General features: G+C 47.6%; 1 protein-coding gene and 1 pseudogene across 1 annotated transcript; one reads left to right on the top strand and one right to left on the bottom strand.

Annotated features, from left to right (window-relative positions):
* Positions 1-15,770: 15,770 nt before the first annotated feature.
* LOC140123033 (C-type lectin domain family 2 member D3-like) lies at positions 15,771-22,933 on the top strand. The gene is made up of 4 exons (XM_072144284.1): positions 15,771-15,912; positions 20,624-20,793; positions 22,142-22,257; positions 22,683-22,933. The coding sequence occupies exons 1-4, from the start codon at positions 15,771-15,773 to the stop codon at positions 22,798-22,800; spliced, it is 546 nt and encodes a 181-aa protein (XP_072000385.1). The 3' UTR covers positions 22,801-22,933.
* Positions 22,934-27,621: 4,688 nt separating this feature from the next.
* Positions 27,622-48,623, bottom strand: LOC140120757 (DNA (cytosine-5)-methyltransferase 3A-like; annotated as a pseudogene).
* Between the last annotated feature and the right edge of the window lie 2,189 nt (positions 48,624-50,812).

The raw sequence follows: 50,812 nt of genomic DNA, 5'->3' as shown, positions 1-50,812 counted from the left end.
TACTCTATAGCATCCGCTCCCCCAGTATTAAATAATTATAGCCCCAAATAATATCTATAGCATCCCCCCCCCAGTATAAAATATTTATAGCCCCAAATAATATATATAGCCACCCCCCAGTATAAATAATTATAGCCCAATATCTATAGCACCCCCCCAGTATAAAATAATTATAGCCCCAAATAATATGCTATAGCATCCCCCCCCAGTATAAAATAATTATAGCCCCAAATAATATATATAGCATCCCCCCCCCAGTATAAAATAATTATAGCCCCAAATAATATCTATAGCACCCCCCCCAGTATAAAATAATTATAGCCCCAAATAATATGTATAGCATCCCCCCCCAGTATAAAATAATTATAGCCCCAAATAATATATATAGCATCCCCCCCCCCAGTATAAAATAATTATAGCCCCAAATAATATCTATAGCATCCCCCCCAGTATAAAATAATTATAGCCCCAAAAAATATATATAGCATCCCCCCCCCAGTATAAAATAATTATAGCCCCAAATAATATCTATAGCATCCCCCCCCAGTATAAAATAATTATAGCCCCAAATAATATCTATAGCATCCCCCCCCCAGTATAAAATAATTATAGCCCAAATAATATCTATAGCACCCCCCCCCAGTATAAAATAATTATAGCCCCAAATAATATCTATAGCATCCCCCCCAGTATAAAATAATTATAGCCCCAAATAATATCTATAGCATCCCCCCCCAGTATAAAATAATTATAGCCCCAAATAATATCTATAGCATCCCCCCCCAGTATAAAATAATTATAGCCCCAAATAATATCTATAGCATCCCCCCCAGTATAAAATAATTATAGCCCCAAATAATATCTATAGCATCCCCCCCCAGTATAAAATAATTATAGCCCCAAATAATATGTATAGCATCCCCCCCAGTATAAAATAATTATAGCCCCAAATAATATCTATAGCATCCCCCCCAGTATAAAATAATTATAGCCCCAAATAATATCTATAGCATCCCCCCCCAGTATAAAATAATTATAGCCCCAAATAATATCTATAGCATCCCCCCCCAGTATAAAATAATTATAGCCCCAAATAATATCTATAGCATCCCCCCCAGTATAAAATAATTATAGCCCCAAATAATATCTATAGCATCCCCCCCAGTATAAAATAATTATAGCCCCAAATAATATCTATAGCATCCCCCCCCCAGTATAAAATAATTATAGCCCCAAATAATATATATAGCATCCCCCCCCCAGTATAAAATAATTATAGCCCCAAATATATCTATAGCACCCCCCAGTATAAAATAATTATAGCCCCAAATAATATGTATAGCATCCCCCCCCAGTATAAAATAATTATAGCCCCAAATAATATCTATAGCATCCCCCCCCAGTATAAAATAATTATAAGCCCCAAATAATATTATAGCATCCCCCCCCCAGTATAAAATAATAATAGCCCCAAATAATATATATAGCATCCCCCCCCAGTATAAATAATTATAGCCCCAAATAATATATATAGCACCCCCCCAGTATAAAATAATTATAGCCCCAAATAATATCTATAGCATCCCCCCCCAGTATAAAATAATTATAGCCCCAAATAATATGTATAGCATCCCCCCCCAGTATAAAATAATTATAGCCCCAAATAATATCTATAGCACCCCCCCCCAGTATAAAATAATTATAGCCCCAAATAATATCTATAGCATCCCCCCCCAGTATAAAATAATTATAGCCCCAAATAATATCTATAGCATCCCCCCCCAGTATAAAATAATTATAGCCCCAAATAATATCTATAGCATCCCCCCCCCAGTATAAAATAATTATAGCCCCAAATAATATCTATAGCATCCCCCCCCAGTATAAAATAATTATAGCCCCAAATAATATCTATAGCATCCCCCCCCAGTATAAAATAATTATAGCCCCAAATAATATATATAGCACCCCCCCAGTATAAAATAATTATAGCCCCAAATAATATCTATAGCATCCCCCCCCAGTATAAAATAATTATAGCCCCAAATAATATCTATAGCATCCCCCCCAGTATAAAATAATTATAGCCCCAAATAATATCTATAGCATCCCCCCCAGTATAAAATAATTATAGCCCCAAATAATATGTATAGCATCCCCCCCCAGTATAAAATAATTATAGCCCCAAATAATATCTATAGCATCCCCCCCCAGTATAAAATAATTATAGCCCCAAATAATATGTATAGCATCCCCCCCCAGTATAAAATAATTATAGCCCCAAATAATATCTATAGCACCCCCCCCCAGTATAAAATAATTATAGCCCCAAATAATATCTATAGCATCCCCCCCCAGTATAAAATAATTATAGCTCCAAAATAATATCTATAGCACCCCCCAGTATAAAATAATTATAGCCCCAAATAATATCTATAGCACCCCCCAGTATAAAATAATTATAGCCCCAAATAATATCTATAGCATCCCCCCAGTATAAAATAATTATAGCCCCAAATAATATCTATAGCACCCCCCCAGTATAAAATAATTATAGCCCCAAATAATATCTATAGCACCCCCCAGTATAAAATAATTATAGCCCCAAATAATATCTATAGCATCCCCCCCCCAGTATAAAATAATTATAGCCCCAAATAATATCTATAGCATCCCCCCCAGTATAAAATAATTATAGCCCCAAATAATATGTATAGCATCCCCCCCCAGTATAAAATAATTATAGCCCCAAATAATATCTATAGCATCCCCCCCCAGTATAAAATAATTATAGCCCCAAATAATATCTATAGCATCCCCCCCCCCCCCAGTATAAAATAATTATAGCCCCAAATAATATCTATAGCATCCCCCCCCAGTATAAAATAATTATAGCCCCAAATAATATATATAGCACCCCCCCAGTATAAAATAATTATAGCCCCAAATAATATCTATAGCATCCCCCCCCAGTATAAAATAATTATAGCCCCAAATAATATCTATAGCATCCCCCCCCCAGTATAAAATAATTATAGCCCCAAATAATATCTATAGCACCCCCCCCAGTATAAAATAATTATAGCCCCAAATAATATATATAGCATCCCCCCCCAGTATAAAATAATTATAGCCCCAAATAATATCTATAGCATCCCCCCCCAGTATAAATAATTATAGCCCCAAATAATATCTATAGCACCCCCCCCAGTATAAAATAATTATAGCCCCAAATAATATCTATAGCATCCCCCCAGTATAAAATAATTATAGCCCCATATAATATCTATAGCACCCCCCCCAGTATAAAATAATTATAGCCCCAAATAATATCTATAGCATCCCCCCCAGTATAAAATAATTATAGCCCCAAATAATATATATAGCATCCCCCCCAGTATAAAATAATTATAGCCCCAAATAATATCTATAGCATCCCCCCCCCAGTATAAAATAATTATAGCCCCAAATAATATATATAGCACCCCCCCAGTATAAAATAATTATAGCCCCAAATAATATCTATAGCATCCCCCCCCAGTATAAAATAATTATAGCCCCAAATAATATATATATAGCACCCCCCCCAGTATAAAATAATTATAGCCCCAAATAATATCTATAGCATCCCCCCCAGTATAAAATAATTATAGCCCCAAATAATATATATAGCACCCCCCCCAGTATAAAATAATTATAGCCCCAAATAATATCTATAGCATCCCCCCCCCAGTATAAAATAATTATACCCCCAAATAATATCTATAGCATCCCCCCCCCAGTATAAATAATTATAGCCCCAAATAATATCTATAGCATCCCCCCCCAGTATAAAATAATTATAGCCCCAAATAATATCTATAGCATCCCCCCCAGTATAAAATAATTATAGCCCCAAATAATATCTATAGCATCCCCCCCAGTATAAAATAATTATACCCCCAAATAATATGTATAGCATCCCCCCCCCCAGTATAAAATAATTATAGCCCCAAATAATATCTATAGCATCCCCCCCCCAGTATAAAAATAATTATAGCCCCAAATAATATATATAGCATCCCCCCCAGTATAAAATAATTATAGCCCCAAATAATATATATAGCATCCCCCCCCAGTATAAAATAATTATAGCCCCAAATATATGTATAGCATCCCCCCCCAGTATAAAATAATTATAGCCCCAAATAATATCTATAGCATCCCCCCCCCAGTATAAAATAATTATAGCCCCAAATAATATATATAGCATCCCCACCCCAGTATAAAATAATTATAGCCCCAAATAATATATATAGCATCCCCCCCCCAGTATAAAATAATTATAGCCCCAAATAATATGTATAGCATCCCCCCCCCAGTATAAAATAATTATAGCCCCAAATAATATCTATAGCATCCCCCCCCAGTATAAAATAATTATAGCTCAAATAATATGTATAGCATCCCCCCAGTATAAAATAATTATAGCCCCAAATAATATCTATAGCATCCCCCCCCAGTATAAAATAATTATAGCCCCAAAATAATATCTATAAGCATCCCCCCCCCCCAGTATAAAATAATTATAGCCCCAAATAATATCTATAGCACCCCCCCAGTATAAAATAATTATAGCCCCAAATAATATCTATAGCACCCCCCCAGTATAAAATAATTATAGCCCCAAATAATGTCTATAGCATCCCCCCCCCAGTATAAAATAATTATAGCCCCAAATAATATCTATAGCATCCCCCCCCCAGTATAAAATAATTATAGCCCCAAATAATATGTATAGCATCCCCCCCCCAGTATAAAATAATTATAGCCCCAAATAATATCTATAGCATCCCCCCCCCAGTATAAAATAATTATAGCCCCAAATAATATGTATAGCATCCCCCCCAGTATAAAATAATTATAGCCCCAAATAATATGTATAGCATCCCCCCCAGTATAAAATAATTATAGCCCCAAATAATGTCTATAGCATCCCCCCCAGTATAAAATAATTATAGCCCCAAATAATATCTATAGCATCCCCCCCCCAGTATAAAATAATTATAGCCCCAAATAATATCTATAGCATCCCCCCCCAGTATAAAATAATTATAGCCCCAAATAATATCTATAGCATCCCCCCCCAGTATAAAATAATTATAGCCCAAATAATATCTATAGCATCCCCCCCCCAGTATAAAATAATTATAGCCCCAAATAATATGTATAGCATCCCCCCCCCAGTATAAAATAATTATAGCCCCAAATAATATCTATAGCACCCCCCCAGTATAAAATAATTATAGCTCCAAATAATATGTATAGCATCCCCCCAGTATAAAATAATTATAGCCCCAAATAATATCTATAGCATCCCCCCCAGTATAAAATAATTATAGCCCCAAATAATATATATAGCATCCCCCCCCAGTATAAAATAATTATAGCCCCAAATAATATCTATAGCATCCCCCCCCCCAGTATAAAATAATTATACCCCAAATAATATATATAGCACCCCCCCCAGTATAAAATAATTATAAGCTCCAAATCCCCAAATAAAATATACAGAACCCCCCCCGCCCCTAGTATAAAATAATTATAGCCCCAAATAATATGTATAGCACCCCCCCCAGTATAAAATAATTATAGCTCCAAATCCCCAAATAAAATATACAGAACCCCCCCGCCCCTAGTATAAAATAATTCTGGCCCCAAATAATATGTATAGCACCCCCCCCAGTATAAAATAATTATAGCCCCAAATAATATCTATAGCACCCCCCCAGTATAAAATAATTATAGCCCCAAATAATATCTATAGCATCCCCCCCCAGTATAAAATAATTATAGCCCCAAATAATATCTATAGCATCCCCCCCAGTATAAAATAATTATAGCCCCAAATAATATGTATAGCATCCCCCCCCCCAGTATAAATAATATAGCCCCAAATAATATCTATAGCACCCCCCCCCAGTATAAAATAATTATAGCCCCAAATAATATCTATAGCATCCCCCCCAGTATAAAATAATTATAGCCCCAAATAATATCTATAGCATCCCCCCCCAGTATAAATAATTATAGCCCCAAATAATATCTATAGCATCCCCCCCCCCAGTATAAAATAATTATAGCCCCAAATAATATCTATAGCATCCCCCCCCCAGTATAAAATAATTATAGCCCCAAATAATATCTATAGCATCCCCCCCCCCAGTATAAAATAATTATAGCCCCAAATAATATGTATAGCACCCCCCCCCAGTATAAAATAATTATAGCCCCAAATAATATCTATAGCATCCCCCCCAGTATAAAATAATTATAGCCCCAAATAATATATATAGCATCCCCCCCAGTATAAATAATTATAGCCCCAAATAATATCTATAGCATCCCCCCCAGTATAAATATAATTATAGCCCCAAATAATATCTATAGCACCCCCCCCCAGGATAAAATAATTATAGCCCCAAATAATATCTATAGCACCCCCCCCAGTATAAAATAATTATAGCCCCAAATAATATATATAGCATCCCCCCCAGTATAAAATAATTATAGCCCCAAATAATATCTATAGCATCCCCCCCCCAGTATAAAATAATTATAGCCCCAAATAATATCTATAGCATCCCCCCCCCCAGTATAAAATAATTATACCCCAAATAATATATATAGCACCCCCCCCAGTATAAAATAATTATAGCCCCAAATAATATGTATAGCATCCCCCCCCAGTATAAAATAATTATAGCCCCAAATCCCCAAATAAAATATACAGAACCCCCCCGCCCCTAGTATAAAATAATTATAGCCCCAAATAATATATATAGCATCCCCCCCCCAGTATAAAATAATTCTGGCCCCATATAATATCTATAGCATCCCCCTAGTATTAAACAATCATAGCCCCAAATAATATAAATATATATTGCATCCCCCCCCAGTAATAAAGAAATAATTATAGCCCCAAATAAAATAGCATTCCATGATCCCCCCCCCCCCCCAGTTTAAAATAATTCTGGCCCCATATGATATATATAGCCCCCCCTTTCCCCCCGCAGTATTAATTATTAGCCACAATTAATTAAATACATGAAAAATAATAAAAATCATACTCACCTGCAGGCAGCTGCTCCCTCGCCGCGGCTCCGGTCTTCACGCGGCTCTCCTGTGAGACGCGGCTCCGCACAGTGACACAGGCGCCGCGCCATGACGTCATGGCGCCTGTGTCACTGCTTAGACGGAGCGACGCAGCTGCCGAAAGACGCTGCGTCGCTCCGCATATAAATCGCGCCTGTGTCTTAAAGAGACAGGCGCGATTTATTATAGCTGGTGGGCGATTCGGGCGTTAATGGACGCCCGAATCGCCCACTTTAGAGCGGCGAATTTCGCCGCCCTTTACAGGGAACCGCATTCTGCCGCCTGAAGCGAGATTTTCATCTCGCCTCCTGGCAGATGCGGCCCTGTGTGCTCATATATACAGGATAGGAGTAGTAGTACTGTGCTGTGCCCATATATACAGGATAGGAGTAGTAGTACTGTGCTGTGCTCATATATACAGGATAGGAGTGGTAGTACTGTGCTGTGTCCATATATACAGGATAGGAGTAGTAGTACTGTGCTGTGTCCATATATGCAGGATAGGAGTAGTAGTACTGTGCTGTGTCCATATATACAGGATAGGTGTAGTAGTACTGTGCTGTGTCCATATATACAGGATAGGTGTAGTAGTACTGTGCTGTGCCCATATATACAGGATAGGAGTAGTAGTACTGTGCTGTGCCCATATATACAGGATAGGAGTAGTAGTACTGTGCTGTGCCCATATATACAGGATAGGTGTAGTAGTACTGTGCTGTGCCCATATATACAGGGTAGGAGTAGTAGTGTTGTGCTGTGTCCATATATACAGGATAGGAGTAGTAGTGCTGTGCTGTGCTCATATATACAGGATGAGGAGTAGTAGTACTGTGCTGTGCCCATATATACAGGATAGGAGTAGTAGTACTGTGCTGTGCCCATATATACAGGATAGGAGTAGTAGTACTGTGCTGTGCCCATATATACAGGATAGGAGTAGTAGTACTGTGCTGTGCCCATATATACAGGATAGGAGTAGTAGTACTGTGCTGTGCCCATATATACAGGATAGGAGTAGTAGTACTGTGCTGTGCCCATATATACAGGGTAGGAGTAGTAGTGTTGTGCTGTGTCCATATATACAGGATAGGAGTAGTAGTGCTGTGCTGTGCTCATATATACAGGATAGGAGCAGTAGTACTGTGCTGTGTCCATATATACAGGATAGGAGTAGTAGTGTTGTGCTGTGTCCATATATACAGGGTAGGAGTAGTAGTACTGTGCTGTACCCATATATACAGGATAGGAGTAGTAGTACTGTGCTGTGCTCATATATACAGGATAGGAGTAGTAGTACTGTGCTGTGTCCATATATACAGGGTAGGAGTAGTAGTACTGTGCTGAGCTCATATATACAGGATAGGAGTAGTAGTACTGTGCTGTGGCCATATATACAGGATAGAAGTAGTAGTACTGTGCTGTGGCCATATATACAGGATAGAAGTAGTAGTACTGTGCTGTGGCCATATATACAGGATAGGAGTAGTAGTACTGTGCTGTGCCCATATATACAGGATAGGAGTAGTAGTACTGTGCTGTGCAATGTCCATAAATACAGGATAGGAGTAGTAGTACTGTGCTGTGCAATGTCCATAAATACAGGATAGGAGTAGCAGTACTGTGCCCATATATACAGGATAGGAGTAGCAGTACTGTGCCCATATATACAGGATAGGAGTAGTAGTACTGTGCTGTGTCCATATATACAGGGTAGGAGTAGTAGTACTGTGCTGTGTCCATATATACAGGGTAGGAGTAGTAGTACTGTGCTGTGCCCATATATAGTGGGTAGGAGTAGTAGTACTGTGCTGTGCTCATATATATAGGATAGGAGTAGTAGTACTGTGCTGTGCCCATATATACAGGGTAGGAGTAGTAGTACTGTGCTGTGCTCATATATATAGGATAGGAGTAGTAGTACTGTGCTGTGCCCATATATACAGGATAGGAGTAGTAGTACTGTGCTATGTCCATATATACAGGATAGGAGTAGTAGTACTGTGCTGTGTCCATGTATACAGGATAGGAGTAGTAGTACTGTGCTGTGTCCATATATACAGGGTAGGAGTAGTAGTACTGTGCTGTGCCCATATATAGAGGGTAGGAGTAGTAGTACTGTGCTGTGCCCATATATACAGGATAGGAGTAGTAGTACTGTGCTATGTCCATATATACAGGATAGGAGTAGTAGTACTGTGCTGTGTCCATGTATACATGATAGGAGTAGTAGTGCTGTGCTATGCTCATATATACAGGATAGGAGTAGTAGTACTGTGCCCATATATATACAGGATAGGAGTAGTAGTACTGTGCCCATATATATACAGGATAGGAGTAGTAGTACTGTGCCCATATATATACAGGATAGGAGTAGTAGTACTGTGCCCATATATATACAGGATAGGAGTAGTAGTACTGTGCCCATATATATACAGGATAGGAGTAGTAGTACTGTGCCCATATATAAAGGATAGGAGTAGTAGTACTGTGCCCATATATATACAGGATAGGAGTAGTAGTACTGTGCCCATATATATACAGGATAGGAGTAGTAGTACTGTGCTGTGCCCATATATATACAGGATAGGAGTAGTAGTACTGTGCTGTGCCCATATATACAGGATAGGAGTAGTAGTACTGTGCTGTGCCCATATATACAGGATAGGAGTAGTAGTACTGTGCCCATATATACAGGATAGGAGTAGTAGTACTGTGCCCATATATACAGGATAGGAGTAGTAGTACTGTGCTGTGCCCATATATACAGGATAGGAGTAGTAGTACTGTGCTGTGTCCATATATACAGGATAGGAGTAGTAGTAGTACTGTGCTGTGCCCATATATATACAGGATAGGAGTAGTAGTACTGTGCTGTGCCCATATATATACAGGATAGGAGTAGTAGTACTGTGCTGTGCCCATATATACAGGATAGGAGTAGTAGTACTGTGCTGTGCCCATATATACAGGATAGGAGTAGTAGTACTGTGCCCATATATACAGGATAGGAGTAGTAGTACTGTGCCCATATATACAGGATAGGAGTAGTAGTACTGTGCTGTGCCCATATATACAGGATAGGAGTAGTAGTACTGTGCTGTGTCCATATATACAGGATAGGAGTAGTAGTAGTACTGTGCTGTGTCCATATATACAGGATAGGAGTAGTAGTAGTACTGTGCTGTGCCCATATATACAGGATAGGAGTAGTAGTACTGTGCCCATATATACAGGATGGAGGTACGAAAAAAAGAAAAGCAACAGAGGACGGCGCCTCGGGTGATAACGTCAGAGAATCGGCAAAAGAATGGCCTAGGGTGCTCACCTTTGGTTTCTCTTGGAGTAAGGCATATATGATATCAACAGTAGGTGCGTGTTGCAGGCACGATGATCACCAGGGGGGGAAGTTGATGTAGATGTAGTCTTCAGATTGGGAAATAGTTCACGGGTAGATGACTATAAAGAGCAGCTCTCACAACTTCAAGATCACCGGACACCACTGGGGGCCGGTTGAACAAATGTGTATGAGGAAGGAAAAAAATGAAGTGCACGTGGAGCGCTAAAATTGCCTGTACCCGGATAAAAAGAATAGATTCTTCCCAAAAAGCAAGAGGAATAGTCTTTAAAAAATAGAGTTTTATTTACCTTTATCTTAAAAGGAGTAATGCCAGGTTACAATAAGTCCTAAATGACGCGTTTCGGGTCCACGACCCTTTCTCAAATAACGGACAGGAAGATCTTCCTGTCCGTTATTTGAGAAAGGGTCGTGGACCCGAAACGCGTCATTTAGGACTTATTGTAACCTGGCATTACTCCTTTTAAGATAAAGGTAAATAAAACTCTATTTTTTAAAGACTATTCCTCTTGCTTTTTGGGAAGAATCTATTCTTTTTATCCGGGTACAGGCAATTTTAGCGCTCCACGTGCACTTCATTTTTTTCCTTCCTCATACATATATACAGGATAGGAGTGGTAGTACTGTGCTAATAAATACAGGATAAGAGTAGTAGTACTGTGCCAATATATACAGGATAGGAGTAGTAGTACTGTGCTAATATATACAGGATAGGAGTAGTAGTACTGTGCTGTGCCCATATATACAGGATAGGAGTAGTAGTACTGTGCTGTGCCCATATATGCAGGATTGGAGTAGTAGTACTGTGCTGTGCCCATATATGCAGGATTGGAGTAGTAGTACTGTGCTGTGCCCATATATACAGGATTGGAGTAGTTGTACTGTGTTGTCCCAATTTATACTGAATATAAGTATTTATTAGGACTTTTATATAAAATATTTGATAAAAGCAGTAAATATTAGAAGAATAATTAAGTAGAGCATAAAACATAATAAATACGTAGGAGCACTATAAGACTATAGATGAAATGATTCATTGGAAATGATATATTATGTAATTAATTAAAGGGAATGATGTCCAATTTAATTCATTAGGTGTATCATATGATTTACTCAGGGGTGTGCATGTAATCACAATGTACTATTTGAGCACAGTATGGTTTTTGTTATGGGGGTGTGTTTTGTGTGTATTTATTTGTGGGGGGCACAGTGTGGTCAGTTGTGTTGTGAGTGGTAAATATTATTTAGGAGCACAGAGTAGGACATTGTTATCCAGGTGACATTGTGCTGTAGTGACGGTGATATTTTTAGTTGCACAGTGTGGAGATATATCTTCATCTCTGTGTAGCATAACTCTCCAGTGATAAGAAAAAAAAGGCAGAAGTTGTCCTGCAGTTCCTTACCCAAGACGTCAGCACTGCCCCCAGTAGTATACAGCCTGCCCCCAGTAGTATACAGCCTGCCCCCAGTAGTATACAGCCTGCCCCCAGTAGTATACAGCACTGCCCCCAGTAGTATACAGCACTGCCCCCAGTAGTATACAGCACTGCCCCCAGTAGTATACAGCACTGCCCCCAGTAGTATACAGCCTGCCAGCCCCCAGTAGTATACAGCCTGCCAGCCCCCAGTAGTATACAGCACAGCCCCCAGTAGTATACAGCACTGCCCCCAGTAGTATACAGCACTGCCCCCAGTAGTATACAGCACTGCCCCCAGTAGTATACAGCCTGCCCCCAGTAGTATACAGCCTGCCAGCCCCCAGTAGTATACAGCACTGCCCCCAGTAGTATACAGCACTGCCCCCAGTAGTATACAGCACAGCCCCCAGTAGTATACAGCACAGCCCCCAGTAGTATACAGCACTGCCCCCAGTAGTATACAGCACTGCCCCCAGTAGTATACAGCACTGCCCCCAGTAGTATACAGCACTGCCCCCAGTAGTATACAGCACAGCCCCCAGTAGTATACAGCACAGCCCCCAGTAGTATACAGCACTGCCCCCAGTAGTATACAGCACTGCCCCCAGTAGTATACAGCACTGCCCCCAGTAGTATACAGCACTGCCCCCAGTAGTATAGAGCACTGCCCCCAGTAGTATAGAGCACAGTCCCCAGTAGTATAGAGCACAGCCCCCAGTAGTATACAGCCTGCCAGCCCCCAGTAGTATACAGCACTGCCCCCAGTAGTATAGAGCACTGCCCCCAGTAGTATAGAGCACAGTCCCCAGTAGTATACAGCACAGCCCCCAGTAGTATACAACACTGCCCCCAGTAGTATACAGCACTGCCCCCAGTAGTATACAGCACTGCCCCCAGTAGTATACAGCACTGCCCCCAGTAGTATAGAGCACTGCCCCCAGTAGTATAGAGCACTGCCCCCAGTAGTATAGAGCACAGTCCCCAGTAGTATAGAGCACTGCCCCCAGTAGTATACAGCCTGCCCCCAGTAGTATACAGCACAGCCCCCAGTAGTATAGAGCACAGCCCCCAGTAGTATAGAGCACAGCCCCCAGTAGTATACAGCACAGCCCCCAGTAGTATAGAGCACAGCCCCCAGTAGTATAGAGCACAGCCCCCAGTAGTATAGAGCACAGTCCCCAGTAGTATACAGCACAGTCCCCAGTAGAATACAGCACTGCCCCCAGTAGAATACAGCACTGCCCCCAGTAGAATACAGCACTGCCCCCAGTAGTATACAGCACAGCCCCCAGTAGTATAGAGCACAGCCCCCAGTAGTATACAGCCTGCCCCCAGTAGTATACAGCACAGCCCCCAGTAGTATACAGCACTGCCCCTAGTAGTATACAGCACTGCCCCCAGTAGAATACAGCACTGCCCCCAGTAGAATACAGCACTGCCCCCAGTAGTATACAGCACTGCCAGCCCCCAGTAGTATACAGCCTGCCAGCCCCCAGTAGTATACAGCCTGCCAGCCCCCAGTAGTATACAGCCTGCCAGCCCCCAGTAGTATACAGCCTGCCAGCCCCCAGTAGTATACAGCCTGCCAGCCCCTAGTAGTATACAGCCTGCCAGCCCCCAGTAGTATACAGCCTGCCAGCCCCCAGTAGTATACAGCCTGCCAGCCCCCAGTAGTATACAGCCTGCCAGCCCCCAGTAGTATACAGCCTGCCAGCCCCCAGTAGTATACAGCCTGCCAGCCCCCAGTAGTATACAGCCTGCCAGCCCCCAGTAGTATACAGCCTGCCAGCCCCCAGTAGTATACAGCCTGCCAGCCCCCAGTAGTATACAGCCTGCCAGCCCCCAGTAGTATACAGCCTGCCAGCCCCCAGTAGTATACAGCCTGCCAGCCCCCAGTAGTATACAGCCTGCCAGCCCCCAGTAGTATACAGCCTGCCAGCCCCCAGTAGTATACAGCACTGCCCCCAGTAGTATACAGCACTGCCCCCAGTAGTATACAGCACTGCCCCCAGTATAACTTATATACTCACCCTCCGGTGGCCCCGATGTGCTGCGCTGCTCCTCCGATGTCCGCGCGGCTCGTCTTCAGTGTTCCGCGCCGTCTCCTTTCTTCTGCTGGGCGCCGCCATTGATCTTCCCCGGCAGGCGCCTAGTATGACGCGCCGCTGCTGACGTCATACTAGGCGCCGCCCCGGGGAAAAACATGGCGGCGCCCAGCAGAAGAAAGAAGACGGCGCGGAAGACTGAAGACATCGGGGCCACCGGAGGGTGAGTATGCGCACATGCGCCGCTATCTTTTTGAGGCTGCCGGCAGCCATCGCTGTGAAAACACCTGCTAGCACCGATCGCGGGTGTTACCGGTAAGCCTTTGCTGTAATATGCAGCAAAGACTTACCGGCTATGGAGAGGGCTCAGCCCGTGAGCCCTCTCCATGCACCGGGACCCGACCGCCGCCGTGAATACACAGCGGGCGGTCGGGATTACCGGCGTATAAGGCGACCCCAGACAAGACAGAAGATTTTTCTGTCTTCAAAAGTCGTCTTATACGCCGGAATATACGGTAGTTTTGGAGAAAAAATGTTTGCATCGCCATCCTTTCATACCATAGCTGATTTATCAATTTATCAGTCAGAATATTTCTAGTTGCCCATGGCAACCAATCACAGCTCAGCTTTCATTTTACCAGTGATCACGAATATTTTAAAGGGCAGCTGTGATTGGTTGCCATGGGCAACTAGAAATATTCTGACTTTCAGACAGCTGCTGCAGTGTCTCCTCATGCTTTAGAGGTCTGTTCTGCTTCTCAAGCTCCTCCTGGACCCCGATGCTTCCATCTCTAGGACTTCAACAGGAAAGTGATCGGACTTCCCTAGCCTAAAGGCGCTATGCACCTGAGCGCCCCCCATGTGATCCCTACGACCACAAATCTGTCAAAATGTCACCAGGTGCAGCAGACCCAATATGCACCTTACTCTCACACATCACCCTGATGATTTGCCACTGAATCAAGCGTTAGCGTCAACTTACGATCGCAGCTGGTTAGACTACCGCCTGAATCTGCTAGGCACCCTGCACAATGGCCTCAAACAATAGCAAATAGTCATCTTCATATGTAGAATCAGTCACAGCCGTATGTTACAATGGCCCCTGGAGCTGTAAATAACTTCAATAAGTCATACACCACGCGTACGCCAATAATTCATACCTCACCATGACATACAACACCAGTTCCAAAACCTAGGAACATCTCACTATCAGTTTCTTGTTCGAGCAACAACTAAAACTTCAGAGAACTAGGTCCATACTTTCCACATAATCAACAAGAAAACCTGGACAGCAGCTAATACAAGAGGGAGGCACAGCAAGAAGCAATGGTCCTACTCACCCGTCCAATAGTGCGGTTCCCTGCTCTCCGATCAGCCACTGTTCTCTATGGATTGTTTCCTTTGATTACTGTTGGATCCCGGACAAACCCCCAAGAAATGCAAGGGATTAACCTGATATCTGTATGTGTGAATATGAAGACAAGACATAGAGACGGGGCGCGTAAAGCCGACCCATCAACCTTCAGGGAGATGGACAATGTCTTGCTGCTCCACCTCTCCGAGAGCATCCAAGTTACTTTATTTATAGTGAATATCCTGGGTCTGCCCCTTACAGGCTATAGATACCAGTTCACACGTTACCATATAAATGCTTTCTTGATGATGAAGATGGGGGGGGGGGGAGTCTAGATAAGACTCCGAAAAAAAAGATGATATTTAACGCTGATGTACATTGTCTATTCTTAGGAAAGGTCAATGGCAATACCTGTGTGCAAATACATTTTTTTTTCACAATTATTAATTAATTTGCTTTCACACATGAGGAAGGGGAAATATGACGATTATTGCTCTTCACAGGGTCAAAGCAGATTCCGGTGTGTCAGAAATGGACTCCTGATGATAGGGATTCCTGGTCTTCTCATGGGAGGACTTCTAGGAGCTGTTATTACATATAAGGCTGGTGAGCGTCTCTAAACTCATTATGTAAATTATGTATTTCTCCAGTATAACGCATCATGTCTTTCATGGGATGACCCCTACAAAGGGAATCTGTCACAAGTTTTTTTTATGATTTTGCTTTATTAAACTATCTCCGATTCTCTATCTATGTCCTTTCTCCGATTCCCTCTTTTATGTGAAATCTTGCCCATTTACCTATTTAAAAAAAATCATGGTAACCATCACTTACCCATTACAGCAGTTTTTTTTTGGAGGAAGGTGGCTCACACCCCAACTGCTTCCTCATGGGGCCATACAAGGAGTAATAATGGGCAAGTGATTGATTTCCAGATCTGACTTGGAGCTTCATTGGGATCATATTGAGGCTGTATACACTGGTTATTCAGTACAGTGAACATCTGAATTTCTCCCATTAAGGCAGTGTTCATGGGCTTTAAACATACTGTAGTTTTTTGGTGTTTTGGGAATTTACAATGATATCTACATCAGAATTCTGGTTCAGATTGCACATAAATGTGGGAGTTCTGAAATGACACTCTCCCTGCAATCATTAAACTTGGCACCTATTGACAGCCTCCAGGTGGCCCCTGCTGAGAGGAAAGAAAACGAACACCTAGTGACAGCCTCCAGCTGCCCCCTGCTATGAGGAGAGACACTGAGCACCTAGTGACAGCCTCCAGCTACCCCTGCTGAGAGGAGTGACACTGAGCACCTAGTGACAGCCTCCAGCTGCCTTCTGCTGAGAGGAGAAACAGCTAGCACCTAGTGACAGCCTCCAGCTGCCCCCTGCTGAGAGGAGAGACAGTGAGCACCTAGTGACAGCCTCCAGCTGCCCCTGCTGAGAGGAGAGACACTGAGCACCTAGTGTTAGCCTCCAGCTGCCCCCTGCTGAGAGGAGAGACAGCGAGCACCTAGTGACAGCCTCCAGCTGCCCCCTGCTATGAGGAGAAACACTGAGCACCTAGTGACAGCCTCCAGCTGCCCCCTGCTATGAGGAGAGACACTGAGCACCTAGTGTCAGCCTCCAGCTGCCTCCTGCTGAGAGGAGAGACAGCGAGCACCTAGTGACAGCCTCCAGCTGCCCCCTGCTGAGAGGAGAGACAGCGAGCACCTAGTGACAGCCTCCAGCTACTCCTGCTGAGAGGAGAGACACTGAGCACCTAATGTTAGCCTCCAGCTGCCTCCTGCTGAGAGGAGAGACAGCGAGCACCTAGTGACAGCATCCAGCTGCCTCCTGCTGAGAGGATAGACAGCGAGCACCTAGTGTTAGCCTACAGCTGCCCCCTGCTGAGAGGAGAGACACTGAGCACTTAGTGTTAGCCTCCAGCTGCCCCCTGCTGAGAGGAGAGAGTGAGCACCTAGTGTCAGCCTCCAGCTGCCCCCTGCTGAGAGGAGAGACAGTGAGCACCTAGTGACAGCCTCCAGCTGCCTCCTGCTGAGAGGAGAGACAGTGAGCACCTAGTGACAGCCCCCAGCTGCCTCCTGCTGAGAGGAGAGACAGTGAGCACCTAGTGACTCCTCTCAGCAGGAGGCAGCTGGGGGCTGTCACTAGGTGCTCACTGTCTCTCCTCTCAGCAGGAGGCAGCTGGAGGCTGACACTAGGTGCTCGCTGTCTCTCCTCTCAGCAGGGGGCAGCTGGAGGCTGACACTAGGTGCTCAGTGTCTCTCCTCTCAGCAGGAGGCAGCTGGGGGCTGAGACAGTGAGCACCTGGTGACAGCTTCCAGCTGCCCTCTGCTGAGAGGAGAGACAGTGAGCACCTAGTGTCAGCCCCCAGCTGCCCCTGCTGAGAGGAGAGACAATGAGCACCGAGTGACAGCCTCCAGCTGCCTCCTGCTGAGAGGAGAGACAATGAGCACCTAGTGACAGCCTCCAGCTGCCTCCTGCTGAGAGGAGAGACAATGAGCACCTAGTGACAGCCTCCAGCTGCCTCCTGCTGAGAGGAGAGACAATGAGCACCTAGTGACAGCCTCCAGCTGCCTCCTGCTGAGAGGAGAGACAATGAGCACCTAGTGACAGACACCAGCTGCCCCCTGCTGAGAGTTGAGACAGTAAGCACCTAGTGACAGCCTCCAGCTGCCTCCTGCTGAGAGGAGAGACGGTGAGCACCTAGTGACAGACACCAGCTGCCCCCTGCTGAGAGGATATACAGTGAGCACCTAGTGACAGCCCCCAGCTGCCTCCTGCTGAGAGGATAGACAGTGAGCACCTAGTGTCATCCTCCAGCTGCCCCTGCTGAGAGGAGAGACAATGAGCACCTAGTATCAGCCTCCAGCTGCCCCCTGCTGAGAGGAGAGACAATGAGCACCTAGTGACAGACACCAGCTGCCCCCTGCTGAGAGGAGAGACAGTTAGCACCTAGTGACAGCCTACAGTTGCTCTCTGCTGAGAGGAGAGACAGCGAGCACCTAGTGTCAGCCTCCAGCTGCCCCCTGCTGAGAGGAGAGACAGCGAGCACCTAGTGTCAGCCTCCAGCTGCCCCCTGCTGAGAGGAGAGACAGCGAGCACCTAGTGTCAGCCTCCAGCTGCCCCCTGCTGAGAGGAGAGACAGCGAGCACCTAGTGTCATCCTCCAGCTGCCCCCTGCTGAGAGGATAGACAGTGAGCACCTAGTGACAGCCCCCAGCTGCCTCCTGCTGAGAGGATAGACAGCGAGCACCTAGTATCAGCCTCCAGCTGCCCCCTGCTGAGAGGATATACAGTGAGCACCTAGTGACAGCCCCCAGCTGCCTCCTGCTGAGAGGATAGACAGTGAGCACCTAGTATCAGCCTCCAGCTGCCCCCTGCTGAGAGGAGAGACAGCGAGCACCTAGTGACAGCCTCCAGCTGCCCCCTGCTGAGAGGAGAGACACTGAACACCTAGTGTCATCCTCCAGCTGCCCCCTGCTGAGAAGAGAGACATTGAGCACCTAGTGACAGCCTCCAGCTGCCCCCTGCTGAGAGGATAGACAGTGAGCACCTAGTGTCAGCCTCCAGCTGCCCCTGCTATGAGGAGAGACATTGAGCACCTAGTGACAGCCTCCAGCTGCCCCTGCTGATAGGAGAGAATGCGAGCACCTAGTGACAGCCTCCAGCTGCCCCTTGCTGAGAGGAGAGACAGTGGGCAGCTATTGTCAGCCTCAAGCTGCCCCCTGCTGAGAGGAGAGACAGCAAGCACCTAGTGTCTTCTCCAGCTGCCTTCTGCTGAGAGGATAGACAGCGAGCACCGAGTATCAGCCTCCAGCTGCCCCTGCTGAGAGGAGAGACAATGAGCACCTAGTATCAGCCTCCAGCTTCCCCCTCTGGAGAGGAGAGACAGTGAGCACCTAGTGTCTTCTCCAGCTGCCTTCTGCTGAGAGGAGTGACATCGAGCACCTAGTGTCATCCTCCAGCTGCCTCCTGCTGAGAGGATAGACAGCGAGCACCGAGTATCAGCCTCCAGCTGCCCCTGCTGAGAGGAGAGACAGTTAGCACCTAGTGACAGCCTCCAGCTGCCCCCTGCTGAGAAGAGAGACAGTTAGCACCTAGTGTCAGCCTCCAGCTGCCTCCTGCTGAGAGGAGAGACAGCGAGCACCGAGTATCAGCCTCCAGCTGCCCCTGCTGAGAGGAGAGACAATGAGCACCTAGTATCAGCCTCCAGCTTCCCCCTCTGGAGAGGAGAGACAGTGAGCACCTAGTGTCTTCTCCAGCTGCCTTCTGCTGAGAGGAGAGACATCGAGCACCTAGTGTCATCCTCCAGCTGCCTCCTGCTGAGAGGATAGACAGCGAGCACCGAGTATCAGCCTCCAGCTGCCCCTGCTGAGAGGAGAGACAGTTAGCACCTAGTGACAGCCTCCAGCTGCCCCCTGCTGAGAAGAGAGACAGTTAGCACCTAGTGTCAGCCTCTAGCTGCCTCCTGCTGAGAGGAGAGACAGCGAGCACCTAGTGTCAGCCTCCAGCTGCCTCCTGCTGAGAGGAGAGACAGCGAGCACCTAGTGTCAGCCTCCAGCTGCCCCCTGCTGAGAGGAGAGACAGCGAGCACCTAGTGTCAGCCTCCAGCTGCCCCCTGCTGAGAAGAGAGACAGTTAGCACCTAGTGTCAGCCTCTAGCTGCCTCCTGCTGAGAGGAGAGACAGCGAGCACCTAGTGTCAGCCTCCAGCTGCCTCCTGCTGAGAGGAGAGACAGCGAGCACCTAGTGTCAGCCTCCAGCTGCCCCCTGCTGAGAGGAGAGACAGCGAGCACCTAGTGTCAGCCTCCAGCTGCCTCCTGCTGAGAGGAGAGACAGTGAGCACCTAGTGTCAGCCTCCAGCTGCCTCCTGCTGAGAGGATAGACAGTGAGCACCTAGTGACAGCCTCCAGCTGCCCCCTGCTGAGAGGAGAGACAGCGAGCACCTAGTGTCAGCCTCCAGCTGCCTCCTGCTGAGAGGAGAGACAGTGAGCACCTAGTGACAGCCTCCAGCTGCCTCCTGCTGAGAGGAGAGACAGTGAGCACCTAGTGTCATCCTCCAGCTGCCCCTGCTGAGAGGAGAGACAATGAGCACCTAGTATCAGCCTCCAGCTGCCTCCTGCTGAGAGGAGAGACAGCGAGCACCTAGTGACAGCCCCCAGCTGCCCCCTGCTGAGAGGAGAGACATCGAGCACCTAGTGACAGTCTCCAGCTGCCTCCTGCTGAGGAGACCCTTCTCTATACTCCATATAATCACTATGTGATGAAGGCTCATCCTGAGTTTTACATTGATAATTGATTTTCTTTGCAGCCTCCAAGTGTCCTTCCTGTCCTCCTGAATCTTCCTCCTGTCCCAATAAGTGGACAAAGTCTGACGATAAATGCTTCTATGTTTCCCAAAATACCAAAAACTGGCAATCCAGCCGGGAGTTTTGTGAGTTGGAAGGAGGAAAGCTGCTGAACCCGGATCAGGAGACCCAGGTAAGAAGAGAACACAAGGAGGAAAGGGAAGACTTCGGGAAAGGGAAGACTTCGGGAAAGGGAAGACTTCGGGAAAGGGAAGACTTCGGGAAAGGGAAGACTTCGGGAAAGGGAAGACTTCGGGAAAGGGAAGACTTCGGGAAAGGGAAGACTTCGGGAAAGGGAAGACTTCGGGAAAGGGAAGACTTCGGGAAAGGGAAGACTTCGGGAAAGGGAAGACTTCGGGAAAGGGAAGACTTCGGGAAAGGGAAGACTTCGGGAAAGGGAAGACTTCGGGAAAGGGAAGACTTCGGGAAAGGGAAGACTTCGGGAAAGGGAAGACTTCGGGAAAGGGAAGACTTCGGGAAAGGGAAGACTTCGGGAAAGGGAAGACTTCGGGAAAGGGAAGACTTCGGGAAAGGGAAGACTTCGGGAAAGGGAAGACTTCGGGAAAGGGAAGACTTCGGGAAAGGGAAGACTTCGGGAAAGGGAAGACTTCGGGAAAGGGAAGACTTCGGGAAAGGGAAGACTTCGGGAAAGGGAAGACTTCGGGAAAGGGAAGACTTCGGGAAAGGGAAGACTTCGGGAAAGGGAAGACTTCGGGAAAGGGAAGACTTCGGGAAAGGGAAGACTTCGGGAAAGGGAAGACTTCGGGCTTTGAACTGATTGTACTGAGGAGCCACCTCGACATATGTTCCCACCAACCAATAATGGCACCGCTGTTATCTGGAAGGTTTTCAACACATAGATAACACATGGTTTTGGTGAGCATCACATTGGGGCACATTTACTTACCCGGCCCATTCGCAATCCAGTGGCGCGTTCTGTGCGGTGGATTCGGGTCTTCCGGCAATTCACTAAGGCAGTTCCTCCGCCGTCCACCAGGTGGCGCTGCTGCGCTGAAGTCCGCCGAGGTCCGCCGGAATGCATGTGCCTATACTTGGTGAAGGTAAGTGCGAGTCCCGCAACACGATTTTTTTTTTTAAATGCAGCGTTTTTTCTGAATCCATCGGGTTTTCGTTCGGCCACGCCCCCCCCCCCCAATTTCCGTCGCGTGCATGCCTGGCGCCAATGCGCCACAATCCGATCGCGTGCGGCAAAATCCTGGGGCAATACAGGGATAATCGGCGCAAATCGGAAATATTCGGGTAACACGTTGGGAAAACGTGAATCGGGCCCTTAGTAAATGACCCCCACTATCTCCATTATCTGCTTTGTGGCAATATGTTGACAGCGCCCTTCTTTGGCTGGGGTATAAAAGTTCTGCTACAGAACTTCACCCCGACCTGTAATCTTGTCAGACCTGGTTGTCATCTTCTGTCTGGATTAGATGCTGGATCGTATATATGTTGCTATCTTTACATTATAGGAAGAGATTGGTTTGCTCCATGACCTGACCGGAGACTACTGGGTCGGCCTGATAAAGCACGAGGGTTCTGGACACTGGAGGCGACTGGACGGTTCTGTGTGGACTGGACTGATAGAGTGAGTGACAATTTGGCTGCACTGGGCTCCTCATTAAGAGTTGTATGATAGTCATGCAGTGAGCGATCTATTAAATCTTTTATAGTTCTCCCCTTCATCACACTTGACCACCAGGGACATGAACACTCTTTGCTTATCTTACAGTCCTGAAGAAGTCCCTACTCTGGGGTTCTCACTAGTCTAGAGAACAATATGGTTTTACCAGTGCTGAAGCCCCCCAGTCTGACCTCCGGGGTGGATTGCCTAGTAATATGCCGGTGGGGGAATTACCTTACTGCCCTAGACCACCAGGGATAGATAAAGGGATCCACCATGTTGTGCTTGGCCCTGTTATCCAGCTTTCTGTCCTCCTGGATGGTGTCCTGCGTTTTGTGGTGTGATGGTATATGAAGTGTTAATAACCACATCTTCTCTGTTTCTTGTAGATATGATGACCCCCAGAGGAGGGTCCCCCAGTGCATTGTAGAGGATTCTGGGAAGTTTGTCGCTCTTGATTGTTCTTCTGCAAGACGATGGATCTGTGTAAAGTCGTTGAATCATTAATGTGGAGCACAGTCTTATCTTCTCAAAATTTGCAGCTTTTACTGTAATTTGCAACCTGCAAGGAGCGCTGTGTCATTGACTGGATGTGACCTCCTACTGGGTGACTGCACTGACCGGGTGTCATCCTGGACCGGGTGACTGAGTCTGTGCAGTGATCGGGTGTGAGCCCTGACTGGGTGACCATGACTGTGCAGTGATCAGGTGTGAGCCCTGAATGGGTGACCATGACTGTGCAGTGATCAGGTGTGAGCCCTGAATGGGTGACCATGACTGTGCAGTGATCAGGTGTGAGCCCTGAATGGGTGACCATGACTGTGCAGTGATCAGGTGTGAGCCCTGACTGGGTGACCATGACTGTGCAGTGATCGGGTGGGATCCCTGACTGGGTGACCGTGTCTGTGCAGTGTTCGGGTGGGATCCCTGACTGGGTGACCGTGTCTGCGCAGTGATCGGGTGGGATCCCTGACTGGGTGACCGTGTCTGTGCAGTGATCGGGTGGGATCCCTGACTGGGTGACCGTGTCTGCGCAGTGATCGGGTGGGATCCCTGACTGGGTGACCGTGTCTGTGCAGTGATCGGGTGGGATCCCTGACTGGGTGACCGTGTCTGTGCAGTGATCGGGTGGGATCCCTGACTGGGTGACCGTGTCTGTGCAGTGATCGGGTGGGATCCCTGACTGGGTGACCGTGTCTGCGCAGTGATCGGGTGAGATCCCTGACTGGGTGACCGTGTCTGCGCAGTGATCGGGTGAGATCCCTGACTGGGTGACCGTGTCTGTGCAGTGATCGGGTGGGATCCCTGACTGGGTGACCGTGTCTGTGCAGTGTTCGGGTGGGATCCCTGACTGGGTGACCGTGTCTGTGCAGTGTTCGGGTGGGATCCCTGACTGGGTGACCGTGTCTGTGCAGTGATCGGGTGGGATCCCTGACTGGGTGACCGTGTCTGTGCAGTGATCGGGTGGGATCCCTGACCGGGTGACCGCGTCTGTGCAGATAGAGAAGTTTCTGTATTGTCTGGGTCTCGGGTTTCTGTAAGAATCATTTGACTGTAAACTGTAGCAGCTCCTCTGCCTCTCTCCCAGCGGGAAATCGAAGCACAAATAGAAGCATTACTTCCAGCCAATCAGAGTCTTCCATGAAGCTTACTGCTCATTTTGTTAGTTTTTTTCTGTGTATTGAACCTTTTGGATCCCTTTAAATGTCTCGCACCTGACCATTTCTTGTACATGAGATAATATAGAGTCTTCTACGATGCCAGAAAGGGGCAGGAATATAATGAAGCAATGCACCGGCACTTTATATACGTCTAAGGCTTCATGCACACAAATGCTCTCAGGCTGCAGACAATGGATCCTGGTCATCAGCGTGGATCAGGATATGAGCCGTGTCTTCTGTATGTCACCAGCCTGTCCCAACCTCCACATGACTGTGTTATCTATAAACTGATACAAATTGCACATGGATGATTAGTATTGACTTGTATTAGTATGCACAAGGAAAAACATGTGAAATATGTGAAAACACGTTCCTGTGCAGGGGCCATCAGTTAAATGATGTAACATTCGTGTGCCTGTAGCCTAAGAGTAAGCTTATCAATCTGTGATCCATGCCTAGCAGACCCTTGCTAATCTGTGGCTGAACCGCCGTGATGATAATGTCCCTGTGACGACGGTACCATGGCTGGCAGCGAGCTATCAGAGAGCTTGTAAAGTGAGTAGTGGATAGTTTGGGATTAAGGGTGATGCCACATGTTAGCGTTTTGATTGCGTTTTGTAATGGAATCAGAGTGCACTAGAACGGCCCGCGGCCGATCGCATATGTGTTTCTATTTATCCTATGCGATCGGCAATCAGTGCCCGGTGTCTTGTATTGTGTAAATCTGAGACACTGGGCACTGATTGCCAATCGCATTGGTTTACATAGAAACATATGCGATCGGCCGCCCCAGTGCATCTTGATTCCGTTACATGCTAACACGTGGCCAACACCCCGTGTTGGCAGGAGCTCATTTTACATGGGGCTTGATCCTTCTCTGAGGGAAATAAAAGGATTTATTCCGAAAAATCTCTGCTGTTTAAGGTTCAGAATTTAAAGCTCTTAAGGTCTTTCTTGGTGTAGAGCCTCAGACTTTCTTAAAGGAACATGTTCAGGAGACTGGATCTGACGCTGCCACCATGTAGAGACCTGATGTGCCTGAGCCTCCACGCTGCAGGAGATTGGGGTTGAGCTCCTTCTTGTAATGCTCCTCAGATTTATGAAATGGATAACTGGGTATAAACTGGAACTCTGACCCTGGGTGGTCAAACCTCTAAGTTTCTAGATTTGATAATGGCCGTAGCATCTAAGTGGTTTTATAGAGCGATACCATGCACGCACGGATGGGTGGCCATCATCACGTCTACTTACTGTCTTCCAGGCCCTGCTGGCTGTACTCTCAGGGGTCATCAGGTGCGGTCTATGATTGATTGTCTTTCTTCTCTCCATGTCCTGTCGGCATCGCTGGATCTTGTAATAAATGGTCTCTGCACATTTTGCACATTACTGTATTCACACTCGTCTGGTTCTTTGTGCGTCTGAATTCTGTATCTGGTGAGGGACCGCAGGATGTGACATAGAAACAGAGGGTGGTAGAGAGATTAACCCGTCTGACCAGGCTTATGTTGTGTAGAGATGTAACTGCAGCAGGCAATGTGCTACACAGGAGTCAATACACTGTAACCTCTGGAGGGCGCTCTGCTTGTAGAGTCACTCCAAGTGTTTCACCAGGGATCATTGTCCTATTATCTTTCCACCAGAAGAGAATCAGTATCTTCTGAGAAGTACATTGACCCTAAAACCTTCCCAGTGCCCCCAATAACCCAACACTTCTGTATCCACTGACCTGGCGAGACCCATTACTGCTGCGGTCACTTCTGTACATAGAGGCCGAGGCAGACAAGATGGTATTTGGCGATTGGAAAATCTGCGACAAAATCCATTATCAAGCGTTCCAACGTGACCTTCATGCCAAGCGGCGCTGGTTACATACAGGACGTAGCCTTCCACTGGTTTCTTTGGGATAGAACTAATCCTAATGGAGAGTCCAGGACACAATTCACTGTGTGAACTGAGACGGAAGCCAAGCATTAGGAGAGTGAAGGAAAGGAATAAACCAAAAAATAATTCCCTCCCCTCAAGGGCATGTCTAACCGGTATAACTCCTTCAGGCGGCAATTGGAAGGTCAGTGGCTCCAATTGTGTGACAGAGGGCAAGAAGGGTTACGCGAGAGGTGAGAACGGTCACGAATATTTATCTTCACACTTTTACGGATGAATCTTTGTTATGATGAAGTGTCTGATGAAGGTCAGAGATTGACCGAAACGTCACAATTATATTTGTTTGCTGAATAAAGGATCATTCACGTTTGAAAAACCCTAATCAGTGTATTGTATACTTTATCTCCGCATTATCCTGTCCTCTCGCGGGTGACGCCCTTCTTGGGGGACTTGAATGAGTTTTTATTGTTGTAATGATGGAAAATTTTTAGAATCACAGACTCTGAACGACCAACTTCTCTCTCTACGGCTGAAAGGGTCGTCCCTTTGGCCTTCATCTGGACAACCTGCTGCCGGAGAGTTTCAGTCACTTTGGATCAGCAGAACATTTATACAAAGTCAGTGAGAACTGGAACGTTAGGAGCCGGTTACATCGGGTTTGTCAGATAATCATGGAAATTAGCACCCGATGCCAGAATACCAATTAAGGGGCCCCATGGAAACAGCATCGTCCCTCTCTAATAAAAGTTTGGTTTTCACTCCGGACCGAGGAGCCGAACAGTTTTATCAATGGGGATTGGGAAATGTTTTTCAGAGAATGAAGCCGACTAAACACGTTGTACCATTGGATAGGACCAGAACATGGAAGAGAGGTCGGCTGGGCCAGTTATACACTAATGGCCTCTAGTGTCTCTGATTGTTACAACAAGGAGGAACGATATGGATATCTCTAACGTACGAAGAGCTAAGAACCATCATGTGCCGCATGGATGGAACAGCAGCCAGGATCTCTTTCCCTGCCTCTAATATAGCGACGCTCACATCTAGCTCTCTCCTTCCCTCTGTCCATGGTTTAAGGAAGATGTTACTCCAATATTATATTTAAAGTGAACCAGGGGGAAGATTTACCCAAAATGTCACCTACACAATTACTTTCAGGATAATTGGGTACCTTGCAGCATTGGGATGCAGCTGATTCTCCCAGACCCAGAGCTGCTGCAGGAGAAGCCGATTGCTGAGTGCGGAATTACTAACCAATGTTGTATCAGTAGAGGTGGGAAGAGAGTTAGATGCGACCGTCCATCAGGATCAGGAACAATAGGATCAAGGGAAGCAGAAAAACCCACCACTCAGGAGATTATGTGTACTAAGAACATCAGGAATCGGGAACCACCAGCCTGTGCTCATTCTCCAGTAGATGAATCTCCCTCACACTGCTGTGCTCAGCTCTGTGCATTGAGAGCAAAGCAGTGTGAGGACAAACCCCGGGGCACTTGGAGAAACTACAGTCCTGGAATATAATTTTCCACAGTCTTGATGCCACTCACATAGATCTACTGTCTGTCAGGAGTTTGCATTTATATAGTATTGTGTGGGACATTCATGTACAGCACAGAAAGCCCTGCCCAGTCCTGATCCTCGGGGCCACCATAGTCAATGAACCAGAGACACAAGTACATAAGATACACTCCTGTTTATATACAGATAATAAAATATCAAACAACAAACAATTTGCTATAAAAATATAAAGCAGCAGAGCTCCACCCCCAGGGGGCGCCTTTCCTTCTTCTCCTTCTCCCCTGGTGCATCCTTCTTCTTCTCCTCTTCCTCTTGGGGATGTCCTGCCTTTCCTTCTATCTTTTTGGGTCAGGAACACTGTTCATACTTCAAAAACTTGCAAAATATTCCTTGAGAGGAGCAAACAGATGCCGGATGACCGGAACGCTCCATGCGCGGCCCAGGAGTCTCTGCCGGGACGTGTGGCTCATATTGTAAACATCTGTGTAATGAGGGGGGAATCCGAAGACCCTACAGGAACAGCAAGGGATGGGCTCAGGAGAGGTCAGGTTCATGTACATGAAGTTTTATTGTTTCGCCTACTACAGATCTTAGAACTGGTATCAAAGGGCAGAACTAAAGACTCGGGGTCCCAGGGCAGAAGTTCATCTTCACAGAACTCATAATAGCTCATCAGTGCATCATAATAGCTCATCAGTGCATCATAATAGCTCATCAGTGCATCATAATAGCTCATCAGTGCATCATAATAGCTCATCAGTGCATCATAATAGCTCATCAGTGCAGTGTAAGTAATTGGGCTCATTGCTACGGTATTAGGGGCACCGGCCTTCCAAGCCTCTATGTGTACTTTGGAAAAAGAATATCAATCATACATCTTTTGTCATTGGGGAGCTTAGATACAGCAGCTCATCTGTACGTTGGATGCCTATGTTATGGCAGCTTGGATACATATTTTTATGGTAGAACATAATAATGTTGGTAGCAGCCGGACACAGTGAAGTCTTCTCTAAATGTAGTGAGAATGGAGCAGAAGGAGAACTCTGTAATCCTAGCAGCTGCACATTACTCTATATTCTCAGCTGGGCCGGCGCCAGCACCAGGCATACCAGTGCAAGTACTGGGGCCCACATAGCCAAATCTCAGTCCCTAACAGCCTAGAAGTACCTGGTGAGGGATGAGGGGGGCAGTATATAATAGAACTATGATGTGGCTGTATATAGTTAAACTATGAGGGGTCTGTAAACAAAATAACCATAACAGGTCTGTTTGGGAATGATAAACTAGGGAATATTTTAGTTTCTGAAGTTTTTATGCTGCAACATGAGTTCACTGCAAAGGGGCCCGCTGGGGCCTAATGAAACCAGGAGCCAAGCCTGACTCTCAGTTACGTGACAGTTCACGATCTCATAATCAGGGGTGGGGGCAGGTTTTGCAGCTTGAGTGATAAATCTCAGTGAACAGAGTAAAGGTGAAATATTTATGATGCTTAAATTGCCAGGTGTCAAAGGAGATCCAAGTGTTGTGGGTCCTCCGGCTTATGGGTCCTGTCACAACTGCGACCTCTGTATTTACACCACTGGGGGTGGCCAAGTAGTGACAATATCCCTGGTGGTAAAGAGGTTAATGTCTGGTGGTCTACAGTAGTGACAACATCCCTGGTGGTAAAGAGGTTAATGTCTGGTGGTCTACAGTAGTAACAACATCCCTGGTGGTAAAGAGGTTAATGTCTGGTGGTCAAGTAGTAACAATATCCCTGGTGGTAAAGAGGTTAATGTCTGGTGGTCTACAGTAGTGACAACATCCCTGGTGGTAAAGAGGTTAATGTCTGGTGATCAAGTAGTGACAACATCCCTGGTGGTAAAGAGGTGCAGAGTAGTGAACCATTAACCATTGAATACTATTACACAAGGTCCCGGTGCAGTGGGGCAGCCTTGCTTTGTTACTCCATGAAATGCTCTGCAGAGGGGCCCTGAACCTGGAAAGGAGCTGGGAGAGGTGAGTAGAGCTTGTCAGCCCGGTATGAGCAGCATAGCTGGGATTTACATCATGGTGATGTAACGTAATGATGGCTCTGCTAGGTGCTGCGTTACCTCTCCATCTCCGTGCACCACAAGACGTCCTCCTTCCCATTCATGTCCACCGGATACTCCTGGAGCTTTCCCTGGAGCAGAGACTGGCGGTTGGTGGTAATAGTGCGAATTTTATGGAACTACGAGAGAGACCCCGCGTTATACAGATACAATGTCATATACATTCCCAATGTCACTGCTATAACATGATCGGATCCACCGGGGAGACATATCTAATGGCCTGGATCTTCTCACCTTAGCGATTCTTCCAGGTTCCAGGCAGTCCTGGAGGCTCGTGTTTTCATCCAATGTAAACACCAGAGGCCTGGAACAAGAGGAGGGGATGTCACATATATATATATAGATCTGTACAAGGATTAAGAACAAGCCGCAACGCTGAAACATCCCTCTGGAGGGGAGTCCTGACCATATTTACCCTTACATGCAAGACTGTTGATTTAGAGCGGAAAATAAAACTACAGTAGGGGGCGCAATTCTGATAGCTTCTAGGGTGCATGGCCAGGGCTAGTCTGCAGGTTTGAACCTTGTGTCTGAATGTAATTGTTGCTCTGACGATTTCCGTTTTGTGCTGCATTTAACAGGGGATTGTGTCGCACGTGATCAGATTTTGGCGCATCGGCGCCGGCTTGCACGCAACACAAATCAGGGGGAGGGCTGTCAGACAACCCGACGGATTCGGACTACGCGCGGGATTTAATATTTTGAATTGTGTCGCAAGGCACGCACTTACAAGCACCGGGAAGAAGAAGGTGAACTCCGGCGGACCTCAGCGGGGGAAGCGACACATGCAGGAACTCAGGCGCACGAGCTACGTGAATCGCGCCGGACTTCATCTTCGTCGGACCGGGGATCGCATCAGGACTGGGTAAGTAAATTTGCCCCCATGTTTTTCACTTAGTGGCCAGTTTGCTTTCTAATAACTGAAAGATTTCCGCTGGTGTCACGACTTTTCATGGCTTTTTGAACCTCTCTTTCTTCACATGTTCAATACTTTCCCCTGTTCCATTTCTCATTATTACACAAAATAATGGAAATCCATGGTGGGATTTATTTTGCCAGTGTGGATTGTCTGAGGATCATTTAATTTCAATAGCAGCTTAAGAAATATATTTACTTAGAAAATTGAGACGTTATCAATAATAAGATCCGGCACAAGGTAAAGACTAACTAACCAGTTACAATGTAACGTCTCATCATCTCTCCTCTTCTTGCATCAGTATCACCTTGTGTTTTTGGATACAGGACACTGTTTCCTTTGTGTAGAGGGAATGGTGCCAGTATCTGTTATTCCTAATCCCAGGACACATCTTCCCGAGCTGTCACCACTGAGGACTATAAATGTCACCAACATCCAGCCCTGCCTAAAACAGTTCCCAAGATGTCGTATGCTCAGGACTTGGTGCCGTCAGACTCAGATTAGGTCACATTTTTCAATAAGTAAACAGCAACCAGTATTAGAAAGGTCACAGTAAGCAGTGGGATAAGAAAAAGGTCAATATTGTTGGGGTTACAGTTTCTAATGAATTACCATAAGCTTCACAGTTCCGGTGAGATATCACAGGGGTCGGTATTGGAGGGGTCACAGTTACCTGTTAGATATCACAGGGGTCGTATTGGAGGGGTCACAGTTACCTGTTGTATATCACAGGGGTCGGTATTGGAGGGGTCACAGTTACCTGTTGTATATCACAGGGGTCGGTATTGGAGGGGTCACAGTTACCTGTTAGATATCACAGGGGTCGGTATTGGAGGGGTCACAGTTACCTGTTGGATATCACAGGGGTCAGTATTGGAGGGGTCACAGTTACCTGTTGTATATCACAGGGGTCGTATTGGAGGGGTCACAGTTACCTGTTAGATATCACAGGGGTCGGTATTGGAGGGGTCACAGTTACCTGTTAGATATCACAGGGGTCGTATTGGAGGGGTCACAGTAATCAGTGAGATATCACAGGGGTCAGTATTGGAGGGGTCACAGTTACCAGTGAGATATCACAGGGGTCGGTATTGGAGGGGTCACAGTTACCTGTTGGATATCACAGGGGTCAGTATTGGAGGGGTCACAGTTCCCTCTTGTATATCACAGGGGTCAGTATTGGAGGGGTCACAGTTACCTGTTGTATATCACAGGGGTCAGTATTGGAGGGGTCACAGTTACCTGTTGGATATCACAGGGGTCAGTATTGGAGGGGTCACAGTTACCTGTTGTATATCACAGGGGTCGGTATTGGAGGGGTCACAGTTACCTGTTGGATATCACAGGGGTCGGTATTGGAGGGGTCACAGTTACCTGTTAGATATCACAGGGGTCGGTATTGGAGGGGTCACAGTAATCAGTGAGATATCACAGGGGTCAGTATTGGAGGGGTCACAGTTACCAGTGAGATATCACAGGGGTCGGTATTGGAGGGGTCACAGTTACCTGTTGGATATCACAGGGGTCAGTATTGGAGGGGTCACAGTTCCCTCTTGTATATCACAGGGGTCGGTATTGGAGGGGTCACAGTTACCTGTTGTATATCACAGGGGTCGGTATTGGAGGGGTCACAGTTACCTGTTAGATATCACAGGGGTCAGTATTGGAGGGGTCACAGTTACCTGTTGTATATCACAGGGGTCGGTATTGGAGGGGTCACAGTTACCTGTTAGATATCACAGGGGTCGTATTGGAGGGGTCACAGTTACCTGTTAGATATCACAGGGGTCAGTATTGGAGGGGTCACAGTTACCTGTTGTATATCACAGGGGTCGGTATTGGAGGGGTCACAGTAATCAGTGAGATATCACAGGGGTCAGTATTGGAGGGGTCACAGTTACCTGTTGGATATCACAGGGGTCGGTATTGGAGGGGTCACAGTTCCCTCTTGTATATCACAGGGGTCAGTATTGGAGGGGTCACAGTTATCTGTTGGATATCACAGGGGTCAGTATTGGAGGGGTCACAGTTCCCTCTTGTATATCACAGGGGTCGGTATTGGAGGGGTCACAGTTACCTGTTGTATATCACAGGGGTCGGTATTGGAGGGGTCACAGTTACCTGTTGGATATCACAGGGGTGAGTATTGGAGGGGTCACAGTTACCTGTTGGATATCACAGGGGTCAGTATTGGAGGGGTCACAGTTCCCTCTTGTATATCACAGGGGTCAGTATTGGAGGGGTCACAGTTCCCTCTTGTATATCACAGGGGTCGGTATTGGAGGGGTCACAGTTACCTGTTGTATATCACAGGGGTCGGTATTGGAGGGGTCACAGTTACCTGTTGGATATCACAGGGGTGAGTATTGGAGGGGTCACAGTTACCTGTTGTATATCACAGGGGTCGGTATTGGAGGGGTCACAGTTACCTGTTAGATATCACAGGGGTCGTATTGGAGGGGTCACAGTAATCAGTGAGATATCACAGGGGTCAGTATTGGAGGGGTCACAGTTACCAGTGAGATATCACAGGGGTCGGTATTGGAGGGGTCACAGTTACCTGTTGGATATCACAGGGGTCAGTATTGGAGGGGTCACAGTTCCCTCTTGTATATCACAGGGGTCAGTATTGGAGGGGTCACAGTTACCTGTTGTATATCACAGGGGTCGGTATTGGAGGGGTCACAGTTACCTGTTGTATATCACAGGGGTCGGTATTGGAGGGGTCACAGTTACCTGTTAGATATCACAGGGGTCAGTATTGGAGGGGTCACAGTTACCTGTTGTATATCACAGGGGTCGGTATTGGAGGGGTCACAGTTACCTGTTAGATATCACAGGGGTCGTATTGGAGGGGTCACAGTAATCAGTGAGATATCACAGGGGTCAGTATTGGAGGGGTCACAGTTACCAGTGAGATATCACAGGGGTCGGTATTGGAGGGGTCACAGTTACCTGTTGGATATCACAGGGGTCAGTATTGGAGGGGTCACAGTTCCCTCTTGTATATCACAGGGGTCAGTATTGGAGGGGTCACAGTTACCTGTTGTATATCACAGGGGTCAGTATTGGAGGGGTCACAGTTACCTGTTGGATATCACAGGGGTCAGTATTGGAGGGGTCACAGTTACCTGTTGTATATCACAGGGGTCGGTATTGGAGGGGTCACAGTTACCTGTTGGATATCACAGGGGTCGGTATTGGAGGGGTCACAGTTACCTGTTAGATATCACAGGGGTCGGTATTGGAGGGGTCACAGTAATCAGTGAGATATCACAGGGGTCAGTATTGGAGGGGTCACAGTTACCAGTGAGATATCACAGGGGTCGGTATTGGAGGGGTCACAGTTACCTGTTGGATATCACAGGGGTCAGTATTGGAGGGGTCACAGTTCCCTCTTGTATATCACAGGGGTCGGTATTGGAGGGGTCACAGTTACCTGTTGTATATCACAGGGGTCGGTATTGGAGGGGTCACAGTTACCTGTTGTATATCACAGGGGTCGGTATTGGAGGGGTCACAGTTACCTGTTAGATATCACAGGGGTCAGTATTGGAGGGGTCACAGTTACCTGTTGTATATCACAGGGGTCGGTATTGGAGGGGTCACAGTTACCTGTTAGATATCACAGGGGTCGTATTGGAGGGGTCACAGTAATCAGTGAGATATCACAGGGGTCAGTATTGGAGGGGTCACAGTTACCAGTGAGATATCACAGGGGTCGGTATTGGAGGGGTCACAGTTACCTGTTGGATATCACAGGGGTCAGTATTGGAGGGGTCACAGTTCCCTCTTGTATATCACAGGGGTCAGTATTGGAGGGGTCACAGTTACCTGTTGTATATCACAGGGGTCAGTATTGGAGGGGTCACAGTTACCTGTTGGATATCACAGGGGTCAGTATTGGAGGGGTCACAGTTACCTGTTGTATATCACAGGGGTCGGTATTGGAGGGGTCACAGTTACCTGTTGGATATCACAGGGGTCGGTATTGGAGGGGTCACAGTTACCTGTTAGATATCACAGGGGTCGGTATTGGAGGGGTCACAGTAATCAGTGAGATATCACAGGGGTCAGTATTGGAGGGGTCACAGTTACCAGTGAGATATCACAGGGGTCGGTATTGGAGGGGTCACAGTTACCTGTTGGATATCACAGGGGTCAGTATTGGAGGGGTCACAGTTCCCTCTTGTATATCACAGGGGTCGGTATTGGAGGGGTCACAGTTACCTGTTGTATATCACAGGGGTCGGTATTGGAGGGGTCACAGTTACCTGTTAGATATCACAGGGGTCAGTATTGGAGGGGTCACAGTTACCTGTTGTATATCACAGGGGTCGGTATTGGAGGGGTCACAGTTACCTGTTAGATATCACAGGGGTCGTATTGGAGGGGTCACAGTTACCTGTTAGATATCACAGGGGTCAGTATTGGAGGGGTCACAGTTACCTGTTGTATATCACAGGGGTCGGTATTGGAGGGGTCACAGTAATCAGTGAGATATCACAGGGGTCAGTATTGGAGGGGTCACAGTTACCTGTTGGATATCACAGGGGTCGGTATTGGAGGGGTCACAGTTCCCTCTTGTATATCACAGGGGTCAGTATTGGAGGGGTCACAGTTATCTGTTGGATATCACAGGGGTCAGTATTGGAGGGGTCACAGTTCCCTCTTGTATATCACAGGGGTCGGTATTGGAGGGGTCACAGTTACCTGTTGTATATCACAGGGGTCGGTATTGGAGGGGTCACAGTTACCTGTTGGATATCACAGGGGTGAGTATTGGAGGGGTCACAGTTACCTGTTGGATATCACAGGGGTCAGTATTGGAGGGGTCACAGTTCCCTCTTGTATATCACAGGGGTCAGTATTGGAGGGGTCACAGTTCCCTCTTGTATATCACAGGGGTCGGTATTGGAGGGGTCACAGTTACCTGTTGTATATCACAGGGGTCGGTATTGGAGGGGTCACAGTTACCTGTTGGATATCACAGGGGTGAGTATTGGAGGGGTCACAGTTACCTGTTGTATATCACAGGGGTCGGTATTGGAGGGGTCACAGTTACCTGTTAGATATCACAGGGGTCGTATTGGAGGGGTCACAGTAATCAGTGAGATATCACAGGGGTCAGTATTGGAGGGGTCACAGTTACCAGTGAGATATCACAGGGGTCGGTATTGGAGGGGTCACAGTTACCTGTTGGATATCACAGGGGTCAGTATTGGAGGGGTCACAGTTCCCTCTTGTATATCACAGGGGTCAGTATTGGAGGGGTCACAGTTACCTGTTGTATATCACAGGGGTCGGTATTGGAGGGGTCACAGTTACCTGTTGTATATCACAGGGGTCGGTATTGGAGGGGTCACAGTTACCTGTTAGATATCACAGGGGTCAGTATTGGAGGGGTCACAGTTACCTGTTGTATATCACAGGGGTCGGTATTGGAGGGGTCACAGTTACCTGTTAGATATCACAGGGGTCGTATTGGAGGGGTCACAGTAATCAGTGAGATATCACAGGGGTCAGTATTGGAGGGGTCACAGTTACCAGTGAGATATCACAGGGGTCGGTATTGGAGGGGTCACAGTTACCTGTTGGATATCACAGGGGTCAGTATTGGAGGGGTCACAGTTCCCTCTTGTATATCACAGGGGTCAGTATTGGAGGGGTCACAGTTACCTGTTGTATATCACAGGGGTCAGTATTGGAGGGGTCACAGTTACCTGTTGGATATCACAGGGGTCAGTATTGGAGGGGTCACAGTTACCTGTTGTATATCACAGGGGTCGGTATTGGAGGGGTCACAGTTACCTGTTGGATATCACAGGGGTCGGTATTGGAGGGGTCACAGTTACCTGTTGTATATCACAGGGGTCGGTATTGGAGGGGTCACAGTTACCTGTTAGATATCACAGGGGTGAGTATTGGAGGGGTCACAGTTACCTGTTGTATATCACAGGGGTGAGTATTGGAGGGGTCACAGTTACCTGTTGTATATCACAGGGGTCAGTATTGGAGTGGTCACAGTTACCTGTTGGATATCACAGGGGTCAGTATTGGAGGGGTCACAGTTACCTGTTGTATATCACAGGGGTCGGTATTGGAGGGGTCACAGTTACCTGTTGGATATCACAGGGGTCAGTATTGGAGGGGTCACAGTTACCTGTTAGATATCACAGGGGTCGGTATTGGAGGGGTCACAGTTACCAGTGAGATATCACAGGGGTCGGTATTGGAGGGGTCACAGTTACCTGTTAGATATCACAGGGGTCAGTATTGGAGGGGTCACAGTTGCCTGTTAGATATCACAGGGGTCAGTATTGGAGGGGTCACAGTTACCTGTTAGATATCACAGGGGTCAGTATTGGAGGGGTCACAGTTGCCTGTTAGATATCACAGGGGTCAGTATTGGAGGGGTCACAGTTACCTGTTAGATATCACAGGGGTCGGTATTGGAGGGGTCACAGTTACCTGTTGTATATCACAGGGGTCGTATTGGAGGGGTCACAGTTACCTGTTGTATATCACAGGGGTCGTATTGGAGGGGTCACAGTTACCTATTGTATATTACAGGGGTCGTATTGGAGGGGTCACAGTTACCTGTTGTATATCACAGGGGTCGGTATTGGAGGGGTCACAGTTACCTGTTAGATATCACAGGGGTCAGTATTGGAGGGGTCACAGTTACCTGTTAGATATCACAGGGGTGAGTATTGGAGGGGTCACAGTTACCTGTTAGATATCACAGGGGTCGGTATTGGAGGGGTCACAGTTACCTGTTAGATATCACAGGGGTCGGTATTGGAGGGGTCACAGTTACTTGTTGGATATTAGAGTTGAGTATGTGAGGGTCCGGTGTCAGACAACTGTTGCCAATGCTGACAGATATTCGGTGAAGAATGAATGGAGGTCTAGTTGATCGGGAAGACTGAGGTTAGCAGAGGCCACTAGGAGGTTACAGTAATGGGGGCACCAGAATTACGTTGTTGTCACCAACCTGTTCATGCCAGGTAGGTTACCCCAGAAATATCTGGGCCGATGAGCAGCCGACACCGCGCTGGCGTCAATCTTTACTGGGTTTGTCTGAAAGAAGAGAAAAGACTAAATTATTGTGATCCAAAACAGATTACCAAATCAGTAAAAGTCTGTAAAATGGAGACTTCTGGATGTCACCTCCTCAGTTGTAAGTGGAGTCGGAGACTTTTTGTTACTGAAGTTATTGTATGTAGTAACTTTATTTTTAATGGGGTATCCTACGAAGTCAAAATTCTTAAATATACTCAAAATAACAAGATATCACATTCTCTAATCACTGTTACTAACAAAAATCCAGCATTTCCCAGATATAAGTCCAACCTGTCTCTATCAGTCCTGGTGCACACAATTTCGGTTGCCCTGGGATCCGACCGTATATCAACTGACTACGGTCGGATTCTTCTCATGAATAGCTTCTCCTGTCTGCACACTGCAATGCTCTCTGCCTCCTGCACCTCACCCCTGCATTACAAGACCAGCTCAGTAAGGGGTTAAAATGAGTTTTATTGTGTAAACATCACTAGGGGGGGTTAAAATTTGAGAGCTTTCTTTCATGGGCAAACCCCTTTATCCATGGTTGCTTTAGGGTTCCTAAGAGCCACCACATCTTCTGGGCCTCCCTGCACCAATCTGTTGTCAATAGGCCCTAAAAGGTTTGTTTTTGTAGAACGTCTGAGTCCCATTATTGTGCTACACCCCTGGCCCAATAGAGGATCCTCTGTAGACCATCCTTGGCTAGCTCCAATCTCCTATATGAGCTCACCTCCAGGTGGAGGGATATTGTCTTCTGAAACCTTTTTTCCATTGCGACCACGTTTTCGAACATCCAGAAGAAGGGCCGTCTCTCCTCTGACTTCGGCATTGCTAAATGCAACAGGCGTGGAAAATCAAAAAATAGCTCTCCGGTGCCTCCTGGAGGAGAAGACCTATCATGTAAGTCCAAATGATCTCTTTTTTTCTAGATTTCTCCAGAATGTTGACCATACATTTTGGATAGTCGTAAAACTGGAAGACAAGAAGAAGAGAGTTCTGGTAACTTACCGTACAGACCCTTCCGCAGCGGGTTGACCACGGACAGGTCGTTGCATGGACTTCCACCAATCAGAAGATCAAAAGGCCCCCATTCCTCGATCTATCAAAACACATGAGGTTCTAGATGAGTTCTAAACTGGAAAGCCGACAGAACACATGAGCTGTGCACTTCATAGGGAATAGGAGGAGTGGAAATGAGCGGCTATATGGGCCCCCCCCCCCCCCGATACACCCACCAGAGTCCAGAGACTGACCACCCCATATATGTGGAGCAGTATTATAAGGAGGGAGGGGGTACACATACTACACGTAGCCCCTGATGGTTCTGACCTGTTTGCGGGTTATGTCCTGTACGCCCCCTACATATTCGATGTCTCCTGGGTGCCGGACAGTCCCCACTGCGATGGCGTCCATGCAGACCTCTGATGCCAGGTATCTCTCCACCCTGATGCCCAGTTTTTTCAGCACCAGTAATCCTATATATAATATGAGTAATATAAGAAGACACCGGATTTTTGGAGTGGATTTTTAATATTTACATTCCTTCCTATGACCCCCCCCTCCTTCGCCATCCTCCATATCCATCATCACAGCGCCGCCCACATCCGCTTCTGTCCTCAACATCATAACATGGATGGAGAGGTCCCTACTACCGTAAATACTTGAATAGAAACTGTAGATTAGTTGTACCGACTGGTGTATAAACCAAAAAATATGTAATATATGTAATATGTATGTAATGTGTAATGTTCTTGCCAATGCAGTTACATTACAAAATATTGCTCCTGTTCGATTGCACCTGTCCCATGGAGCCTGATCACCTCTGTGCGCTAGAGCTAGAGCTCACAGCATCTAACAGCACTAGATGGATCATGAAGTGTCTGCTTAGAGAGTCCCCGCTCACGCACCTGGAATCTTACACTGACCATTACTTAGTGATAGGAGCTAAAGCAGCAAAAACACTATACCCCTATGGTGTGAAAGAAATGCAGCTGCTAAAATGTCCAGCAGCAGCCTCCCCTTACTAATATAATGTCCAGCAGCAGCCTCCCCTCACTAATAACATGTCCAGCAGCAGCCTCCCCTCACTAATAACATGTCCAGCAGTGACCTCCCCTCACTAATATCATGTGCCAGCAGCAACCTCCCCTCACTAATATCATGTCCAGCAGCAGCCTCCCTTCACAAATAACATGTCCAGCAGCAGCCTCCCCTCACTAATAAAATGTCCAGCAGCGGCCTCCCCTCACTAATATCATGTGCCAGCAGCAGCCTCCCCTCACTAATAACATGTCCAGCAGCAGCCTCCCCTCACTAATAACATGTCCAGCAGCGGCCTACCCTCACTAATATCATGTGCCAGCAGCAACCTCCCCTCACTAATATCATGTCCAGCAGCAGCCTCCCCTCACTAATAACATGTCCAGCAGCAGCCTCCCCTCACTAATAACATGTCCAACAGCAGCCTCCCCTCACTAATAACATGTCCAGCAGCAGCCTTCCCTCACTAATAACATGTCCAACAGCAGCCTCCCTTCACTAATAACATGTCCAGCAGTGGTCTCCCTTCACTAATAACATGTCCAGCAGCAGCCTCCCCTCACTAATAACATGTCCAACAGCAGCCTCCCCTCACTAATAACATGTCCAGCAGCAGCCTTCCCTCACTAATAACATGTCCAACAGCAGCCTCCCTTCACTAATAACATGTCCAGCAGTGGTCTCCCTTCACTAATAACATGTCGCTATGACGTGGTCTGCCCTCACTAATAACATGTCCAGCAGCAGCCTCCCTTCACTAATAACATGTCCAGCAGTGGTCTCCCTTCACTAATAACATGTCCAGCAGTACCCTCCCCTCACTGATAACATGTCCAGCAGCAGCCTCCCCTCACTAATAACATGTCCAACAGCAGCATCCCCTCACTAATAACATGTCCAGCAGCAGCCTCTCCTCACTAATAACATGTCCAGCAGCAGCCTCCCCTCACTAATAACATGTCCAGCAGTGACCTCCCCTCACTAATATCATGTGCCAGCAGCAACCTCCCCTCACTAATATCATGTCCAGCAGCAGCCTCCCTTCACAAATAACATGTCCAGCAGCAGCCTCCCCTCACTAATAAAATGTCCAGCAGCGGCCTCCCCTCACTAATATCATGTGCCAGCAGCAGCCTCCCCTCACTAATAACATGTCCAGCAGCAGCCTCCCCTCACTAATAACATGTCCAGCAGCGGCCTACCCTCACTAATATCATGTGCCAGCAGCAACCTCCCCTCACTAATATCATGTCCAGCAGCAGCCTCCCCTCACTAATAACATGTCCAGCAGCAGCCTCCCCTCACTAATAACATGTCCAACAGCAGCCTCCCCTCACTAATAACATGTCCAGCAGCAGCCTTCCCTCACTAATAACATGTCCAACAGCAGCCTCCCTTCACTAATAACATGTCCAGCAGTGGTCTCCCTTCACTAATAACATGTCCAGCAGCAGCCTCCCCTCACTAATAACATGTCCAACAGCAGCCTCCCCTCACTAATAACATGTCCAGCAGCAGCCTTCCCTCACTAATAACATGTCCAACAGCAGCCTCCCTTCACTAATAACATGTCCAGCAGTGGTCTCCCTTCACTAATAACATGTCGCTATGACGTGGTCTGCCCTCACTAATAACATGTCCAGCAGCAGCCTCCCTTCACTAATAACATGTCCAGCAGTGGTCTCCCTTCACTAATAACATGTCCAGCAGTACCCTCCCCTCACTGATAACATGTCCAGCAGCAGCCTCCCCTCACTAATAACATGTCCAACAGCAGCATCCCCTCACTAATAACATGTCGAACAGCAGCCTCCCTTCACTAATAACATGTCCAGCAGCAGCCTCCCCTCACTAAAACATGTCCAGCCGCAGCATTCCCTCACTGATAACATGTCCAGCAGCACTCTTCCCTCACTAATAACATGTCCAGCAGCAGCCTCCCCTCACTAATAACATGTCCAACAGCAGCCTCCCTTCACTAATATCATATCCAGCAGCAGCCTTCTATCACTAATAAAATGTCCAGCAGTGGTCTCCCCTCACTAATAACATGTCCAGCAGCGGCCTTCCCTCACTAATAACATGTCCAGCAGCAGCCTTCCCTCACTAATAACATGTCCAGCAGCAGCCTTCCATCACTAATAAAATGTCCAGCAGCGGCCTCCTCACTAATAACATGTGCAGCAGTGGCTTCCCCTCACTAATAACATGTCCAGCAGCAGCCTTCCCTCACTAATAGCATGTCCAGCTGCAGCAACCCTTCACTAATAACATGTCCAGCAGCGGCCTCCCTCACTAATAACATGTCCAGCAGTGGCTTCCCCTCACTAATAACATGTCCAGCAGCAGCCTTCCCTCACTAATAACATGTCCAGCAGAGGCCTCCCTTCACTAATAACATGACCAGCAGCAGCCTCCCCTCACTAATAACATGCCCAGCAGCAACCTACCCTCACTAATAACATGCCCAGCAGCAGCCTCCCCTCACTAATAACATGTCCAGCAGCAGCCTCCCCTCACTAATAACATGTCCAACAGCAGCCTCCCCTCACTAATAACATGTCCACCAGCAGCCTTCCCTCACTAATAACATGTCCATCAGAGGCCTCCCTTCACTAATAACATGACCAGCAGCAGCCTCCCCTCACTAATAACATGCCCAGCAGCAGCCTCCCCTCACTAATAACATGACCAGCAGTAGCCTTCCCTCACTAATAACATGTCCAGCAGAGGCCTGCCTTCACTAATAACATGCCCAGCAGCAGCCTCCCCTCACTAATAACATGACCAGCAGTAGCCTTCCCTCACTAATAACATGTCCAGCAGAGGCCTCCCTTCACTAATAACATGCCCAGCAGCAACCTACCCTCACTAATAACATGACCAGCAGCAGCCTCCCCTCACTAATAACATGTCCAGCAGCAGCCTCCCCTCACTTATAAGATTAAACATAATAACATGATGTTCTTAACATAATTATAATAAGTTATATATGCTGGACATTTTATTAGTGAGTGGAGGCCGCTATTGAGTAAGTCACGCACTTTTTCGCTAATGGCCATGTTCTCCCATTGTTAATTATGTTATGTTATGACATTGTAATAGTGAGGGAAAGCTGCTGCTGGATATGTTACTAGTGAGGGGAGGTCACTGCTGGACATTTCATCAGTGAGAGGAGGTTACTGGGCATTTTAATAATGAGCGGGGGCTCTTGGACATTTTATTAGTGAGGGAAGGCTGCTGCTGGATATTTCATTAGTGAGGAGAGGCTGCTGGACATTTCATTAGTGAGGGGAGGCTGCTGGATATTTCATTAGTGAGGGCAGGATGCTGGATATTTCATTAGTGAGGAGAGGCTGCTGGATATTTCATTAGTGAGGAGAGGCTGCTGGATATTTCATTAGTGAGGAGAGGCTGCTGGATATTTAATTAGTGAGGGGAGGCTGCTGGATATTTCATTAGTGAGGGCAGGCTGCTGGATATTTCATTAGTGAGGAGAGGCTGCTGGATATTTCATTAGTGAGGAGAGGCTGCTGGATATTTCATTAGTGAGGAGAGGCTGCTGGATATTTCATTAGTGAGGGGAGGCTGCTGGATATTTCATTAGTGAGGGGAGGCTGCTGGATATTTCATTAGTGAGGGGAGGTCACTATTGAGGAAGTCACTCTCCCTTTCACTAATGGCCGCGTTCTCCCATCATTACCCATGTTGTTGTGTTATTTTGTGTCATCTTGTATGGAGCCATGTGCCGGGTCTATGACTTTGCTTGTTTTGGAGTCGTCCTATGGCCTCTCTGATGCAGATCCGGAGTAAGATCACACTCAATGCTGTTCCCTTCTCTTCCCCACATCCCTACACATCCCCAACACATTACTACTATTTTACTGAAATACTCTGTGCTGCTGAGTGACCTGCTCTTTCCTCCATCTCCATGTCCTCCCACATGATCAGTAGTTGGCTTTACTGAAATACTCTGTGCTGCTGAGTGAATGCATTTGCTCCAATGTGCAAGTTTTAAAATGTGAATCCCTTCCAGCCACTAACGACTCATCGTCTGAAATACTCTGCACTGCTGTGGGACAGCTCACCTGTGGCGATTCCATCAAACAGGGAGAGAACTCGGATTGGCCTCCTCCTGAGGGCCGGCAGTGGGGGGCACATGGCCAGTGGCTCCTGTGATGTGAATATTATAGGATGAGTGGGGGTCCGAGGTGTCCTCCGCCATGGCCCCCTCATGTACTCACATAGTCCTGGTGGTGGTTGCTCAGTAGGTCCTGCAGGTGACTTGGCCAGTCTTCCCGCCTCTGTAGTAAATCATGGCCGCTCTCCTCACTACACATGTAGCACATCCAGGGGTCCTCCTCTATGGCGGCCCCCGCAGCTCCGGACCCCACCAATAGGTCCACACAGTCTACACAGAAACACCTGGGATACAAGGGGTTACTATCCTCCATGCATCAAATTATACCGATCACAGCCTTAACCATATGGAGATCAGTGTCCTGACCCAACAGGGGTCACCCCAGCCCCCCGATCCTACAGGAGATATAACTGCAGCCCATAGGAAGGACAACGCTCTGCACTGCACAAACATCACATTTACTAAGAATGTGGGAAACTGCAGTAACAGTTCTCTGCCCGTGTAATGCAGGGGGCGCCAGATTCATTAAGATAGTGGACAAATTGGGTGCCCCCTGCACTGACCCCACAGGGTTCACCAACTGTTTTGTGGTGCACAGACTGAGCACCGGACGCCCATAATCTGTGGTGCAGCCCAACTGGGATAGATAAGCGTCTCATGTATAGCAGGACACTGACCACATCACATGAGACGCTTATCTATCCAAACAGGGCTGACTCTCTCTTCTCCATCTCTACCCCCAGCAATCCTGCGTCTGAAGAAGGTCTAACACAGACCGAAACGTTCACAAATGTGGGTCACCAATCGCTGAGGCTTTAATAAAGAATATTTGCTATTGAACTTCTACTGAGCGCTGAGCTTATACGATTAATTGAAACAAGTATTAGTCTCCTACTCGTGCACCTACTGCAGCATGGTGGAGTGACGTGTACTAATATTCCTGTGTGCTGTCTCTTCCTCCTGTGCAGTCTCTGTGTGCAGTCCCTTCCTCTTGTGCAGTCTCTTTCTCCTCTGCAGTCTCTGTGTGCAGTGCCTTCCCCCTGTGCAGTCTCTGTGTGCAGTCTCTGTGTGCAGTCCCTTCCCCCTGTGCAGTCTCTGTGTGCAGTCTCTGTGTGCAGTCCCTTCCCCCTGTGCAGTCTCTGTGTGCAGTCTCTGTGTGCAGTCTCTGTGTGCAGTCCCTTCCTCCTGTGCAGTCTCTGTGTGCAGTCTCTGTGTGCAGTCCCTTCCTCCTGTGCAGTCTCTGTGTGCAGTCTCTGTGTGCAGTCTCTTCCTCCTGTGCAGTCTCTGTGTGCAGTCGCTCCCTCCTGTGCAGTCTCTTCCTTCTGTGCAGTCTCTGTGTGCAGTCGCTCCCTCCTGTGCAGTCTCTTCCTCCTGTGCAGTCTCTTCCTCCTGTGCAGTCTCTGGGGGTCATTTACTAAGGGCCCGATGCACGTTTTCCCAACGTGTTACCCGAATATTTCCGATTTGCGCCGATTGTACCTGAATTGCCCCGGGTTTTTGGCGCACGCGATTGGATTGTGGCGCATCGGTGCCGGCATGCACGCGACGGAAATCGGGAGGTGTGGCCGAGCGAAAACCCGACGAATTCGGAAAAATCGCCGCATTTAAAAAAAAAATTTTGCCGTGAAAATTTCACTCACCTTCATCCAGGATAGGCCGGTGTATTTCGAGGCATTCCAGCGGACTTCAGCGCAGCAGGGATCGCGAATGGGCCGGGTAAGTAAATCTGCCCCTCTGTGTGCAGTCTCTTTATCCTGTGCAGTCCCTTCCTCCTGTGCAGTCTCTTCCTCCTCTGCAGTCTCTGGGGCAGATTTACTTACCCGGTCCGTTCGCGATCCAGCGGCGCGTTCTCTGCACTGGATTCGGGTCCGGCCGGGATTCATCAAAGCAGTTCCTCCGCCGTCCTCCAGGTGGCGCTGCTGCGCTGAAGTCCGCTGGAATGCCTCGAAATACACCGGCCTATCCTGGATGAAGGTGAGTGAAATTTTCGCGACACAATTTTTTTTTTAAATGCGGCGGTTTGTCCGAATACGTCGGGTTTTCGTTCGGCCACGCCCCCCGATTTCCGTTGCGTGCATGCCGGCGCCGATGCGCCAAATTCCGATCACGTGCGCCAAAATCCCGGGGCAATTCAGGTACAATCGGCGCAAATCGGAAATATTCGGGTAACACGTCGGGAAAACGCGAATCGGGCCCTTAGTAAATGACCCCCTCTGTGTGCAGTCCCTTCCTCCTGTGCAGTCTCTGTGCAGTACCTTCCTTCTGTGCAGTCTCTGTGCAGTCCCTTCCTCCTGTGCAGTCTCTGTGCAGTCCCCTCCTCCTGTGCAGTCTCTGTGTGCAGCCTCTTTCTCCTCTGCAGTCTCTGTGTGCAGTCCCTTCCTCCTGTGCAGCCTCTTCCTCCTCTGCAGTCCCTTCCTCCTCTGCAGTCCCTTCCTCCTGTGCAGTCTGTGTGCAGTCTCTTCCTCCTGTGCAGTCTCTTCCTCCTGTGCAGTCTCTTCCTCCTGTGCAGTCTCTGTGTGCAGTCTCTGTGTGCAGTCGTTCCCTCCTGTGCAGTCTCTTCCTCCTGTGCAGTCTCTTCCTCCTGTGCAGTCTCTTCCTCCTGTGCAGTCTCTGTGTGCAGTCTCTGTGTGCAGTCGTTCCCTCCTGTGCAGTCTCTTCCTCCTGTGCAGTCTCTGTGTGCAGTCTCTGTGTGCAGTCGTTCCCTCCTGTGCAGTCTCTTCCTCCTGTGCAGTCTCCTTCTTCTGTGCAGTCTCTGTGTGCAGTCGCTCCCTCCTCTGCAGTCTCTTCCTCCTCTGCAGTCTCTTCCTCCTCTGCAGTCTCTGTGTGCAGTTCCAGTCTCTGTGTGCAGTCCCTTTCTCATGTGCAGTCTCTTCCTTCTGTGCAGTCTCTTCCATTGTAAGCCCCACCCCCATGGCAGTCATGTGACCTAACAATGTTTGTCCTATTGAGCGCTGAGCATATAATAATCTTGCATGCAGCTCTTGATGTGACTAGAGAACATTACATGATGCTTTCTCCCTCTGTTACGCTGTAACCCCCTCACTGATTGACCTCTGTGTTGGGGGTCAGGACTCTGAGCATTATTGTTATACATGATGCAAGGAGCCCCCCGTCCTGTACTGTAATCATGATCCATATGAATCTGTGACGTGTGATAAATATAAATCCCCCCCATTCTGTGTGCAGTCTGCAGTGCGGGCAGCAGGTGGCAGCAGAGCTCCTCTATGCACAGCAGTGTATATACAGGACAGACTGCGCTGCCACCTGGTGGCCACAACATGCACTGCCGCCTCCTCTATAGGGAGCTGCGCTTTGTGTGTGAACACGTCTCTATCACACGCGTCTCTGACCTCCAGCAGCTGCTGCACAGCAGGATCCTCTCCCCGGAGACGCAGACGCTGCAGTAACTCTGCCGCCCGTCCTCGTCCGTGTGATACCCCCAGCTCAGGAACCAGCTCTGCACAGAGGATGGGGGTCATTATATGATGGGACAGACCCAAACATTCCCAATGCCTCCCGATCATGTAGTGTGATAATTACCGTACATCTGCTGCACAGCCCCCCAATAAAGAGGGGGTGCCCCCCGCTGACACTGAGGTCCCCGCAGGCCAGGCAGAAGTCTAAGAGGAAGGTGAAAGGTCATTAGGATTGTACAAACACAATAACTATCACAAGGGGTGACCCCCAGGCCCCCAGGATAGGACCACCACTACAGAGGATGACCCCCAGATCTCTAGGATAGGAACCACCACTACAGAGGATGACCCCCAGATCTCTAGGATAGGACCACCACTACAGAGGATGACCCCCAGGATAGGACCACCACTACAGAGGATGACCCCCAGATCTCTAGGATAGGACCACCACTACAGAGGATGACCCCCAGGATAGGACCACCACTACAGAGGATGACCCCCAGATCTCTAGGATAGGACAACCACTACAGAGGATGACCCCCAGGCCCCCAGATCTCTAGGATAGGACCACCACTACAGAGGATGACCCCCAGGCCCCCAGGATAGGACCACCACTACAGAGGATGGCCCCCAGATCTCTAGGACAGGACCACCACTACAGAGGATGACCCCCAGATCTCTAGGATAGGAACCACCACTACAGAGGATGACCCCCAGGATAGGACCACCACTACAGAGGATGGCCCCCAGATCTCTAGGATAGGACCACCACTACAGAGGATGACCCCCAGATCTCTAGGATAGGACCACCACTACAGGGGATGACCCCCAGATCTCTAGGATAGGACCACCACTATAGAGGATGACCCCCAGATCTCTAGGATAGGACCACCACTACAGAGGATGACCCCCAGATCTCTAGGATAGGACCACCACTACAGGGGATGACCCCCAAACCTCCAGGGTAAGACCTCCACTGTGGAGGATGACCCCCAGGATAGGACCACCACTACAGATTATGACCAACAGACCTCCAGGATAAGACCTCTACTATAGAGGATGATCCCCAGACCTCCATGGTAGGACCCCCACTACAGATTATATTTGCGTCTTTTCTTAACTATACAGTTGGGGCAGTAGTGGATTATAATATGGGCAGTAGCCCGGGGCCCAAGCCTTCAAGTGGGCACCCTAACCACCAACCAAATATATTCTGAGAAGGACCTTCACCCATGAAATCCTTGTACATCACTTCCTGCTCTCAATACATATGTACAGAAAAAACATTCTAGGACCTTTGGAGGTCCTCTAAAGGTCCTGAAACAGCAGACTGAGAGGAGGAAGAAGGGACTCATCCTCCGTTCCCCAAGAAGCTGATTCTAGGACCAGACGTAGGAAGTGCTACTGGACTTGGAGGGGCTATAATATTCCTACAGCCCAGGGTCCATGGCAGTGATAATCCGCCTGTGAATTAGGGTCTAGATGGAGACATGTGGGGGTCTTTAATCTTTTAAAATCTGGAAATGATGACAGATTTCTCCTCACCTTCCAGTCGTCGCATCCCCAGCCGCACCTCATCACACAGTTCTCCTGCAAAATAAAGAACCGGGATCTGTACCCATATTACACCATACACATGACTGATGGGGGAGGGGCTGTATATAGAACCAGTGCCCATGTTATACCATACACATGACTGATGGGGGAGGGGCTGTATATAGAACCAGTGCCCATGTTATACCATACACATGACTGATGGGGGAGGGGCTGTATATAGAACCAGTACCCATATTACACCATACACATGACTGATGGGTGAGGGGCTGTATATAGCACCAGTGCCCATGTTATACCATACGCATGACTGATGGGGGAGGGGCTGTATATAGCACCAGTGCCCATGTTATACCATACGCATGACTGATGGGGGAGGGGCTGTATATAGCACCAGTGCCCATGTTATACCATACGCATGACTGATGGGGGAGGGGCTGTATATAGCACCAGTGCCCATGTTATACCATACACATGACTGATGGGGGAGGGGCTGTATATAGCACCAGTACCCATGTTATACCATACACATGACTGATGGGGGAGGGGCTGTATATAGAACCAGTGCCCATGTTATACCATACGCATGACTGATGGGGGAGGGGCTGTATATAGCACCAGTGCCCATGTTATACCATACACATGACTGATGGGGGAGGGGCTGTATATAGAACCAGTCCCCATGTTATACCATACACATGACTGATGGGGGAGGGGCTGTATATAGCACCAGTACCCATGTTATACCATACACATGACTGATGGGGGAGGGGCTGTATATAGAACCAGTGCCCATGTTATACCATACGCATGACTGATGGGGGAGGGGCTGTATATAGCACCAGTGCCCATGTTATACCATACGCATGACTGATGGGGGAGGGGCTGTATATAGCACCAGTGCCCATGTTATACCATACGCATGACTGATGGGGGAGGGGCTGTATATAGCACCAGTGCCCATGTTATACCATACACATGACTGATGGGTGAGGGGCTGTACATAGCACCAGTGCCCATGTTATACCATACACATGACTGATGGGGGAGGGGCTGTATAAAGGACCAGTGCCCATGTTATACCATACACATGACTGATGGGTGAGGGGCTGTACATAGCACCAGTGCCCATGTTATACCATACACATGACTGATGGGGGAGGGGCTGTATATAGAACCAGTGCCCATGTTATACCATACACATGACTGATGGGGGAGGGGCTGTATATAGAACCAGTGCCCATATTACACCATACACATGACTGATGGGTGAGGGGCTGTATATAGCACCAGTGCCCATGTTATACCATACGCATGACTGATGGGGGAGGGGCTGTATATAGCACCAGTGCCCATGTTATACCATACACATGACTGATGGGTGAGGGGCTGTACATAGCACCAGTGCCCATGTTATACCATACACATGACTGATGGGGGAGGGGCTGTATATAGAACCAGTGCCCATGTTATACCATACACATGACTGATGGGTGAGGGGCTGTACATAGCACCAGTGCCCATGTTATACCATACACATGACTGATGGGGGAGGGGCTGTACATAGCACCAGTGCCCATGTTATACCATACACATGACTGATGGGGGAGGGGCTGTACATAGCACCAGTGCCCATGTTATACCATACACATGACTGATGGGGGAGGGGCTGTACATAGCACCAGTGCCCATGTTATACCATACACATGACTGATGGGGGAGGGGCTGTATATAGCACCAGTGCCCATGTTATACCATACACATGACTGATGGGGGAGGGGCTGTATATAGCACCAGTGCCCATGTTATACCATACACATGACTGATGGGGGAGGGGCTGTATAAAGCACCAGTGCCCATGTTATACCATACACATGACTGATGGGGGAGGGGCTGTATATAGCACCAGTACCCATGTTATACCATACACATGACTGATGGGGGAGGGGCTGTATATAGAACCAGTGCCCATGTTATACCATACACATGACTGATGGGGGAGGGGCTGTATATAGCACCAGTGCCCATGTTATACCATACACATGACTGATGGGGAGGAGCTGTATATAGAACCAGTGCCCATGTTATACCATACACATGACTGATGGGGGAGGGGCTGTATAAAGGACCAGTGCCCATGTTATACCATACACATGACTGATGGGGGAGGGGCTGTATATAGCACCAGTACCCATGTTATACCATACACATGACTGATGGGGGAGGGGCTG

The sequence above is a fragment of the Engystomops pustulosus genome, chromosome 3 (genome assembly GCF_040894005.1).
Source record: "Engystomops pustulosus chromosome 3, aEngPut4.maternal, whole genome shotgun sequence".
In the NCBI taxonomy this organism is placed as follows: domain Eukaryota; kingdom Metazoa; phylum Chordata; class Amphibia; order Anura; family Leptodactylidae; genus Engystomops; species Engystomops pustulosus.
This window is presented reverse-complemented; position numbering and strand designations above follow the sequence as displayed.

What these genes read in the sequence shown, in the direction of transcription:
- LOC140123033 (XM_072144284.1), top strand. Translation starts at nt 15,771, where the DNA reads ATGAGGAAGGGGAAATATGACGATTATTGCTCTTCACAGGGTCAAAGC. An exon ending in TGTTATTACATATAAGGCTG is followed by an intron (nt 15,913 to 20,623) that starts GTGAGCGTCTCT and finishes TTTTCTTTGCAG; the next exon opens with CCTCCAAGTGTCCTTCCTGT. An exon ending in GTGTGGACTGGACTGATAGA is followed by an intron (nt 22,258 to 22,682) that starts GTGAGTGACAAT and finishes TGTTTCTTGTAG; the next exon opens with ATATGATGACCCCCAGAGGA.